The 72089-nt window shown below is 34.3% G+C and overlaps 1 pseudogene; it reads left to right on the forward strand.

The window, feature by feature from the left end:
• Positions 1 to 19309: 19309 nt before the first annotated feature.
• LOC149552693 (AP-1 complex subunit mu-2-like) lies at positions 19310 to 23846 on the forward strand (annotated as a pseudogene).
• The last annotated feature ends 48243 nt before the right edge of the window (positions 23847 to 72089 follow it).

Genomic DNA, 72089 nt, shown 5'->3' on the forward strand with positions numbered 1-72089 from the left:
AATTTATTCATAACATCAATCACTGTTTTGCATGTATATTCACCACTATCTTTCTCTCTGATGTCACTATTTTTTGCATTGCAGTAGCGTTATTTGGATGAATATCTACTCACTATTTCCTTACATTGTTTGATCACTATTTTTTCTCTTATACATATATTATTTTTGCTTTTATATGGCACACACATTGTTTGTACACTTGGCCACCTCACTACTCTTTGTTGTTTGATGGCCATCATAATATTCTTACTATGTTTCTAGGTCTACTTTGTGTAACCAAGAGCATCGTTTCATACAATCACAGATATTGTATCTTCACCAAAAGTGTTGTACCATTATTAATAGAAAATGGTCTTTGACATTAGTGCTTGGACCCCTTAGACAAGAAAATAAATTGATGATCATTATATGGTGAATATCCTTCAAATAAAAGTTGTGAATGTATCCAAGGATAGTGAATCGCCTTGCAAACACTCCAAATACCTTTAACAAAAAGGTGAAATTATTTCTCTTTCTACCCCTCATCATATGAGTGATGCTCTCTAATAGTTATCATAGTTTTGATCTTCTTCTTCACTGAAATTAATTGCGATCATGTTGTTTTAATGTCATTAAATCTACTCATATCATTGTTGATAGCTCTTTTGTAACCTCTGATGATGATGCTCCTCTAGACAATGGTAAATGTACATCTTGTCATGTCCTATCATCTCTGAGTTTCTATAACAGTCCATCTCACTGTCTCGTCGTCACTATTATGGATTCCATTTGATGACATATTTGTTTTGTTATTTTCAACATTTACCATTGTTCTTGATCTGTGCTCACTGAACATACATATAAAAGTGTGTCAACATTTCTTTATCACTGTCCTTTAATGTCGTATTTCTTTATCACTATCCTTTAACATTGTTCCTAGATAACATTGACTGATTTTGATGACTTATGATTGATCTCTGCTCAAGATATCTCCAATTCCTTCTCATTGTTTTTAGTCTTTTGTAGCACTTGTGTTTGTCTTTGAATGAGCACCATTTAATGACTTGGCTCTTGTCCATTAATTTTCTTTTTACTATCTTAATTGCATGATTCTTGACTGCTACTATCCTTTAATTTGTTGATCACTATTTTGCACTAGAATTCTTGTTCTTTGGGCTTTCCTTTTAGATTTCAGTATTCGTCTTTTCAACAACAATGTCCTTGTCTTATTTTATGTAATGCTTTGCTCTTAGACAAACTTGTATCTTTGTCTCTAAGACACGTGCCTTTTTTATCTCTTTCTTACTGCTATAATATTCACGAGACCTTATGCTCTGTTGAACATCCTTTTGACTGAGTTGTCATGACCATCACTTTTTTTTTCAAAATTCTATAGTGGTAAATATCATTTAGGACCTAATATTCATGTAAAATCCCTCTGAGTCACAATATTTTCCATGGATGTCTAGATGAACCTAATCATCCTACATTTGATGTAAGGTGCCATTCTTACCCAACTACCAATAGTAAGTTTACCAGAATCATAAAGATTTGCTTTACAAGCAATGCAGCCTAGATAGATCTTCATTTATATAATGAAAGTTAATAAAAATGGAAAACTATTATAAGAACTCCTATACTAGAAACATTTGTGTAAAAATGTATTTCATCTGCTTCGTATCTTCTCTAACAGCTATTGCATTCTTTTGATGTTTTCATCAGTGCCCTTGATATTGTCTTCATTTCTTAGTTTCTTTCCTTTTGTCATGACTCTTCATAATGCTGCTCCTAACTGCTCTTATCATCTTCAAGATCTCTATAATATAAAAGACCTTGCTTGTCATAGCAGTGACATCTATTGAGCATCACTGTCTTTTATTGATATCTCACTGTCTAAGAGATGCGTACTGTCTTAAAGCACTGTTGATATCATTGTTACGTTAAATATCACTGTTATCTATCACATTTTTTTCATTCTGAACATCAACACTAGAATGTACCCCTTGAGACTCAGCTTCTTTAGAAGTAGAAGCATTAGCATCAGCTCCAGAAACTAGCTCCACAATTAGCAACCCTTCTTCTTGCTGCTTCACAATATCATCACTCTGAGACAGGATCTCAATTGATGATTGAACTATGGTTGGAGATTCCTTCTTTTCCACCTGATGCATCTCAACCTCTTCAGTTATATCTCATTACATGGGAGTTTCAAAAATTTCAAGTCTTTTTTCACTAGAATCAACCTTACCTAACTGGCATCCATCTTCCTCAAGTGGTTCATTCATTTGCTTTTGTTTTTCTGAAGACTTTGGTTTCTCTACTTCACCATGTTCCTCAGTAGCACTTGGACGAATGGTTGGCATATCAGCGGCTATAGAATTTGAGGCCTCTTCAATCATGTCTCTCTCATCTAATTGAGCCTTAGCAAAAATCTCACCAAGTGATGAAGCACATACCTGTGACAGACCATTCAATATCATTCTTCAGAAAAAGCATAACCTTAATTTACATTGAAATTAATTGTAATAAAATTAGAACAAAAGTGAATATAATAGATTTGAGAGCATTTGGCATCCCCATATTTTCATAACAGAAAATGAATTGTCTCTTAACATATAAACATAACTCTCCTGTACTAAACAATAATTGTGTGGTTTATTTTATTTAATAAGTATAATTATGGAGAGGCAAAATTGATAAAATTTTCTTGGAAAATTTTGCTAAAAGTCTTAGATGATACTCATCAATGGCAAGGTAAAGCAATGTAAAGTTCTTCTTTTCCTGCAATACATATAACAAAAATGTAAACTTATCTTAAAACTTCTTCTTTTCCTACAACACATATAACAACAATTATAAGTGCCTGCAAGGTATATACTTATGAATAAATATTACATCCTGATTTAAATGTATGAAAAAAAATTTCATTCCTTTTAAGCTTCATTCATCTCGAGGTGCAATTCACAAACTCAAGAATAGTGGCTTTTTTTCTTTAGGATACCTTTAGGGGAAGAGTATATGAATGCCCCCTCATGTCTAGAGTCCAATTTAGAGGAGATGGCTATTTACACTGCTAAGGTTTGTTGACTATAATTATGAATAACATTGCTTACTATTGTATCATCACAGAAATGAAAGCAAATGATTTAAGAGTTAAAAGAACAAAATGGATTTTTTGAAAAGGCTTTAGAAACTTTCAAGAAAATACTATTGCTAGTGATTTATTGCTGCTCTATTTTGGTATTTGATGATTGTCCATGCTTAAACATTTAATGTCTATGAGGCCTCGCCCTGACCCTTTGTAGCCTTAGATGTTACTTTATCATTTTGATACTCACGACTCGAGATGTCGAAACATTATCTGATGCTTAGAACATATTATATTATTTCATGTTGTGTGATGTCACTTTTAGATATTTGATGTTGTCATTTAATGTTTTATGTATATGTATGTCGATGGATTAAGTAAGAGGTAGGATTAATAGTTTGGTTTAAGATATTTTAAATGGTTAAGAATTGAATAGGATGAGAGGAACCCTGATTGATGTATGTTTCAATTTATATGAAATTCTGATACGTATATATGTACATGTGATTTTCGGGACTACTGATGTGTGCAATGAGTGTGCAGATAATTTTAGCCGAAGAAACCAACGGAGGAATGAAACTGATGTCTCTGTGTTAATTTTGAAAACCTTGTTGTTCATAATTCAAGTATTGTATTGTTAGATGTATGTATGTATCTCTTTGTGATCAATAAATCTTGATGTTTGTAACTATGTTCTTTTAGTGTCACTTGACACTCATGAATTATCTGTGCTCTTTAGTGTGCTGATTAGGGTTAGTTGTGTAACCCTTGGACCCAAGTTGGTTTAAGTTAGTGTCTATTTGCTAATTGGGTTCTTAATCAAGTTTAGTCATCCCTAATCCGGATTAGTGCTTATATTTCAATTTTTGAGTTGTTTAATGGCCCTATTTTATTTCCTATCTTTTGTTTGGCTCTAAACCTATTCCTAAGGCTTTAAATCATGAAATTATTTTACCCAAGGGGTATGGGTATGGGTTGGGGGTCTTTTCCAACCCCTAAGCCCCTTTTTTTGACTTTGGAGATCACTCAAAAAGTCTCTTTTTGCTTTTGTGCGAAAATTGACTATGGTTATCTTGAGTTACCTCACCTCATCTCCACTTAGGGTTTAACCATAGTGTAGGTTGAGTTAGGAGTTTCTAGAATTGCTAGTGGGTGGAAGTAGTTATTGCTCCTTTTGGGTGTTGAGTTGGAGGCTTATTTAGAGGCCTTCATTGGACTAGTTGGGGTTGTTACCCAATCTCTACATTTAGAGAGGAGTTCTTGAAGATTGAAGCAAGGAAAGGGAAGCTCTACTCAAAAAATTTCATTGCCATTACCACTTTGTGAAGGTTGGCATTTTTATCTCCCTTGTTTAGATTTCATTCTTGTTTCATGCTTATGTTATCTTGTTGTTGTTTCAATGTTTGTATGTTTGTGGGTATGTGGGGAAGCTTTGAAAACCATGTTATTTTTGGATGATTTTCTTTCATGTTTATGTTTGCAATTTTGAGATTTTCTTGCATGGGTGTTTTGGTATTACTCACCCTTAGAGAGGGCAGAAGTGACCAATTATGGGAAAGGTCTGTTTAGTCAAACTCCAACCAGTGTAGAGTCTCTTCTTAGGATGAGAAGAGGGAGAAAGGGTAGGGTGTTATGGGCCCCTACCTGTCAGCACAAACCTTGTATGATTCTGGTATGTTGAAATGGAAGAACGGAAGTTCTTGGTATATAGCCCCGATTGGGCATTTGTTTGGTGTTGTGCTTGACTTCTCCTGGTTGGAAGAATTCACCTTTCCCTAGTTTTGATTCATTGTGAATCCTATTGTGTAAACCATGTATGAGTTTGTATGTTGATTTTCTCTTGGTTATGCTTGGTTGTCACTCGATCAGATTTTTGTTCCCTCCACGGTTCGTAGAAATGTAATGCAAAATTGGATATGGAACTCTTGTTGAGGGTCATGAAGGAAATTTCATTTAAGTGTTGTAATTTAGGATTGAATCCTATGTAAATTGTATCTCAAAACTTTGTTGGATTGGCAACGAAGCTGGGTTTTCTTCCTGATTCTTTCCCAGCTGAGCCTTTGAATCAGGTTTGCCAATAAAATTGGTGTTTGAGTAAAATTGTTCATCTTGTGATTTAATTGCAAATTTTAAATTGGATGGATGCGCATCAAAACATGATGGAAATGGTGTTGTTTTAATCAGGCAAATTTCAAGTTTATTTCGATGTTGAAAACGAAAATTATGTCATGGATGTAGATTCAATTTGATTGAGTAAACTATTAAGTTTTTCCTTATATGATAAATATGAAAAAAAATTATTTTAAGAAAAGAAAAATAATTATAGTTAATAGTTCCTTTCAGAATGTTTAGGAGATAAAATTTAATCATGTATTTATAAGACATAAAATATTGAAGTAATGTTTAAAAGCTATTCAGAAATATATATACACACCTTAATTATATAAATTTATGCTTGCCTTGAAACTCTATACTTAGAAAATTTCATAAAAAAAAAAGATTTGCAAGAGAGTAAAACTCTCTGCCTTTTGTATGAAAGACCAAATTTAAATCTTTTTGGGTGACAGAGAATCTTTTGCGATTCCTTTATATTTTAAATATCATCATAGAATAAATATCATTTTAAAAAAAAATATACATTATAATTTAAATCATTATATAAAATACTATATAGCCTAAATGCTAAATATCCCAAATCTACCTATATAACTTTATGTAATTAATGTTATTTTCCTTCTACCTTTTTTTGGGCACAGCTTGATAAGACTTATGTTTTAAAAAAAAAAGTTCAATGGTAATAATATTGGGTGACGTCACCCTGTCACCATCTCAACCTTGTGCAAGGAGAAGCTTTCTTGCAAAGCGATGGTAATTATGTTTGGTTTTGCAATTAAGTTTTCAAACATCTTTTATTCCTTTCCATCCTTTATTATGTTGATCACCGCCCTAGGAAAGGTCAGTACATGTTGGACAGAGCGCTGTCCTTGATGGCAGCGCTTGGGAAGCGCAGATGAGGGAAGGAGGGGGTCGATTTGACAGGGAAGAATGTTGGGAAAATGCATCAAGCTTGGTTGGGGGGAGTCATGTCAGCATGGCTTTTGTTCAAATGGGAGATGCACTTGGAAGCACGTACCGCCCTCTGTCTCTCTGACCTGCGTTTTAGGTTTGTGTCAAGTTTGGGGTTTTGGGGAGGGTGACCATGTGGGTAAGTTTGGGAATGCGCCCCAAGTTTGGAAAGTGCTTGGTAATGCGCAAATTTTTTGAGGGGATTTTGGTGTTGAGGTTGTAGGGATAAGTTAGAAAGTAGAGTAGGATAGTTTGGTAAATGCTAAATTTAGTTTATTTTTTTTAGTTGTCTTCTTTTCCTTTGTTGTGGTTAGTTTTTATTATTAAGTTTAGATAACATTTTAGTTATTAAATGTTAATGAGTTTAGATTAGTTTATGTTAGGATTAGTTTAGTATAGTTGGTGTCATTTAGGTTAGTTTGTTTTGTTATTTTAAAGTTTTGGTTTAAAAGTTAGTTATTAATTAAGTTTGTTTAGTAGTTTAGTTTAGGTTAGTAAGGTTTTACTAATGAAATCTAGTTTAGATTTTAATTTATTCAATTCTCGTTATATTATTAATGTCATCGTTAACTTAGAATAATTCTTAAATTTATAAATGTATTTAGTTTTATTAAGTATAATTAGTGTCAGTATGTTTAATTGTGTTAAGTTTTAAATTTAAGATAGTTGAATTATTCAATGGTATTCAATTTAAGTGTAATTTATATTGTTAATATCTTTAGAAATGCTTAATTTTAATAGCATTATAGATTTAAATAAAATGGAGATTAGAGTGAAGTTAATTAAAGTATATTTTTGTGTATGATAGGATGCGACAATTATTTTAAAACAAATTTGTTCTTTGATTTAATTTCTCAATTTTATTAGATCCTTTTTCATTTAAGTTGTTATTCAATATTTTTAAATATAACGATGTACAAGTAATGTAATAGTGGAACGAATGTCAATATCATTTTAACTATGAAAGTTCAATTTAATGATTAATTCATTTTCATGATTTTAAACTTAAGAGGAAATGTAGTGAACCTATTCTTTCTCTGTGATATAAAAGTATCAAACTTAGTGACTATTAATTATTAACTTTAAAATAGTGTGTGTGTGTGTTTGTGTGTTTTTGCCTCGTAGTTTGGGCATGACAATGTCATTATGTTTATATGAATGGATTATTTGCCTTAGAACACTATCATCTTCAAAATCCCATGTGAAATCTATATGACCATTTAATTTCTTCAATATGCCCTATGGATGTCCCTATCTAACTGTATATCTTTTAATTGCATATAATAACTAATTTATGTGCTTTTTCATGACTATGTTTGACTCATATAATTGTGATCTCTCTAGCACTATGATGTCATTTAATATGTCTTGCTAAAGCTTGTAAATTTTGTTCCTTTTGCCATGTCATGTAATATGTCTTGCCTTGTAGCTTATATGTTTTGAAATTGTTGTTAGGCCTTGTAGCTTGTATAATTTGATTGCTGGAGAGCTTCTATAGCTAAACAAGAAGGTTGTTGCACGAGTTATAGCCATGCGCTCGGGTATGAAAATTGTATATTTTTTAATCTAATGTATATTTTAACTAGACTTGTAGCTTATATATTTTGAAATTGCTATTAGGCATTGTAGTTTGTATGATTTGATTGCTGGAGAGCTTCTATAGCTAAGCAAGAAGGTCATTGCATGAGTTATAGCTGCGCACTCAGGTATGAAAATTGTATATTTTTTAATCTAATGTATATTTTAACTAGACTTCTAGCTTATATGTTTTGAAATTGATTTTAGTGGCTTAATGTTGTAAGGTCTCTTGAAATAAGACCTTCAGGCGGTTGGTCAAATTTTTAGAAATAATCTTATCCACAAATTTGCCTAGAGAAATTGATTGAATGTTATAAAAGGTTATTGGGTTAAATGTCTTAGGAATAAATTCAAAGAAAGTATTTTTAAAATATTAAAGTATTTAGCTAGGTCTAACAAGATTTGTGTACTTTTGACAGTTTTGCTTAGTTTGTGAAAGTTGTAGACCAAAGTTTTCATAGCCTAATTTTTACTTCCTACAAAGAATGATCATGTCAGATAATATAAGTGAAGAACAAAATAGGGAGACAATCACTAGATAGTGATCTAACTTGAAAAGAAAAGATGATCGAAAATGTTATTGTCCTTGCAAAATTTGTAAGGACTTAAATTGTAGAAGATTGCTAATCAAAACAGTTAAGAGACATTGTGGGGAGAATGGTCACATTGAAGGGGAGCATGACTATAATCCACTGGTAAGTCATTCATTATATCATTTTAACAATTTATATACATATGAAATCACTTGATGATGAGTTGATGATCATGGTTTATTTATGTTAATCAATTTTATATAGGTTGATCTCCCTAGGGAAGTACATGATATGAACCACAACAATCCAAATAATATGGTTTTTTAAGTGGAGGAACATGGAGGTGCAAATATCCAAGGTGAAGATAATGATTCCATTGAAGATGATGATCATGTGCCAAAAAACACAATTGAAGATGATGGTATAAATACATTGATCCATGACACATTTAGTCCAAGTGTATCTTATCATGATGATGATAATAGCCTCGATGTACCTCTACTTGAGAAGGCATACGAGCCCCTATACAAAGACTCCCAAAAAACTCTTCTCTCTGTTGTATTGTTGTTGTTGAACTTGAAGGTTATGAATGGTTTATCCAACATAACAATGTCACGTATGTTAAGGTATGTCATATATGTCTTTATAGTTAACAAAGGGTGAAAAATGTACCACTAATATTGTTTATATCAACAACTTATTTTTTTTTTGTAGATTGATAGGCGAGTTTCTATTACCATCATCAAATATTCTACCTCGCTCATATCAAGAATTATCTACTGTTATGAAAGATATTGGAATGGAGTATCAAGCCATACATGCTTGTCCCAATGATCATATTATATATTATAAAGAACATGAATTTGCAACACAATGCCCTGTATGTCATACTAATAGATATCAAACAGATTGACTAACAAAAAAAGTGCCTCAAAAGGTTCTTCGTTACATCCCCATTATTCCACAGATGTGACAATTATTCAAGTGTAGTAGCTTGGCTCAATTTATGGATTATCATGCATGCAATAGAAGTCAAGATGACATTATTTGAATCCTTGCAGATGGTTCAATATTTATGCACATAGAGGGAAAGTGGCAACACTTCAAAGAAGAACCTCATAATCTTAGGCTTTCATTGGCAACGGACGATGTCAATCCATTTGGAGAGATGAGATCTGTTTACTCAGTGTGGCCTATTTTTGTTATTAACAATAACATTCCTCCATGGATGTCAATAAAGAGGGAACACATTATGTTGGCAATGATTGTTCCAAGTATCTTATCATTTGATAGTTATTAATTTACATGTACTTACAAATCTTGCAGTAAAATGGTCACAATAATTATGCAATGGTATTTTTCATTCAAGTAGGTAAATATCAAGTTAAAGATATATATATATATATATATATATATATATATATATATATATATATATATATATATATATATATATATATATATATATATATATATATATATATATATATATATATATATATTTTGAGCCTCTTATCGACAAGTTGGTGGAGTTATGGAATGGTGTCACTATGTATGACGTGTCTAGACCAATAGGACAAAGAAAATTTCAATTCCAAGTAATACTTTCATGGATAATACATGATGCCCCAGGGCTAGCACATTTTTGTGGTATGTTATAGTGAATTCAAGTTGCGCACGATAATTCTAATTATAAAAATCAACATATTTGATAATCCAATTATATCATTATCTTGTAGGTCTTCAAACAAAGGGAAAATTTGCATGTCCAGTTTGTGGTCCAAAGATGAAATCTTGTCATTCAAAAAGTTTAGGAAAGCAAGTGTTTGATGAGTGTAGACACTTCCTCCATAGGAATCATAAGTATCGAAGTATGAAAAAACATCTTTTCAATGGGAAAGAAGAGATTACATCAAAGCCACGAAGAATGACACCTCGCAATGGAAGTTGGAATATATTAGAATTAATCGTCGAGGTAATGTTGTTCCACCTAATGGTTTATGTTTGTAATTTATATATTTCTATTGTGATTTTTGTTTACTAATTGTGTAATTGATGATCGTGAAGGTCATCAAGGCAGTACTGAAAAACCTTCCAAATGGACTAAAAAGCTATCCCAAACAATTTAGCAGGTTGCCCTACTACGAGCACTTAAAAATTATGCATTTGTTTGATTCTATGCACATTGGAAAGAATATAACAAAGACATTGTGGAAAATATTGGATGGAAGGCATGACAAAGAAAAAATTGTCAAAATTTGTAATGACATTCATGAATCCAATCATGCATTGAAGAATTTCATTCACTCAAATAGCAACAGAGATCAAATTAATATAAGTTCTCTTCCTTGGTTATTAACGGAGCAGCAAAGTGATGCCATGAAAGAAGTCATCCAAAAAATTTGATTTCCCACAAGATTTGCTGCGAACATAAACAATCTGATATTAAAAAAAAGTGAATTTGGGCCAGGGCTCAAAATGCATGATTGGCATACTTTCATCAAGGTAAGTTATGTTCTTCTGTATTTACAATATATTCATAAACTACGTGTACTCTTCATTATGTTATGTTAGAAAAAAATGAAATGATTGGTTTATAATTACTACAGTACGTGCTTCCTCTATCTCTCCCAGAGCCCTTCAACAATAACATCAAACAAGTGATATACAATCTTGGAAAATACATGGGGTAAGCAGTAATATTTGTTCAATTTTTTGTATATATTTATTATATTCATGATTTGTTTTTCTTGCTATGTAATCTATTGTATATTATTTTGTAAAGTTTCGTATCTATATATTTTTTGTGACTTGAATCTCTTAATGTAGGTGGTTATCATCTAAAGAAATCCATAAAGAAGATATAAACTATTGGAAGAGAAGAATTCCTCATTTACTATGTGAAATGCAAAAGTGTCTACCTCAAACTTTTTTCAATGCACAGGAACACTACCTCATACACCTAGTTGAGGAGATTGAATTGTGTGGACCTGTACACACTAGGTCAATGTGGATGGTTGAGAGGCACTTGAAATCTTTGAAGGATTTGGTTTGACAAAGAGCACATCCTGAGGGTTCTATGGTAGAGGGATACATGGTATACTAGACTATGGTGTACATTACTAAATATCTTCCTAAGTTTGCATCAAATATCCATGTAGATCGCATTTGGGATCTCGAGCCTTTTAAAAAGTTAGAAGGGGAGTACTTGATGGTGAAAGGTACGTTGAAGAAAGTGAGAGGTAATAAATTATAAGATGTTATTGTAATAAATTATTTCTTAATCTTCAAAATAAATCGGTTGTAAGTTGTTTATTTTTTTGTGTACAGGTGCTCAAGAGTGCGATGCACTACATTTGTATATTGCAAACAATCTTGATTGGATGATGGTATGGATTGAACGATGTCAACATTCTAGTTAGACATTAACATGGGAAGGTGTATCTTCATTGGTTAAAGAAGCTCATTGTAATGGAGATTCCAATGTTACGCAAAGGGAAATAGATTTAGCACGTGGTTTAAGAGACTTTCAAGTACATACAAAGTTATTAATCACCCGTATGTTTATCAAATCATGATACAATAATTTTGACATGTTTCACATATTATTGCAGGTTGAACACCACAAGGCTATGTTCTATAATGGTCAAAAATTTTGCGTCAAAGTGTTGGATGACACGAAGAAAACTGGTGATTCAAGAATAATTGCAGTCTTTCAAGTGACTAATATTTCATCTAGAAATGACTTACATCCTCGAGAGTCTGAAAATCAATACTATGGCATTTTGGATGATATACTTGAGTGTGACTTTAGTTCCTTCAAATTAGTACTCTTTGTTGTCAAATGGTATAGGCTACAACTTAATCCAAATGATCCTGATAGAACTATTATTAAACATGATAATGGATTTACAATGGTTAATACAAGGTCGTTTGAGCCAGTTGGGGATGAGCCCTATGTTCTTCCAAGCCAATGTGAGCAGGTATTTTACTCAGAGGTTCCACATAAACCGGGTTGGTCATTTGTTGTTAGACATTAATCGAGAGGAAGGCCAATTAAGTATAATGCGATGGAAGAAGAAGATACCAAAGAAGTAGAAGATGATGTAGATACTGCTACTGATGATGATGATGAAGATGATATTAATGTTGATGATGATAATGTTGATGATGATTATGACGATGACAATGAAGAAGAAGATGATGATGATGGCAAGGATGATGATGATGATGATGATGATGATGATGACGAGGAGGATGATGATGATGATGATGATGATGATGACGACGAGGATGATGATGATGAAATTTATAGGTATGCCATCAATCCTTAATCTATTTAATATTCATTTCTTGATAGAAATATATTTGTCTTATATGGTTACATAGTTTATTCATTATCTATTTAAAAGCTACAAGTTTCAACTAGAAATAGAATACTACTAATCTAAATTAATTAAATAAAACTATTTAAAACACATATTGATGCGTGAATGTATTGAGCCTTATTTTCTTTCAAGTCAAAAGCATTTGTAAGTGTTTAGTTTAGAAAAGGGAATTCATTAAATAACTATAAAAGGGAGTTGTACCTAGAATAAAATTCATAGGGAAAACATAATATAAGTGCTTAGCACTTCACTACGCCTACTTCCCTAGTAGGCTTATAATATGAGCCTGATTTAAGTGTTATATTGTGTACCTTTTAATGTTTTTAATTTTTATGTGATGCTTATGATGGATGTGATTATGATTATGATGTGATTATGCTCATGATAATTGAATTACATTTGTAGGAAATTGAACCCCTTTCAGGAGCATCTGCATACTCTCATGGATTGATAGGTATAATTCAATACTCCTTATAGACAGTCTATTTAATACACTTATCAATAGTAAGATTGATGTCTTCTAAGATCTCTCCCATTTGCAGGTACCAATGAATAGGTATTTTTCAGAAGTGTCTTCCTTGAGTGAGAGAAATATATGAATAGAAGAGGAAAGTGAGACATGCAATTTATCTAGAATAGGGAGATTAACTAGAGGTCAAAGGACTAGAAGGAAATTCAATAAAAACATGAAATTTTTTCTTGCTCAAGGGGGTTCATGTTCTTATGATGATGAGATGGAACGTGACATCAAGGTGCCCTTGAGGTACCAACATCTACAGAAACATTGGGTACCCAAGGAACTTCCTCCAATAAACACTATTTTTTGTGTTAATGAGAGGATATATCGCATAGCACCATCATAATTACATGGTTTGGGCCTATTTTCTATGGATGACATAAAGGCATCTTACAACAAAGTTTTTGAATTGATGGAGTATGTTGGACCATGTTACGATTACAAAATTTGGATGCATATTGTTCAATATAAAAAAAAGTACGCGTAGGTATGCCCTCTCGGAAAATTATATACAATAACAAGACAATAATCAAAGTAAAGTGTGGCTATATATATATATTGATGGAAGGCCAAAAGCAATAGGGAATATTGCAAGTTTTATAAATAGTACACGACTCGGGTCAACTATAAAGCAACCCAATTGCATATTTGAGGTGCGCGAGGGAAATCATGTATTCATCTGTGCGATAAAATCAATACATGCAAGGGAAGAGCTTCTTATCGATTACAATTTGAACCACATAGATACAAACGAGGCTACTATCATGGGGGTGGTACATACTATTAAACCAACTTCTAATCAATGACTCCAACATACCATTTAGTCAATAAATTTTTGGCTAACATTTTTATACTTGATCTTTGACACAAGGGCATAATATGGAGCAACCGCCCAAAGGGGATGCTGGCGATGTTCTTGGCTCATCTACACATGAGCAGGTAAAACTCATTGTAATTGTGCAAACTAGATAGAAGCAAAATGTTATTTTTTTAATGTTGTTTTCTTTATTTTTTTGGAGTAATTTTGATAATACTAATACTATTGTTGTCACAGAGGGCCAGTGGTCAGAGGGAGGGAAAGGAACCTACACTTCCTCAGTAGCCTACCCCTAAGGAGGACCCTTTTTATATTAATTTAGCAGAGACTGATGACCCGACGAGTTCAATTAAAAATTTGCTAAAGAAAATTGGCAAAGAAATTATACATTTGGCAACCATTAAGCCTACTACTCAGGAAATAAAAGATAGGGCATCTGAATTGTTGCACACCTCTAAAACCTTAAAAGTAAGTATTAATGAAATTTTTAATTATAACAAGAGTTCAATAATGGTTTTTATGTTATACTCTTTTATGGAATTAATTAAAATATGGATGCATTGTCTTTACAGAGTTTTTTGCGTGATTTCAAGCCCCATTCCCATGATGAGGGTGCTATAGGTGGTTCAAGTAGATCGCATGTTCCATTCCCCACTTGTGTTTTCCATTGAATATATATAGGAATTATCATAATCATTGACAATACATGCTCGAACAATCTTTTTTTTTAATGCTCTAACAATCTTTTCCATGCTAGTCCACGCATTCTATATTTATGCATGCTCTAACAATTTTATTCTTCAGCTTTAGATCCTATGACGATGCCGCCTCCATCCAGGACAACCACAAATCTCTTTTCGACTACTGAGTCAACAACACGTAGCTTACAGGCATTGACTGTTGCACCATCTACTAGTACACAAATCCCTCTTTTTCTCTCTTTTGTTATGTGTTTAAGTGTTATGTGTTTATACTTCATGACAAAGACTTATGAAACTTATGAAACTTTTTACAACAGGAGCTACAACATCATTTTTTAGATGTTCCTATGTTCCTAGTATAGGAATGGTGAAGGATGTCATATTGATCATCAGTGACGATGAAGGCTTTCCATTAAAAGTAGCCAAAGTTCCAGGTACTTTAAAGTTATTATTCTATAGTGATATAATAGTAATTTAGTTTTTTATCACTCATCGACTAATGATCCCATGATTGTTTTGTAGGGAATGATGTTTTTTGGGAAAAAATTGGTGATGAGTGTTTGCGAATATTTGAGCTCACCGTGCGTACCTGGTGGAACATCATATCCTAACTAAAACCCCAAACCACTATTTTGATTTCATATCATTGCTAGAATAGTTTTCCTTTTCATCCATTTTTTGAACTATATTAAAGGTAGCTTCACTTCATTTATGAGTCTAACATGTTTTTTTTTACTTAAAAGGTGGAATAACCAAGAAAAAAAGTTGAAGGATGATCTTATAGAGAGAATGACCCAACTCTTTGGACCTCGTGGATTTGAGAGAAACAAGCTCCTTGAAAAAGTTGTTTTATGTTTGAAGTATATTAGGGACCAGTACAGAAAAAATTTAAAGGATAACTCTAGGTATGAGCATCCGCCCTATGTTCTTGAGGCTGAGTGGCAGGCTCTAATTTTGGATGGAAAGTATAAAGCTGACAAGAAAAATGAAATTACACCAATAGAGAGTACACCAAGGTATGTGATACTGTTGAGAATGTAATTATGTACTAATTAACCTCTATATTTATACTATCTAACATATTTCAAACTTTTCATAGATTACCTGACACATCAAAGGCAACAAAGGCAAGACTAGAAAAGCACGAGACACATGAGCTCGGCTTTGGTGGTTTTTTGAAACTTCAAGCATGAGTTGTAAGTATTAGTAAATGAAAAATTGTATCAAATTTTTTATATAGTGTGATGAGAAATGCTAGGATAGACTAGCTTGTCAATGCTCTTGATCCTCAACTTTTGCAACTTTTGTATTTCCTTTTGATATTTTAACTACCCTCCATTGGTTGATGAAACAATGCAAGTAAAATTCACCATACCATGAAAAAATGCAAGGCTCAGAGTTCAAGAGATGCCTCACAAAAGAGGATAAGAGAATTGGCTTCCAACAAGGCTATAGAGCCATGGCTGAATGGCTATGAGCTAAAATCAGTGTGGAAGGTTCTAATAATGATGCATCTGAGCCATAGGTAAATAAGCTAAATGAAAATTATTTCAAATTGAATACTTTACCAATTAGTCTATTTGATGTTAAGTTCCAATATAAAGTGAGTATATCTATTTTAAGCAAGCAATGATAACAATGCATAGGATGTTGGAATGCAGCCTGACAATCCTTCTACACAATCTATGAATGTTGAAGGTTTGCATGATGTGCATCCCAGTGGTGGAGGTATACATTTGCTATTAAATTTTCTATATGTAATTGCAATTGGTGTTTGGATTAACATAACATTTTGTATAGCAGTTGTAGATGATCGAGGGGTCAATTTTCATGAGCGTGTTGACGTTGAGTCCAGAAAAAATGATGTGCTCAGATCAGGTAAAGAGCACCATAGTTATGCTATTTAAAATAATTAAATACTTGTAACAATTATAATAAATTATTTTTAATTTAACTCTTTTATTTATTATTGCAGAGGGCCCCCCTTTGCAATAGCATAGGAATTTGAGATCATCAAGAATAGAGAAAAGAACAACTGATGAGGGTGGAATTGATGATGACACTGATGCTCCTCTTAGAGCTTACATAGAAAAAAGAAATAGAAAGAAAAAAAAAGAAATGATTGTCATCTACATACCTTAATTGATAATGACTAAATTTTATGTCTAAATGAATTTAATTATGTGCTAATGAACGTTCATGAATTACGTGTTAATGCAAAATATTGATGAATGTTGCATGTTTACAAATCTAATGTGTTAATGAATGTTATCATGTGATATTGATTGAATGTTACATTTTATTAATGGTTGAAAGAATGAATGAATGTTAGATGTTAATGGGGAATGTAGAGTGATGTTAGGGGGAGGGGGGTGGGGCCAAATGAGCTTCCACCTTCACGTGGTTGGCCTTGTTTAGTAGAGAATATTAAACTATTCTCGAAACAAAGTGAAGCTCAATAAGATACTAAATATTTCTCTATTTTTTCCTATGTTTAGACTATTGTCCTATGCATCTAAGGCTTCATGCTTTGAATTGTCATGAAGTTCTAAACTTGTACCTTTTTTATTGCATCCTTGTATCTCAACACTGTCTTGGGACTGTGTTATCTGAATATGCCACTGCTTGAAAGAGGTTATTTTAAGCAAAGGGAATTAGGATTTGATAATATTAGTAATGCTAACACAACACAACACACACTCCAGCCCCAAGAAAAATGCTTTTGACCTAGAGCTATGGATTGGTGAGGCCACAAATGGGGGACCTCATCCACAATTAACAAAGTTCAACCCCAAGAGCAAATTGGCACAAGCCTACAATGATGATGGCCTAGTGGTTGTTTGAACCTTGTTGGCCCCTACACCATCACCACCACCACTTAACCAACATACTTAGTGGTGAACCTCACTTTTGATATTACGAAGTAGTAAAGGAGGTATCACTATTAATACTTGTCAATTTCCTATCCATATTTTACCGATCCTTCATTTGAATCCATGTATGGTGCAGGGGCACCCAGGAAAAAATGAACCTATAGGGTACACCAGGAGCTATGTAGGAGATAATGAAGGTACAAGGGCAATCAAGTCCTAATGGATACCTATTGAGTTATTTGATGATGAATCATGGCTATTAAAGCTATTAAATGTAATAAATTTCACAAAGTTGACAAAATGTAAGGTATTGCCAAGAATAGGCAAATTGGCACAAATAGGGAGTCAATATGATGTAAGGGGTCATTTGAAGTCCTAGGGTTTCCTAGGAAGAGTTATGGGTGGATGGTAGTGTGTACATGATGTAATAGGCTATTAAAGCCCCTAAATGATGTAAAATGCACTCAAAGTGTAAGATCTTGTAAAATTGCCAACATTGGCAACATAAGCGAACTTAGGCTTGAATGGGGTTAGTTAAGGTTATAGGTGTGTGAAGAGTGTTTTAAAAGGTCTTTTAGAGTCATTTATGATGACATTATAGTTTTCATAAGTCTTTAGCCGAGAAAAGGTCACAAAAGATAATCAAAGGTAATGATGTTAAAAAAGTTATAAAAACTGTCTATTTGCTGTCATAAGACAATTAGAAGAGCAGTTGGCATCCAAGGGGGCTTTAGTTCAGTTTTATGAGTTAGTTAGATGGGAAAACATTTAGAAAAGAAATTTCTTTATAAGACACAAGGGCAGAAGTTGAAGAGAGGTGTATGTAACAAGAAAATAAATAAATCAAAGAAATTTGCTATTCACTGTCACAGTGACAATCTCCTAAGTGCAAGATTTGACTTGGTAATTCAATAAAGTTCTTTATATTCAAGATTTATTGTTGTTGCTCCTTAAAAATATTGTCATGATTTTTTAACTCTTGGCAAGGACTTTGTAAGTTTTTTTTTTTTTTTTTTAACTATCTTTGAAATCTCTGTTGTCATAGGGAACGTGACTGATTGTCATAGTTTTGTAGTCATTAATGGAGACAAGCCTCTCCCATTTTCTGTGAATGGACTGTAACTTGTGGGAGAGGCACTTAAGTGTATGAATATGTTTTTTTTATGATTTTAATTCAAGAGGATGCAGGTGATAGTGAACAAAGAAAAGAACAACAGGGTGACTGTTGTACCAAATAGTGAAGGTGCATTTGAAAGTTACCACATGGTGAATATGAACAAATGGAGGTTGGAATGGATAAATGTGTGTTGAAAACATTTTAGGGAGTATGTTTAAAGGTTTTTGAGCCAATAGAAATGTTTTATGAGTTGATTTAGGGTCTTTTCTAGGAAGCCCTAGGCTAGAAACCCTTAAAGGGAGGGTTTGATGAAAAGGTGTCTAGAAATGCATGGAGGGTCAAAAAAATTGTGGAAACCTATCATTTATTAGATGCCTTAATATTTTTTTAATGTTTGGAGAGTTGGGTGTGTGTGCAAAGCATAGTTTCTTTGTTAGGCAAGGGCTAATTAGGCCTAATTGCTGTAGTGATAGCCATAGAATGGTGCAACAGTCATAGGTTGAGAAACTGATATTTGAAAGGTTTGAAGAGAACCATAAAGGGTATTTTAAAAGGTGACTAAGTCACTAGGTTTTTTGGGGAGTTAGAGAGAAAAGTGCAATTTGCTACAGGACAGCGCTACTAGACAAGCCTAGAAGGGCTAGAGTAGGAAATGGTGAAAGATGGGTTGTTGGAAGCTGGTGAAGAGTTGAAGCATGGTAGAGAGGCCATGATAAGATGGTCTAAGGTGTTAGGGTCAGTGAGAGATGTCAAAGTTGGATTTTGGTATGATGGAGGTGCTAGGTACACTAGTTGACCTAGAAGGAAATTAATACAATAAGAGATTGTGGTAACGAGGTAGGAAGTGAATTCGTGGGTATGGTGTGTGGAAGAGATCTACTAAGTCAGGGACTTCTTATTGATCCTTGATTTGAACTCTAGTTCCTTGAGATGATTCCAAGATGTTGTTGAATCCTCGAGTTGAATAGGGTTCCTTAAGGGGATATTAGAAGGCTCTGCATCAATGTAACTTCCAGTCCTCGATTTGAAGATTCTTTAGTTAGTTAGTGTCCACTTTCTTTAAAATTGGTAATAAAACCATTTTTAGAGGAATAAAATTCTTACATGGATCTATCAATAAGAACTCTTTTAAAACTGTGGAAAGAACACAAGAAATTATAGTTTCTATTGACTCATCTGTGCTATGTGCATCATGAAGTAAAAAATTGCAATGTTGTACAAAGAAGCTTCTTAGATATGGAATATTTAAATAGAGGTATGCAAATTACTCAAAAGTTAAAGATGTTTAGGTGGCCAATGTCACATAAATTACATTGTCTTGTATGAATATATTCATTAAAATGTACCGCCCTCTCTTATATCTTGTCTCTTATAAGGCTAAATTGGCCATGTGTGAGGATGGTTTCAACATATGTGTTTTGACAAGTTTTTTGATGGAATTACATGGATAGGGTGATCCCACGTTACAAAATCCAATACTCTATGATAATGGGGTGACTTACATGTTCATTTAGCATAACAATATCTACCTTATGGCATCATCAAGACAGAACTCTAAAGCAGCTAGCTTACTATTATTTTTACATCGAGTTGTGGATGTAAGTTCAAAAATCTACACTTCTCATTCACAATTTATTTCTTGGTTGAGGCTCTATTTTCAATTATTAAATGGAACACTACATTTAGGGAACTTACTGAACCTATAGAGCCAGGGATTCTAGTGTATGCATATAATTATTTTATTTGTAGCTATTGCATGCATATTTAGGTGTTATTATAGTAATCAAGAGTTGTTAATGTTCCTCTTTGTTTTTTGCTATGATTATTGTGTTGCAATAATTGATTCACATGTCAACTTTAGGTTCAATTTTGGATTGTCATGTGTGTTATTTTTGCAGGTATTCAAGCACTATTTTGAAGAGCTAGAAGAAGAGTCTTTAAGAGACAATTTTGTTGTTGTTGTGAGTGTACACATCTATTTTTAATCTAGGCCACAGAGGATTGAGGGTTCAGAATTCCTTGTAATGAACTATTTGAGAATATTTTATCATGAACTTAAAATTTAAAATATGTGTATATCATTTCACCACTTTTATTTCGCATTGTGTAGTATGAACTACTAGATGAAATAATGGATTTTGGGTACCCTCAATAGATAGAGGCAAAGATTCTTAGTGAATTCACCAAAATGGATGATTACAAGATGGAAGTCACTAAGTGACCTCCAATGGCTGTTACAAATGTAGTTTCCTAGCGAAGTGAAGGAATACAATACAAAAAAAATGAGGTTGAAGGCTAATCCAAATTTAACTTTGTGCTTTGCTTGAATATGGCAATTTATATTTAACTAATTTTGTGCTTTTAATTTTTTATTAAAGGTCTTTTTGGATGTAGTAGAAAGTGTAAATATTCTTGTGAGTAGCAACGGGCAAATAGTGCAATCTGATGTGTTTGGAGCACTGAAGATGAGAGCATACTTGAGGTAGTTTTTTCCTACCCCATGCATAATCTTATTATTGAGTTCTTTTAGAAATAAAACTAATAGACTAGAGAGAGGAAACATGGAACTGTTTCCCATAATCTCTGCTAAGTTGAAACACTGTAAACTCCAACTAGGTTCATGGAGAACATTATAATGTTACTGCACACCTATTTTCTTAAATATGTACCCTACTTGTGGAATGCCTTGAAATAGGAAAAACCCCATTTTCTAAGCTGAAAGCCCCATGTATGCTTATACACAGCTAAATGAATAGACATATATTATGAGAATGGGATTGGCACATGAGAGTTCAGATAATAAACATCTTGTGTTTATTTTTACGTGGTAGAATTATGAATTACCATCAGACAAAGAATCTACAAATTGTCCAACTTTTATAAGTACAAATATTATGTTCATATTCATTGTTAAGATTTAATAAATAAAATTTTTTTGGTCATGAGACAACCAAATTTGTTGTTGGATACTTGCATTTCAACATATTACATGCTTCAGTGAGAATAAAACAAATATAGAAGAATAATGAACTGTGGTGGATGATTGAACAGAGTCCAATTTCTTGGAGAGTTTAGAGTGACAGATTAAAAGTCAAATTATAATGACCAAATGTTGAAGTTTAGATTATGCTACACTAGGTCCCATACCTAGACCAAGTCCAATTTGTACAGTTTGTAGGCCTTCCCCAGGTTTGTAATAGATGTATCTGGAATAATTTGGTCAGGACACCCATGCCCTTGCCATATCAAGGCTGAAGCTGGATCCCCACAGCCGATCTTGGAAATAAAATAGTATGAAAAATTACAAAAAAAAGAATAAAATACTGATATGTATATATCTTTAGATGTTTTATATAATTATTGAGTGTTGGAAGTAGTTTGACCACTAATAATTTCTTTGGTTTATACATATGCCATAAGTATTAAACTTTTATAACTTTTGATTTAATATTTGGCATTGAATTATTGATTGTGTTTCATGGTTAATTTAGCTTGTTTTGTGCAAAATGTGGCTGTTTCTAATTTTTATAAATTTATAATGTACTTTTAGCATGACTGCTGAAATGTTACATAGCTAGCTGTTAATGACAAGTGTATTTTGATTCACTTTTTTTCAGTGGAATGCCAGAATGCAAACTTGGATGCAATGACAGGGTACTTCTAGAAGCTTAAGGCAAAGTGTCAAAGGGTAAAGCAATTGATTTGGATGACATCAAGTTTCATCAATATGCAATCAAGATCATTTTCTTATTCAATTCCTTAAACTATCAATTTTATCTTATATTAAAGTGCTTGCAAACTCCTTTGATGTTGTACTTGGTCTTTTTTTTCCCTTGAAAAGGCATATGTTAATTTCTATTTCTTCTCTTTAGGTGCGTTTGTCTTGCTCATTTTGAAAATGATAGAACTATATCCTTCATACCTCATGATGGGACTTTTGATCTTATGAACTATAGACTTAGCAAACAGGTTTGTTCATATATTCAAGAGAATGCAGTTGTTGTCAAATCTTTGAAGTTCTGTTATGAAGGATATCCTTCTAAATTAGGTTTCATATCATATGTTTTTATTACTTTTCAGGTAAAGCCATTGATATGGGTTGAAGCTTAAGTAGAAAAGCATTCAAGAATCTGGGTAGAATATTTGGTGAGAGCACCTAGCCAATACAAAGATCGCAGGTTTCAAATTATCTGTCTGGCTTATGTATGCCTATTTTAGATCTGATTTATCTACTATTTAGATAGATATTTCTAACATGTTAGCTTCAGGGAATGGTTTAAGTATGACTGATATTTCTATGTATTTGCTAATTTGTCTCATGGTTTTCTTTAACTTTGCAGTATGACAACAAATATTGAAATTGAATTGCCAGTACTAGCTGATGCATCTACACCTCATGTATGCACATTAATGGGTACTTCTGCATACTCCCCAGAGAGGGATGCTTTGCTTTGGAAAATAAAATCATTTCTTGGTGGAAAGGTATCTTGTAGCTTTCATTGGTTTTCTTGTTCAAAGATGGTTAATAGTACCATGGTTCTGGACCCTGATGTTTTAGTTTCTTGATTGACTTATTATGTGGGTTTTGATTCATGAATAAATATTGAGGGCTGAATTTAGCCTTTCTAGCATAACTACTGAAGAAGCAACCCTAGAAAAGTGGGTGCCTATTCGTGTCAAATTTGAGATACCATATTTTACTGTATCAAGAATTCAGGTCATTTCTTAACTTTAGTTTACAAATGTAGATTATTGCTTTTGTGAGTATCATTAGCTCATTACCATGATTTATAACTTATCTAAAATTTGATTCATTTCAGGTCGTTTTGGACTGACTCCATAAAAGTCATCACAATGTTGGACCCTTTTGTGTGTTCACTTCTATATTTCTGAGGAGAAAAAGCTCATTGCTTATATTTATATTGGTCTCAGTGAAAATCATTATGCTTTTTAAATATTTAGCTCCACAAGTAAATTGATTCATTGAATAAATGGGTGAGAATTTACATTTTGTTCATTTAGATTTAGGCTGCTACTTTATAACAACTTTCTTTTGTTGCAATTCTTTACTGCAGGTCAGGTATCTAAAAATCATTGAAAAGAGTGGATATCAAGCATTTCCATGGGTGAGGTACATTACAACAATAGGTGAATATGAACTGAGAATGATCTATACTAGTGATAATTGAGAAATGTTGTAAACAAGAGAGAATGTGGTATTTGATCATTCCGATGGCTTATTAAGTTGTTTTCAATTTCTAAATGAAGGATCAAGCAGAAGGATGTTATTTGACTATCTGCCTAACAGCTGTGTCTTGTTAAAAACCCATAACAAATTTGGTTTTTTTGTGTTTGTCTTTCCTTCTTTTATATATTTTGATTTCTTTCAACCATAGTTTCTCAATCTCACCTAATTTACTCTCTAAGGGGAAAAAAATCTTTGGAACGAACTTTGCTTCAACACTAGGTGGGAGGATATAGAGATTAGTTACAGTGGATTGTTTCAGCCACTGATCATCAGAATTGAGGTCAACCAATAACCTTCTCTCCACCTTCTCTAAATATATGTATTGTGATATCATATTATGATCTAAAAAACTTCTTAAAAGATAACATATTCTAATTATTTCATGCAGGCAGAGAAAGTGTACAATCAGGCTGTTTATTTTAAGAAGACTCTCAAATGTCAAAGTGAACCAATGTCTCAATTGGAATGCATTGCAACCTCTGTAGTAAGTACATAAAATTATTTTAATTCCCTTTGCCATGACTTAGGTTTTGTTTACAAATGAATTTTAATGTTGGTTGTAATTTACTATTCATTTGATATGTGGAAACTGATATAAATTTAATAGAAGTATTTGTATGATAATTTTAGGTAAGTGCAGCAATCAAAGTGAAAGCTTCTGTCATAGTAGTATTTACAACATCCGGACGAATTGCAAATTAATTATTTTCTTATTCTACATTATATATTCCTTGGACATTTGAAACTATCAAATTTGGGAAATTGGTGATAAGTTACAATTTGGTTTCATTTTTGCCACTATTGGGGTTTGGTTATCATAATCATTAGCTCATAATGCAGGCAATTTCGTCAATTCTAGATTTATCTATTTCCATTCCAATGTGAATTTTATTTTCTGATACACAGATAACACATCTACAAATTCTGATTCTCAGCATGATATTTATTTTTTATTTGCCCCAGGTTGATTGCTAAGTATAGGCCTACTATGCCAGTAATTTCTGTTGTCATCCCAAGATTGACAACAAATCAACTGAGATGGGGCTTTACGAGTGCATTTTAGGTATGCTATACATATTATTAAAAAAGAAAGTTGTTCTATTTTTCTTCTACCTGAGTGACATGGATTAAAAATCAAAGTAGCTTTATTATTCTGTGTAAGTTTTTGTTCAAATCATTCAAGTAATGTTAATTAAATAAAAAATGATGAGATCAATACGCACATCTCAAAAAGTTATGATGCTGCTTTACTGGCATTAATATCCAAAGATATTTTTTATCCAATTGCATATATCAATGTATTCAATCTAATGCCACATCATTGCAATCTTTCTTCATAATATTTGTTTTCATTGAACCTTCCCAATTTTACTGGCTTTTGCTTCCATGGTTTCACTACTTCTATATTTGTATTTGTATAATCGGTTTCACTACATGATATTGTAGTGCACAAAATATATATTGCACATTCCTAGTCCACCATAGCTGAAAAAGTGTGTGCATGTTCAAGAGATTGTTTCTATCATAGTTAAATCTTATAAGAAATCTTTTGAAAAGAGAAATGTAAGGAATCAATTTTAGCAAAATTGTTAGTACTCAATGATTTAAGCAACATAAGTATGACATATTAAGGCCTGAGAAGGAGTGAGGCAAAGGGAGGAGACAAGGGAGGTGAAGCTTCCAGCTACATCATTCTCAACTACCTCCAACATCAAACAAAATCAAACCTCTTAAACCCTGTGTAACTTCATTTGGTCACATCTTATATTTGAGCAGGATGGTGTCTTATTGGTGCTTCTTCCATTATTTCATGATATATTATTATCAGGCCATCCAATTGGCTATAGGAAAAAGATGATTCTTGAACAATTGAATTAGCAATATGGTCAATCTGCATTGCATTTGGACACTTGGTTTGAGGTTCATCTCATCAATTCCCATTCATCACAGGATCTTTATCTAATTAGACCTCGATAGAAAATATTGAGATTTCTTGAGCCCCAAGTCCAAATCATCCAGGCTTCAATCTCCACATATCATAAAGCCTGTATATAGAGCTTAGCATTCTCACACCATCCAAGAGCTGATGCAAGTGAAGCTTCCAGCTACGGGATGCTCAACTCTATATACAGGCTTTATGATATGTGGAGATTGAAGCTTGCACAATTTGGGCTTGGGGCTCAGGAAATCTCAATGTTTTCTATCGAGGTCTAATCAAATAAAGATCCTATGATGAATCGGAATCGATGAGATGAACCTCAAACCAAGTGTCCAAATGCAATGTAGATTGACTGTATTAATAATTTGATTGTTCAAGAATCATCTTTGTCCTATAGCCGATTGGATGGCCTGATAATAATATCTCATGAAATAATCGAGGGAGCACCAATAAGACACCATCCTGCTCAAATATAAGATGTGACCAAATTAAGTTACATAGGGTTTAAGAGGTTTGATTTTGTTTGATGTAGCTGGAAGTCAACAATTTTTCTTTTATGTTTTACTCTGCCACCGTCGCAATTGCGACGGGAGAGTAGTAGTGGTGACACCATGTTCCGTCGCATCTCATCGTAATTGCGACACAAAAATGATGAATTACGATGGGGTTGCTATAAAGGTGACACCCCCTTCTGTTGTAATTCAATTGTCATTGTCACAATTGTGACACAAAATGGAATTATTGTGATGGGGTTGCTATTGGAGTCATTGCAGGTGGACACCCCAATTGCCATTGCAAAAACCTTGGAGTCGTCGCAATTGCGATGGATACCCACGAATTGAGACGAGGTTTGGTGTCACAAGAAAGCAGTTGGATTGTGATGGATATGTGTCATAATTGTGAAAAAATAGGGTAGATGTCATATTTTGCGACTAAAAAATAGCGATGTCTATTACTGTCGTAGTGGTGACACATAGCTGTCACAAATTGATGCCAAATGTATTAGTGTGTTTTGACAAAAAATGAGGTTTTGAAGAATGAGCAAGGAAATCTAATTGAATAATTTACTATTTTGAATGGATTAGTATCTTGAATTAATTTTTTAATCTTTTGTTTATTTTTTTTGGTCCTAAGCATTCATTTGATAGGGTTTATAAAATAAGTTAAGATAGGTGTTCTTGTTGTCTAGTTTTGGATAACCAATGCTAAAATGCCTATGGCTTGAACTTCCATGGTCAAAACACCATGGCCATTGGAAAAAAAGAAATAACCCTTGTATACTATGTAAATAATGAATTTTTTTCTGGTAGTCAAGAAACTATTTTTACTAGGGAGCCCTAGGCAAGCAAGGAAGGCTTGGCAAGTTGCAATTGAAGGCTTGTAATTGAACTCTAGTGAGAACAAAGGATTAGAATGTGCCAATATTGGATGGGAAATGGTAGATTAGAATGTTAGGTTTTTTCATATCAGAGGAGAATGTTTGATACAATTTTTTAAGCATTTGATAAGAGTTTGGTTGTCATTTCCCATAAAACCCTCAAAATAGGGGCAAACTAGAATCATACAGTATAGACACCGTGGGGGCCTAAGACCTAGAAAATACTCAATCCTAGGTCATTATGAATTAATGTCTTAAAGACACAAACTAGCCTTGTTAAGATTTTTTGTGAGTTAAGGAGGGTTCCTTGTTTGTAGGAGGGCTAATAGGGGCTCTTAGGGTTACAAGGGCAAATAGGACAAAATAGGCTTGTGGGTGTGTGAAACTTAATAAGATAATGTAGAACCTCATTAGGTTAGTCCAAACTTGGTTTTGACCTACTGGTGGCACTTGGGGAAGATTTGGCATTTTGAGCCAAAAGTTGCATAGTTGGTGACTGGGACTTAGAGGATGTAAATTGAATGGAGAGTTTCTTGGTGAAAGGGGATTGTGAAGAAGTCCTCTAGGTTGGGGTTTGGTATATAAACCCTATGTAGGCTAGGATTATCCTTGGTAGAGAAAGACAGATCTAGAGTGAAGAAGCTCCCCATCAAAGTGGTATCAGAGTCAAAAGATTGTGGCTTGTGGTGGTATGCTATATAACACTGAGTCAAGTAGATCATCAAAGATGGTTACCAATGTAGAGTTGGAAAAGGAGGTAGATAAGAAAAAGAATCTCATAGAAGAGAAGACCACGCTTCTTGATGAGGCCATAGAGGAGATGAAAGATAAGTTAAAAGAGCTGGAAGATGCAGCCCAAGGAAAAGAAGATAAAGACTTCAACAAGGGTAAAGAGAAGGTAAGTTTGGAGGATGAAATACCTAAACCAAATCCTCCAGTTGGTAAAAAAGATCTATTCCTCAAAGCCCTTAAGGAATTTGGAGAAAAGAGCCTAGAAAATGTCTCACTATTCCATGGAAACATGGATGTAGAGGTGGTCCTAGAATAGATTGAGAGCATTGAAAATTACTTTGAATGTGAAGTAACAATAGAGGCTCAAAAGGTGAGATTGGAAAAATCTAGGTTGAAAGGAAAAGCACTAACTTGGTGGAAGTTTGTGCAAGAGGAAACATAAATTGAAGGGAAGAAACCATTAGCCGATTGGAAGGCTATGGTAGAAAAGATAAAGGAGATTTATTTTTAAAAGGATTATGAGACCCAAATTGACAAGTAGAGGCAACATATCAAGAAAAAGAATCTTGATGAGGCTACCTATACTAAGGAGTTTCAAAAGCTATCTTTGAGGTCAAAGGTACAAGAGGCAAAGAGCATCAAGGTGAAAAGGTACTTAAATTTCCTTAAGTGGTCTATTTAGGATGATTTGAGCTTGTTTAGTCTCACCACATTGGAGAGCTATTTCCAAATGGCTAGGAAAGTGGAAGATAAATTGAGGAATAAAGGGGACTAAAGTTTCAAAGGCATAGCCAGAGGTAAAGAGTTTAGAGGTGGCTCAAGAGGAGGTTCTAGTGGAAGGACCAATGAGTATAGGGGCTATGGAGATTCCAAATGAAATGAGAAGGCTAGAAAGACCATTCAAAGGTGGGGCTCTAGTAGAGGAAGAGGATACAATAATGGTGGTAGAGGCAGATGTGGGAACAACAGTAGAGGTGCACACTTCAACAATATGAAGTGTTACAACTGTGGCAAGTTGGGGCATCCTACCTAAAAATTTCTAGAGAAGGCATCATCATCTTATGGAGAGAATAAAACCACTTATGTACAAGAGGAAGATAATAAAAAAGTGGGTGAAGTGGACCTTGACATAGAGAAGGGTGAAAAACTCATGCTGAGGAGAATCTTGGTTAAGGAGCTAGTAAAGGAGGAACTCAAGTAGAGAAGAACACTATTTAGAACTATTTGCAAGATATTAGGTAAGGTATGCAAGGTAATCATAGACTTAGGGTCTTCTAACAATGTCTTTTCAAAGGAGGCAATACAAAAACTTGGTCTAACAAATATTCCACATGTGTATCATTATAGGGTGACTTGGTTGAATAAGGAGGAGAATATACTAGTAAACGAACAAGTATGGGTAGACTTCACCATGGGTAAGTATCAAAGTAATATCCCATGTGATGTGCTTCCCATGGATTATTTCCATTTTTTGTAAGGAAGGCCTTGGCAATATGATAGGGAAGCAGTGCATCATGGGAAGAAAACAAGTATTCTTTCAAGAAGGATGGGGTCACCTATAGGATACAATCCATAGTAGAAGAAGATAAGGTAGAGAAGGCTATTGCTAAGACACTTTTGATGAGTGGGAAAGAGTTCCTCAAGGACATGAAGGAGTGTGAAGGAGTAGGATATGCCATTATGATGAAGCCTAAGGAGGAGAAGTCATCTTCACAAACACCCATACCTATAAAGGTACAAGACCTATTGAATCAGTTCAAGAATATAATTTGTGATGGAGCACCACTTACCTTACCTCAAAAGAGATCCATAATTCATCAAATTTACTTCATGCTAGGAGCATCACTAAAAAATAAAGCTACAAACAAGATGACTCTAGAGTAGAACAAAGAAATTGCAAGACAAGTCCAAGAGTTACTTGATCAAGGGCTGATCAGGAAGAGAATCAATCCATGTGTAGTACTAGTTGTCCTAGCACCTAAAAAGGGAGGTAAGTGGAAAACATGAATTGATTCTAGGGAAATCAATAGAATCACAATTAGATATAGATTCCTATTCCTAGGATATAGGATCTGATGGATTGTCTAGGTGGGGCTAGGTAATTTTCCAAAATTGATCTCAAGAGTGGTTATTATTAGATTAGGATGAAGGAGGGTGATGAATGGAAGTCTACATTTAACACTATTGAGTGTCTTTATGAGTGGCTAGTAATGTCATTTGGCCTTACCAATCCACCAAGTACGTTCATGAGAGTAATGAATGACGTATTGAAAGACTATATAGGAGTGTTTTTTGTTGTGTATTTAGATGAAATCCTCATCTTCAGCAAGAATAAAGAAGAGCATATAAAGCATCTAAAAATGGTGTTGAAGAAACTTCAAGAGGAAAAGTTAATAGTGAACCTTGAGAAGAGTGAGTTCATAAAGGAGGAGCTAGTGTGTTTGGGTTTTGTAGTATCCCAAGGGAATTTGAAAATGGATAAGGACAAGGTGGAGGCAATCTTGAGTTGGCCTACTCCTAGATCTTCTACTAAGGCCAAAATTTTTTGTGGCCTAGCATAGTTCTATAGGAAGTTTATGAGGAGGTTTAGTCAGATTTGTGCACCCATGAATGACACTATCAAAGGAGGCATGAAGACCAAACTCACATAGACCAAGGTAGTAGATGAAAGTTTTGAGAGGTTAAAGAAGGAAGTGGCAATTCAACCAATATTGGCTTTTCCTAGTTTTGAGAAGCCATTTGTGGTGGAGTGTGATGCTAGTAACATAGTAGTCAAAGGTAGTTTTAAGCCAAGAGGATAGGCCAGTAGCATTTTTCAATGAGAGGATTAATGAAGCTAAGACTAGGTATTCAACATATGACTTGGAGATTTATGCACTTGTTCAAGCTCTTAAGAAATGGAGGAATTACCTATTTCCTAAGGAGTTTATTCTCTTCACAAAAAACCAAGCCCTAAGTTTCATCAACTCATAGGATAAACTAAGTTTGAGGAACATCAAATGGATGGAGTTCTTGCAATCCTACACTTTCACCATTACATACAAGAAGGGCACAAACAACAAGGTGGAAGATGCTTTGAGCAGGAGGTTGCTAACAATACAAGAGGTCAAGTTTTAGAACATAGGGCTAGATGGATTTAAGGACTTGTATGAGGAGACTAATTTTTAAAAGGCCTACAAGGTATGTATGAGCTTTGAAAATCATTTCCATGGTGGCTTTTCTAAATATACTTTTCAAAATGGGTTATTGTTCAAGGGTCAATAGTTGTGCATCCCAAGGGGATCTATGAGGGAAAATATCATACAAGAGAAGCACAATTATATCATGAGTGGGAATTTTGGCCTTAACAAGACCTTAGACCTTGTGGAGAGATGCTACTATTGGCCCAAGATACAAAGGGATGTAAGGAGGTATGTGGAACAATGTGGAATATGTTAGAAGGAAAAGGGCACTTCATCAAATGCAAGACTCTACCAACCCCTACCCATTCCTAATAGGCCTTAGGAATGCATCATCATGGATTTCATAGTGGGATTGCCAAGGACTAGGACAAGGTTAGATAGTGTGTTTGTGGTGGTAGATAGTTTCAACAAAATGAGCCATTTAATTCTATGAAAAACAACACATGATGCAAGCAATATAGCCAATTTATTCTTAGAGGAGGTGGTTGGAATACATGGTTTACAAAGGATCATAGTTGCTAATAGAGATAAAAAAATTATGAGGCACTTTTGAAAGACCTTATGGAAGAGGCTAGGAACAAACCTAGCTCATAGCTCTTGCTACCATCCCCAAATAGATGGGTAGACATAGTTCATCAATAGGGTCATAGGAAACATTTTAAGGTGTCTTACCAAGGATTATGGGAAAAGTTGGGAGCAAGTCATACCTCAGGCAGAATTTTCCTACAATTATAGCAAGAATAGGAAAATAATATTAATCCCTTTTCGAGTAGTATATGGAACTCATCCAAGGGGTATAATGGAGATAAGAGACCTACCAACACATGAAAACATTAGTGGGCATGCTAATGGCTTTGTTTAGTCTATGAAGGAGGTGCATGATCAGATGAAGCAAACCTTGAAGGAGGCAAATTAGAAATTAAAGGAGGAGAAGGATGAGGAGAGAGAAATAAGATTTCAAGTGGGAGACTTGGTAATGATCTATTTGAACAAGGCTATGTTATAGAAGGTCATCCCTAGTAAGTTGCAAAAAAAAGGATTGCGCCTTGCATAATACTAGAGAAGTATGGACCCAATTCCTACAAAGTGGACTTACCTAAATACATGGCTATCTATCCTCTCTTCAATTTTAGAGACCTAATACATTACAAATGTCTAAAGTTGGATGAATTAGGTTATCAAGAAGAGCTAAGAAAGGATATCTTAGACCTATAGATGCCTGAAAGGAAGCAACCACAGGTGGAGAAGATTTTGGAGTCTGGAGTGAAAAAGAGTACAAGGAACAAGGTTCATAAGTAAAATCTAGTGAAATGGTTAAATATACCTAAACCTGAGGCAAATTACATTACTAAGAGTGATTTCAAGAAGCATGGCATAAGCAAGGAGTTACTCTCTCCACAAGTACCTTAGGCTTCTTCTTCCAAGGGGAGAATGGTGCAAGAGAACCTAGGGCTAAGGTAAAATTATAACTCTATTTTTGACCATTAAATGGTCTAACCAAAAATTTAGAGAATAAGGACTACATATAAAGTCCCAAGTTAATCTTAGGAGGTGTGGCTAGGTAAGTGTGGAGTATGAGTCCAATTTTGACAACTAGGTCCTGATAGGCAAAAATTGCTCAAAATTGCTCTATAAGGAAAAATATGGGAAAATGCCTAGAAAGGGGAAATAAGTGTTAAAAAGAGGTTCTTAGGTTTTTTAGGTCCATTCTAGGAAGGTTGAATTCAAACTGGTCAATTTCAAAGAAAATTGCAAAAGTTGTCAAAAAGTTGCTCATTGACAACTTAGCAATTTTTGCATAGTTTTGGAAAAGTGGTAACATGAGAAGTTATGGTTTGAACCTAGGGAGTAGGTGGTTAAGAGAAACTATAGGAATACCTTCCAACTCATGTTTATGGACTACATACTTTGAAGGAAAGCTTTGTTTTGACAAAAAATACAGTTTTGAAGAATGAGAAAGGAAACTTGATTGAGTGATTTACTATTTTTAATGGAGTAGTATCTTAGATTCATGTGTTAGTTCTATTTGTAATTTTTTTGGTCTTAAGCATTCATTTGATAGGGTTTATAAAAATAGTTAAGATTTGTGTTCCTATTATCCAGTTTTGGATAACCAGTACTAAAATGGCTATGGCTTGAACTTCTATGGTCAAAACACCATGGCCTTTGGAAATCAAGAAATAATGTAAATAATGATTTTTTATTTTAGGTAGTCAAGAAGCTATTTTTATAAGTGAGCCCTAGGCAAGTAACGAAGGCTTGGCAAGGTGTTATGAAGGCTTGTAATTGAATTCTAATGAGAATAGATGATTGGCACATAAAAATATTGGATGGGAAATGGTAGAGTAAAAGGTTTGGTTTCCTTATACCATAGAATAAGGTTTGATACAATTTTTTGAGCATTTGATAAGAGTTTAGTTGTCATTTCCCATAAAACCCTCTAAATAAGGGCAAACTAGAATCATATAGTACAGACACCATGGGGGCCTAAGACCTAGAAAATATTCAAGCTTAGATCATTAAGAATCAAAGTCCTAAAGACACAACCTAGACTTTTTAAGAGTTTTTATGAGTTAAGGAGGGTTCCCTGTTTCTAGGAGGGCTAATAGGGGCTCTTAGGACTATAAGGAAAAATAAGGCAAGATAGGCTTATGGGTGTGTGAAACTTAATAGGATGGTGAAAAATGATAGGAAATATGTTAAGAACCTCATAAGGTTATTCCAAACTTGGTTTTGACCTATTGGTGGCACTTGGGGAAGATTTGGCATATTGAGCAAAAAGTTGCATAGTTGGTGACTTAGAGTTAGAGGATGGAAACTTGAATTGAATGGAGAGCTTCTTGGTGAAAGGGGATTGGGAAGAAGTCCTCTAGGTCAAGGTTTGGGATAGAAACCCTAAGTATGCTAGGAGTAGCCTTGGTAGAGAAAGAAAGATCTAGAATGAAGAAGCTCCCTATTAGGAGTTCTTGGTGCACTTATTTGTCTCTTGATTCCTTTGTCATTGCAGGATATTTTGAATTCACCTCTTCTATCTAATCTCAAGAACTTCAGACTCTTTCCTACTTCTTTTTCAACTCTAACGAAATACCACTTAAAATTTTCAAATGCATCATATTTTTCTTTAATAAATGTCATAGCCATCATTCTAGAGAAGTCATCAACAAATAAAATGAAATATTTGTCACCATAATAGCTTTGCACACCAATAGGACCACTTACATCAGTATTAACTAACTCTAAAATATCATCAGACGAATGATTCTTGCTCTTGAAAATAGATTTTGTAATTTTTCCCATTTGAAATTTTTTACACATCACCTTATCATGTTTTCTCAATCTTGGTAACCCACTTTCTCTTTGCATCAATTTTTTCTTTAAGAAACATCACAATCATCATTCTATAGAAGTCATCAACAAATAGAATGAATATTTGTCACCATAATAGCTTTGCACTCCAATAGGACCATATACATTAGTATGAACTAACTCAAAAATATCATCACAACAATAAGTATTGCTCTTAAAACTAGTTTTTGTCATATTTCCCATTTGACATTGTTTGCACATCACTTTATCAAGTTTTCTCAATATCGGTAACCCTCTTTATCCTAAAATTGTATGCATCACATATATAAAATTCATACATATTTGAGACTAGCATTTAACATTGAAACCTAGTTTGGGAAAGGCCATCAAGTAACATGCTACCACTTTTTACTCTTTTAAAGTGAGCTCGGTTAAGAGACAACCTTATTAAAGGTTGCAAAACATATGGGTAGGTGTGACCCTAATAAAGGATTTAATCACTCTTTTAGGAGTGGCTTGGTTATAGGACTTTGGATCATTCTATTAGAATATGACCTTGATTAAAGGATTTATAAAATGATTTTTAGGTCAACCTTGATTAAAAAAATTTTACTATCACAATGGTTAGAAAGTAACAAAAGGTTTGAACTATTAGGATACAACTCACATTGCAAATTCAGATGTCCACTCAACTCATTTGCTAGTTCATTGACTAGACTTCATTAACATCTACATCTCTGATCTTGTTGGCAACCCTTCAAGCAATCACACTTCACCAATATTCTCACTTTTCCTCTGCTACTATGTTCTTTGCAAGTTCTCCAGAAAATCAACAATCAACAATGAATCAACCTTAGAAAACATATCTTATGCCTCTATAAATAGGTAGCTTTGATATTTTTCTACTTAAACATCACTGCAGATCTTTGGGTTTGATTACATTCAATGAATCTATCCATCATTTTGTCCATCTACTCCTTTCTTGATACTTCTTGAAATTTCTCTTTAAATCCCCATCTTTGCTCACATAACTAACTCAATTCATGCATTACATATGACAACTCATCAATCCTTATCATCCATTTGTCTTAACTAATCCAAAAATTGAACTATGTCACCCTAAAACTCAATTCATACACAAACTATTATTTTGTTGATACTTAGCCATCATTGTTTTCTTCTACTAAGTCAGCACTATGTTGCTTCATCTCTACTATTATGTCTCACTTAGCTTTCACTGGCTTTTATGGTCTTCACTATGATTAGTATTCATTATGCTTGTTCACTACTACATTTTCCTTCTTCAACTTGCTCAACCAAAACTATTACTCAACTAATACTATTTACTTTGCTAACTCTTAAGTTCCTTAATCTTCTTCTTCATCACCTACTAAAACTATCACTTAGTCAACCTTAGTGATTTAATCAATTGCTTATCTTCTCTTCTATAGGTCAACTCAACTATCTTCTTTACTTCATATAATTATTAAAAAATGCATCATCCTTTTAAAGACTATCTGATCAAGTTTCCATTGTAATTCCAACATAATTACTCCTCTTTACTCAAAAACTTCACTAGTTCATCTATTTATCTCTCTTTAAAAATCCTCTTCATCAATCAATAGATATGGTACTCAAAACTATTAAAAAGTCTCTTTGTAGTAGGTTTGACATCAATGAGAACATGACAATTGTTTCAATTTTAGTTTCCAACAAAGACAGTATTAGAAGGTAAAGTTTTCCAAGATAATTGAGGTGGGGGGAGGGAGGATGGTGGAGGGTGGGGGTAGTCAAGACTATTATGTGCTTAAAACAACTTTTAATAACATTATCAATTCTGAAATATGTAATCAAAATATGTAAAAAAACATAAAAAGATAACCATGTATATGTTGATCTTAGATTGGCTTTGACAATTGAGTGTCAACACACTTAAGATATTTACTAAGTTCATGCTGAGCTAGTAATACATGCCAAGTATAAAATGTATAGATGCTGAGGTGAAATGAGTGTTGAGTAACTCATGTGCTAAGCAAGTCCAAGTGCCAAGCAAGACAAAATTATTGTAAGTGTCGAGCATTAGTATTATCAAGTGCTGAGTAACACATAATGGACCTAGTTGTTTGTGATGGTACAAACAACTATGTAAACCATTTTTGATCCAACTTATGGATAAAATCTCGAAGCCTTGAAGATAAGATTGAATCTATTTGGATTCCCTACGTGATCAATATGAAATGAATCAAAAAAATGGAAGGAATTGAGTGGGAAAAATGAATGAATCTTAATTGTAGATTCATGCCTAACCCAAAGCCACCAAAGTCTTTTTAAAGGGAGATGAAGCCCCATAATCAAGAGAGAGTATGATTCAATATGAATGAGGAAGGGATGCTACTAAATATTTGAAGGAAATGAAAGGGTTGAATTGATCATAATCTGTCTCAAGGTGACTTAGAAGTGTGAAAGAATTGCAGAATTAGTTTGTAGAATAAGAGGAGAAACTCTACAACATTGTTACAACAGATCAAGAGGATCAAGATGGATATAATTGCGATCTAAAATTAGAAAGGAAAATTTTTAAGTGTATCAGATCAAACATTCTACTATTACTTTCTAAAAACTATATTAGTAGGGTGAAATCCTTTGAACTAAGGTTGACTTGACAGTCATAGTGAAATCCTTTAACAAGGTGACATTCCAAGTGCATTTTCAGAAATCCTTTAGATAGGTACACTTTTAACAGGGTGGGATCTAACAATCCTTTGTAAGTCTTTAACAAGGTAGGCCTTTCACAACGTAGATCATGAGAATGGTCAAACTATGTAACCTCAACAAGTGAACTTTATTGTTGTAGTAGTGAAGACTTGTGGGTGTCATCCCCACCCCAGTTTTACCTTCTCATTGGAGGGTTTCTGGGTAATCATGTCTGGTGCCAAGTATTTATGTGAATGATTGGTATCAGAGATAAGTTCTCATTAGGAGAAGCCTTATAGCTTGGAGAAAAGATCTTGAAATGGAATTTTACAAGTTGGGAAAGACTATTGAAAATTAGGAGATTGAGATACATCTCTTACTACAACAACTAAATGAAGCCAGAGATGCCTTGAGAAGTTCACTAAAGAGAAGGAAAGAGATTGCTATGGTAGAAAATGACACACAATACAAAGAGATTGATACCAAAAAGTTATTTGAAAATGGTAACTCCTATGAATTTGATGCAACAATTGTAGATTTGATGGACAAGAATAGATCATAGGCTGAGGAGATCAGGAATCTCAAGTTGGAACAAGTATCACAAGTCATGATGCTATGTGAAGTAACTAAACAAAAGGAGTCATTAAAGACAAGGTCATGATAGAAGAAGACAAGAGAAATCTAGCCAATAGACTAGAAGAGAAGTCAACTGAGCTTGCCAAAATTTCCAACATGCCACTGGATAGCCTAAGTCAAATGATGAATGTTCATCATTAGTTGAATGTCAAAGACATTGAGATAACTACATTGAAGTTGTAGAATGAACAAATATAGAATGAATTGAAAAGATAAAAGGAATTCGCTAAAAGTTTCAATAAGCTAAATGAAGCCATCAAGTACTTTGAGAAACTACTAAAATCCCCTAGATCTAGTAAAGACACATCAGGATTGGGCTACAAAAGCACTGAAGAAGGAGAATCATACAAAGCTATTGAGGGAAGAAATAATAAAGGTAAGAATTCTAAACCTACTTGTCATCACTGTGGAAAGAAAAGAGATACAACTAATGTTTGTAGGAGCAAGAATGCTATTCAGAATGCTAAGCCTAAGAACATGACTCATTGTCACAAGTGCAAGAAACAAGGTCATCAGGCACATGAATGTAAAACCAGAACCACGCATGCACAAAAATTTGAGGGACATCGCTACAATTGTCAAAAGTTTGGACACAGAGCCTTTGAATGTAGATCCAAGTCCACATGGTCATCAAACAAGTCAATAAAGGGAAGAAACTATGGAAATTCCTATAACTAGGATTAAAATACAAGACATAGCTATCATTATTATCAAGAGTATGGACACATCCTTGAGAATTGCATAAGAACACACTTCAGTGGTAGCTACAATGGATGGTTGAGTCAAACCAAATGCTTTAGCTATTTGAAGACTGGTCATATCAGCAAGCATTTCCCAACAAGGACTAAGGCACTCAACTCAGAGTTCCACAATGGAAAAGGCAAGGTAGATGTTGAACACATCAAAGGAGAGATGAACAAAACATGGAGAAAGAAATATGGATGCAACACATCAAATGAAGGGATCACTTGACTTGATAGGTCAAGTGGTCACATCTAGTCAAACTAAGCAAAAGAAGGTATGTGGGACTGATATTTAAAATGCTTTATCATACATCAATTCCAAAAGAAGTTACTAATAAAATAGATGAATTAGCATGAAGAAATATGTAAGATAATAAGTAAATTCCATGGTTAAATCTTTAAGTTTTCACATTACTATAGAGTGTGAAAAGTCCTCTTCAATTGCCGAGTAAATTCTAGTGTGTGTCAAGCTAACAACCAAAGCCAGTTGGAGCTGAGTTAGTAGTAGCTACTGAGTGAAGGAAATTTCTATCGATGTTGAGTAAGGGTAATTATTATAGTTGCTAAGTGATGAGAAAATTAGTAAATGCCGAGTGAAACAGAAAATGCATTGAAGCTAAGTTTATAGCTATACATGTACTATGCAATAAATGCTATATTTTGAAATGGTATAAGGGAAAATTCTACATATTTTTCATCATTAAAAACATAGAGCAAGATCAAGTAGATTCAAGAAGTGAACGAAGCATGTACATGAATCAAAGCAAAGATCGAGCATCAGATCATCGATTCCAAAGGTACTCTTCATCTGTCGAGCCACACAGTTTAGATATTTGTTAAAACCCTAGTTTGTAAAATGGCCTCAAGTTCTAAGAATCCAAAGGATAAGGAACCATTTGAAGTTCAATTAGTTAGTAATGAAGTGAAACAACTAGACTTTAGGGCCATACTAGAAGTTGCATATAAGAATGATCTAGCAGGTGCATTATCAATTATTCCACCTAAGGTTGTTATGGTTCAAGACATGAGAAACTGTTATAATTTTAAAGTAGGAGGGATTGAAGATATGGAAATTAGCAAAGTATATGATAGGTCATGCAAAAATAGGGAGTTGAAGAAAGAATTCAAAATTGTAGAGAGGAAGGGCTTAACCTATGCCCTAGATTTTCCAACTATCTTCAAAACTGAATGGATCATAATTGTTCTAAGCAGAATACATGATGGATGTCTATGGCTGGAAGGTGGACCCATCAAACTTTCAAAGAGAATTTTACATAGGGTTAAAGGATACCCAACCCTAGATCAGCCTAAGACTTTGAGAAGTGACTCTAAAGAGGTGATAGAGCGAAATATAGGAGCAAAGTAGAAGAGAGGAATGACCACTAACACTATCAAAGATCCACTTCTTGATTTTGTGGTGAAGGTCATATCACACAAATAATATTAGTCAAGCTTACTGAATAGTGTTCCCTATATAGTAGTTGATGTAGGCTACAAGATAGTTAAGAAAGATCATACTTATGATCTTGCAGAACTACAGTTACAACAAATAATGGAGAACCTAGGAGCAATAAGGAAGTCTAAAAGTGCTCAATGTAAGTTTGGTTCCATACTGACATGCATATTTTTCTATGTTCAAAATGAATTTCCATCTTTTGGTAGAGTAGGATGGAAGACCAATAGGTTAGTTGATGTGTAAATAAATGAGTATATTGAACAAATGGGAGAGAATTTTGAATCAACAATGACTAGTCACTTTGAAGACTTCAAGTAGTCAATGAAATAGAGGTTGAGAAATCCTATTTCCTTGGTGGAGAAATAATACAATGATATTTTTTTTCTAGTAGACATTGACCACACATACATTCAGGTCACAGTGCCTAGAGTCAGATGTCTAAGACCTTTGGAATATGAAATAAAAATTGATGAAGCATCAGCTGCCATCACTGCACTTCTTGTAGAAGAAGTTAATAAGTTAGCTAAAATATTTGGCAATTATGATGTTGTGAAATCTAAAGTTGAGATGGAATTAAAGACAGCATCAACCTTGAAGAAGAAGGATAAAATGGTGAGAAAGCTAAAGGCCAAATTTGGAGAAGGTGTTGAAGATAAAGATGATGATGATGAAGAAGAAGAAGAGCAAAGCCAAGAACCTCTTTCCCTAACCCAATGGATGGGTGAAGATTCATAAGAAGAAGGTGTTGAGGATGAATAGGCCAAGGAAGAACTACCCCAACAAGAACCAAAGAAGAGGAAGGGTAAAACACAGCTTGCAACATAGCCAAAAGGAAAGAAAATTGCAAAACCAAGCCCTGCAAAGCCTACCGCTCTAGCTACAAGAGCCAGCACAAGGGCCACCACTAAAAAAGACTAAGAAGTAAGTAAAGGAAAAGAAAAAGGCTACTAAAAAACAAGGTCCTATGCAAAAGAAACTAAGAAGAAAATATGTGGCACAACCAGAGTCAGATGATGGAAGGATCGAGTCAGAAGACACAAGCCAATTCAAAGTGGTAAGTCATGCTCCCAAGTCTAATATTGAAAACATTTGTGAAAATGTTAGGGATAATGTAGACTTAACTGGATTGAAAAATATTGAATTTAATAAACTTGGTAGAGAAGAAAAGAATATGTTAGAAGAATTAGTGTATGCCATGATGGCAAAATTCAAGAACACAGCTCTTGAATTTTATAACACAATGCCCAAAGATTTGTATTCAATTATTGAGAAGAAATGGCACTATTTCCTAAATATGGAAAAGGAAATAAGAGAATCTACATTGGCACAAGTGATTCCAAAATTGTCAAAAGAGAAAATCACAAAAGGCAAATAAGAAACATGGTAGCAAATTTGCACCCAAATATAGAGCCTTTAGCATTCTACAAAACAAGATTGAAGATGTTGTAAAGAAATTCACTCAAATGTGGAAGTTGATATATGGCTTGACTACTATCAAGGAAGGAGAAGAGGATCCCTTTGAGGGAAGGAATAATGAGGAAGATGAGCTGATGATAAGGAAGGAGAAACTAAGAAAGAAAAGAGATATAACATAGTGGAGGAGGCACAACGAAAGGAATATGAAATGGCAAAAGTTGAGGAGCAACAAATAGAATAAAGTGTGCAAGACACACAATTACCAACATTAAGCCCCCAACATGACACAAACCCACCTGCAGACACAATAAAAGTGAAAGATGTTCTTGATAAATCATCTTAGGACATTAATCCACTAATTACAGAGGATTTGAAGAAGATCCTTGACCAATTCACACTACAAGCTAACTTGTGTGATAATCCAGTATTGGTTAGTGTCGATGAGTTACAAAAAGTAGTAGTTGACATAACTAGGGATAAGGTGAACACACAAGAACCGCCTTATGCCATCCCTGTAGCTACTAGTGGTCAACCTCCAACGCAAACATTAGAGGATACATTAGCAAAGGTTGACACCATAGTAAAAGTTGTTATGATTGAACAATAGACTCAGACTATAAAGGAGCCCACAAATGATCAAGAAAGATAGACAGAGGTATATGTGCTTGACACACAAACACAAGGTGTACCTCAATTTATCATAATTGATGAAAGTAAATTTGATGAAGAGAAGGACATACCCAAGGAAAAGGAGCAGGAAGCCATACAAATATTGGTTAATTTACAAACAACTAGCACTCCTACCAAAGTCCTTCAGTAGCCAAGCACTGATGCAATGCCACTTCAAATTTCTACACCAGGCTCAAGCTCAAAAAAGGTTACAAGGGTACATCACTATGGAGACCCAACACTAGATGAAGAAATAGTTATACCAAAATATGACTATGCAACCATGTCCTTAGAATAAATCAATATAATGCAAGAGGCATTAGAGAGAGAGAAGAAACAAGAAATACTCAGGAAAGAGCATAATCAAAGGAAAGAACTTCATGAGATCAAAGACATCTTTTTAGATGCCTTTAGCTTGCAAACACCTAATGAAACCAAGCCTATATTAGAACAATTGTCAGAAATTGTTGAATAGGTGACAAATGAAGACCAAGAAACCAATGTAAAACTCATTGAGTGGTCTATAAAGAAATCTTTAGGAAAAGTCAATGAGAACATATCTAGTGGAATAGCTCTATCACAAGTGGAACTAGTTACAAAGATTGAAAAAGTGAAGAAGGTACTTGAAAATATATTCTCATTGTACACAAAATTGTGTGACCACACACTCTTCACACAAGAAATGATCCAGAGGATTTTGAGTCTGGAAATAAATTTTAAAATATTTGGTATGAAATTACCACAAAGCCCAGCTTAGAGTGAGAAGCATTTCCATATAGTGCTACACACATAAAAGGAACTAGCTATATTAATAGTAGAAGAGGATAACACCAGAGCCAAGCTAGTCCAAATTCAAGATTCCCTGACCCCTCACATGGAAATACTATAGACGAAACTAGCCTATGCTGAAATAGTGCTAAAGAAAGATCCTAATCTTTCAACTTTGGATGGCTTAGTTCACCTTGCAGTAAAGACAACCATCCAAATCAAATCCTCAGATGTTACAATAGACAACTAGGATGTTGCTCTAAAGATTGTAATGAAAGCTAATAAGAACTTCTTGGATAAATACACACTCAGTGTATAGACTCTTTGACATCAGTGTCAAAAAAGGGGGAGACAAATGTAAAGGAGGAGATAAAATATAGGGGGATACATGTGAAAGGGGAGATAAAGTAAACAAAGAGAAGAGAAAACAAAGGGGAGTAAATAGCAAAAAATAAGAAACATGGCATATCAGATAAAGAGTATCAAAATGATTGAAGACAAAGAGTATCAGCAAGAGGCAAATCTACTTAGAGAGATTTTGGATATAGAAAAGACACATTAACTCAAAGGGAGTCACAAAATTTTGAGGTATATAGTCCATTACAAAATTTTGAACAATTTTGAAGTTTTTTATATATGTCAAACCATGAATGTATTATACTCAAGGGAGATTAGATTCATCATGTATAGTTAAGTGTTTTTTCCACTCATGTCAAAGGGGGAGATTGTTGATCTCAGATTGGTTTTGACAATTGAGTGTCAACACACTTAAGATATTTACTAAGTTCATGTTGAGCTCGTAATACATGCCGAGTATAAAATGTATAGATTCTAAGTTCCAATGAGTGTCAAGTCACTCATGTGCCAAGAAAGTCCAAGGGTCAAGCAAGACAGAATTATAGTAAGTGCCAAGCATTAGCATTATCAAGTGTCAAGTAACACAGAATGGACCTAGTTGTTTGTGATGGCACAAAAAACTATGTAAACCATTTTTGAACCGACTTAGGGATAAATCTTGAAGCTTTAAAGATAAGATCAAAACTATTTGGATTCCCTATATGATCAACACGCAACCAATTAGAAAAATGGAAAGAATTGAGCAAAAAAAATGAATGAATCTTAATCGTAGATTCATACCTAACCCTAAGCCACCAAAGCCTTTTTAAAGGGAGATGAAGCCCTATAATCAAGAGAAAGTATGAGTGACTTTGAATGAGGAAGTGATGCTAGCAAAGATTTGAAGGAAATGAAAGGGGTGAATTGATCATAATCAGTCTCAAGGTGACTTAGAAGTGTGAAAGAATTGAAGAATTAGTTTGTAGAACAAGAGGAGAAACTATACAAATTGTTACAATAGATCAAGAGGATCAAGATGGACATAATTACAATCTAAAATCAGCAAGGCAAAGTTGCAAGTGTATCAGATCACACATTCTACTATTACTTTCTAACAAAATTGTACTAGGAGGGTGAAATCCTTTGAACTAAGGTTGACTTAACTGTCATAGTGAAATCCTTTAACAGGGTGACATTCCAAGTGTATGTTCATAAATCCTTTACATAGGTACACTTCTAACAGGGTGGGATCTAAAAATCCTTTGTAAGCCTTTAATAGGGAAAGCCTTTCACAAGGTAAATCATGAGAATGGTCAAACTATGTAACCTTAACAGGTGAATTTTATTGCTACTATAGTGAAGAATTGTGGGTGTCATCCCCACCCCAGTTTTACCTTCTCATTGGAGGGTTTCTAGGTAATCATATCTAGTGTCAAGTGTTTATGTGAGTGCATTTACTTTACATGTTATTTCAATATGTTAATTCATGCATTTTTTTAAAGTTAAAAGTTTTATTGGTTAGAGATTAGTACTTCTAATTCAACACCCCCCCCCCCCTCTCAGAAGTATACATTTCCCATTTGTATTTCCAACAGTATAATAACACAAGATTTGTTAACTAGGGAAACCATTGGTCAGAGGGAAAACCCTATTGGAAATAATTGCCACAAGATGGTGTACTAATTTAAAAGTTCTTTATGAAAGGATGGACTTTATTAGGAGCCAATGAATTATAATTAGTATATATGAGTCCTTGTTAGGATACATTGAATCCTGCCAGGAGATTCCAACCCTTTTATGAGTTGTGTCAACGTTGTTAGGAGTTTTAAGGAAGACAAATTAACCCACTATTCAAATGTCCTCAAACTGTCTTCACTAAACAATCTCCAAGATAACATATTGAAGTGCATGAATTAACTAAACAATAAATCCTTTGAAGTTCAGAATGCATCCTCAACATTGATATCTTCTCTAATCATAGCCAAATTCACATATAATATTGCATTTATAATAACCATTGACACTAGATCACAGTAAGATTTAACCACAAGGAAAACAAACTTTCCTTTATATCAAGTTGCTTCCTCGGAACAACATGCTAAAAAATCTTCACAAACATCATAAAATGAACATCTAATTCTTCCATGTTAACCATAGCATCTTGAACATGTGTTTGACCATAATCCAATCCTACTAAATGGTCTTCTACTTCACACTAAACTAATGTAGTCTATGTATCAACTACTCTAAAGAATGTTTTCACATAACCCCAAGCATTCCTCTCAAATACTCAAATGTATCATTAGCCAAAAGTTTTGTAAATGTGTCTTCTACATATTCCTTTGTGCTAACATGATCGAATGTGATATCTTTCTCTGCTACCCTTTCTCTCAAAAAGTGATACTTAATTAGAACATGCTTCATCTTTGAATGTAATACTAGATTCTTTGATATGTATGTGTACTTTTCTTGTCATAATGTATGATAATAGGCTTAGTAAAACAATTCAAATATCCTTAAGCATTTGCTTCATCCAAATTATTTGATTATAATTATTTTTTGTTACTACATGGTTTTCCTTAACTATACTTTTTGAAATATAATATTATTCATTTCTTAGCCAAGAAACCAATCTTCCTCCCAAGAAAAATGCTTCACCACTAGTGCTTTTTTTGTCATCTACACTTATTTCTCAATCGGCATTAGTGTAAGAAAATATTGTGAAATCATGTGATCTATTATACCATAATCCATAATCTTAAGTTCCTTTCAAATATCTAAATATTCTATTTACTACTACAAGAGGTGTCTCTTTAGGATCTTCCTACAATCTAGCCACAATTCTAATTGTATTAGCTATATTAGGCCTAGCATGTATCAAATTTTGCAATACTCCAATTATAGATCTATATCTACTACGAGATTCATCTTTTCTTGATAACTTGCATCTTATCACCATAAGTGTTCCAACAGGTTTACAATTATCCAATCAAAATATTTTCAACAAGTCCTTAAGATACTTAGCTTATGATATAAAATGTCATCTATCTTTTGAATAATTTGTAATCCTAAGAAGTGTCTCTTCTCACCAATCATACTCATCTCAATTTTTTTCTTCATCTCTTCTAAAAATATCTTGAAAGCTTCATCATTGCCTCCAAAAATGATGTCATCCTTAAATACTACAATAATCAACAAACCATCTTCATTATTTTTTAAGTACAAATTACTATTTGCACTACCTTTCACAAATCCTCAACTGATCAAATGTTTTTCCAACCTCACATACCAAGATCTGGGTGTTTTTTTAAGTCTATATAATGCTTTCTTTAATCTACAAACCATATATTTTTATTTTTTCAAAGGAAAGCCACTAGGTTGTTCAATGTATACCTGTTCTTCAAGTTGTTCATTAAGGAGAGTTGACTAACATTCATTTGATAAACTTTGAAACTTTTGTTAGCTGCATATGCCAAAAATATTCTAATACTTCCAATCTAGCAACAAGTGAAAAATTTTCCTCAAAATTAATTCGTTCTTGTTGTGAATAACCTTTTCAAACTAACCTTTCTATGTTTCTCACTACTTCACCTTTATTATTCATCTTATTTTTTAATACCAACATCATTCTACTAAAATCATTGAAATCAGAAGAGAAAAGCATCTTTTAGTATTAAATACTCTTGTTCTTGTAGGACCATTTAGATATGTATGCACAATCTCCAACTTCTTTGTAGTAGTAAACATTTTTATTAGAAATGAAATTTTCTTCTACTTTTCAAATTCTTTGCAAATCATACTGGAAGGTTTCATCTTAGGAAAATCTCTAACTACAAAAATTATATTGGCCTTCACAATATTATCAAAGTTAATGTGGCAAAATCATTTATAACATAACCAACTATCATCCACTTTAGAAACCAAACATGTTATCTTAGTAGGGTTCAATTGAAAACCATTGCCTCTTTTTCCTATTCATGTACATGTACCAATTAGTGTGCCATTTTTGTCTTTGATAATGCAAGTCTTCTTTGTAAACTACAACTAATAACCCATCTCAAAAAGTTCACCAACACTTAAAATATTATATTTCAATCCATCCACAAAGTAAACATCCTCAGTGTTAGTCTTTCCATCAATTTTAATAAACCATTTTCCTTTAATGTGACATGATGCATTATTTCCAACTCTAACTATTCCTTCATCATAACTATTGAATTCAAAAAACTTTTTCATATCTCTAATCATATGATGAAAACATCCACTATCTATAATCCAATCCAAATTTTTCTTCTTGACATGTGATAGTGATGTTTTTTATTCTCTTACTTCTTATTTATCAGGTCTTTCCTCCTTAATAGAAACAAATCATATTGCATCATATATATCATCACTATCATCTTGTAAATTTACCATCTTAAATCAAGTTCATTACCTTCATTAACACAAAAGCAATATTTTCAAATTCTAGACTTTCAATGCTTTCTAGGCTTGTTCTTATTTTCTCTCTTATGGCATTTAGATGAATAATGACAAATTTCTTTACATATCCAAAAAACAAGAATTTTGTTACCATTAGGTTCCTTTCTTTATAAGAAATGCAAGTCTATAAATCTTTGAGTCTTCTTCTTCTTTTACTCTAGCATAATCTTCACTTGTACTCACACTCCTTGTAATTGTAGGTCTATCTCTCTGCATGTTGAAAGAAGTCTCAACTCTGAGTAATCTTTCATTATGTTTTATCCATAATTTAGATGCCTGTAACTTTCCAAGAAGAGTTTCTTTGTTAAAATTAGGTGTGAAAGGAATAACTTCTTCAATAATTTGTGCCTTCTTCTAACAAGCAGGTGTCAAAGTTTTCAAAATCTTCTATACAATATCATCTTCTATCTTAGTTCCACCACAACTTCTAATTCTAGCAACAATCTAACATATCCTACTAAAGTACCATCTTATAGTTTCATATTTTTGCATTCTAACACTTTGAAACATGTATATCCAAATCTAAAAATCTAGAGTTCTTTGCATATTCACAACCTTCAAACACATTATGTAGTTCAAACCAAATTGCATGCAAGCTTTAAAGTTTTTACCTCTACATATTCAGATTTTGGAAGAGATGAAAATGATGCTTCTTTAGTGATCATGTTTTTCATGAATATACCTTTTTCATCTATCCACAAGATTCACTTATCTTCATCTATCATAGCTTTATGCTTTAGTGTAACCATCCAAAATTTTAGATCCATGCCCATCAAGTGAGTCTTCATCTTCTCCTCCCAACTGTTATAGCTTACTCCATCAAATGTTAGACTTTATTTCCTAAAATAAGAAAATGATGTAGATCTCATTTAGCTATTAAAATTTTCCTTCAAGGAACTAATACTTTGATACCAATTGTTAGAAAGTAAAGTTGGGTTGTAATTAGTTATGTGCTTAAATAACTTTATCAAACCTGAAACATATAATCAAAAGATGCAACAACCATATATAGATAACCATTTGTATCATCTTAAAATGGAAGCACTTCAATCTTGGTAGGTTTATCACCATCTTTTAGTAAATTTATCATAAAATATTTTCATTTAGGATGCATTTGGCACTTAACTCCTTCATTTTAGGTGAAATTAGGGTTAGGATCTCAATATTTCTCCTTAATTTCCCCCCTCTATGGCTCCATTTTTTGGGTAGGACTTAGGAATAGGTCCTCCTAGCCTTCATCATATTCATTATAGGATTTTGTGCCTATTCTTAGCATTCATTCCTATTCTGATATCATTTATATGCTTTCGGGTATCCCCAGGACTTTCTTCTTTTTGCTCTGGTTAGGTTTAGACCCCTAGGTTGACCTTGACCTAGAATTTTGTGCCTATTCTTAGCATTCATTCCTATTTTGATATCATTTCTAGGCTTTCAGGTATCCTCAGGAATTTCTACTTTTTGCTCTAGTTGGGTTTTGACCCCTAGGTTGACCTTGACCTAGGCCAAGGTCGATAAGGTCAATCCCAACCTTGGGTAGGGTTGAGGCCATCCCTAACCTAGGTTAGGGTCATGGTTGACCTTGATCCTCTTCAAGATTTAATCCCCCTTTTCAAATTTTGGTCCCAAAGGGTCCCAAAATCAATGTTGGGCTTTTTTATTTGAATGTAAAAGTGGTTTAATTTGATATTCATTTAATTATTTTCCCTTCCTAATTGGTTATTGTGATCATATCATAATTCAATGTAAAATTTTAATTATGGGTCCTCACATTACTCTAGGAGCCTCACCTTGAAGCCTCTATATAAAGATTCTCATTTGCATCTATCTACAACTAGAAGACAACTAGAAGGACAACTAGAATCAAGAGACGATGCTATGAAGAAGAAATATTGTAAGAGAATGATATAGAAAATGAAGCTATTGTTGATACTAAGGATTTTAATACCATTGTGAACATCTATTTGGAACAAGAGAGATCCAATCTCCCTTGATCCACCATTATCGATATTCAAGCATTCAAAGATATAATCATGGGGTAGAAATTATAAATTATGAGATTAGTAGTACTTTAGCATTGGGGGCTCCATATGCTTTCTTATCTTATTCAAGTCTATGTGTTGCTTTCTCATACATATTCATGCTAGAGTTTTAATCTAGTAGATTACATCTTGGCATTACACATTCAAAACACACACACACACACATTCTATTATATCTAGTTGTTTGTGGAGGTGGAAATCACCAAAATGGGGGTTTGACTAGCAAAGCCCTATATAGCCACCCAAAACCCTATTTTTAGATATATGTAGGTGTTGTTTCAAATATTGGAGTACAGATTTGGATACCCTTTTCAACAAACTTCTGAGATGCACAAACAAAGCTTTCATAAAATTAAGGTCAACTTTTTGGGGCACAATTGTGAACCAGGGTAAGATTGTGCCCCACCAACTAGGACAAGGTCAACCTACCCTCAGAAGGATAATAAATTTTTGGGTTTTCTTCATCTCCACATTTCTAGTCTGGAATGGGTTATAGATTTTCCATAAATTGTGCATAGGCATCATAAAATAGGTATTTCCATATTTGTGCTATTTCAAGGTATGTATCTTATCTTGTTTAATTTCAAGCATTTCCATTACTTATTCCATATCAACATTAAAATAATATATGAGTAGTGGTGAATGTATTATGCATTGTTAGAGATCCATTTTTACCCTATTCATTTTGGTGAACCCCCGATAGACAACTCTTTCTTTTTTGTGTTGATTTGCATCTTGTGTTAGATCTTGCATGTTAATTAGATTCCTTTCATTTATATGTTTCAAAAATACAAAAAAAAAATTGCAAAATTTCTTTAAAAATACAAAAACATTTACATTTTCATACTTTTCATATTTCAATATGTGTGATTCTTGTTTGGAATACTTTGATGAGGTTTTTATTGTAAAAGAAGATAGATTCCCTAATGAGGTACATGGAAGTGAGATTGAAAATGGTCTAGAAAAGATCTCCATTGATCCTATTCCTATTTCAATCTCCTCCACAACCTCTCCAATTTACCTTTACCATAGGGTGTGTCCATGGTTACCTTCATGTTCCACTATATGAAACATTGATAAACCTAAGATGATATATTCTACACCTTTGATGAGGATAAAAGGATGTCCTTGACTAATAATTAATGGTAAACCTAGAGATCCTTTGGATTTATTTGATAACATTGATTCCATTTCACATGCTTATTGCACATGGAATAACCCTCAGCCTACTATTCCAGCTTCTTTACTGCCATCTCAACCTATACTTCCTTAAATTCCTAAGTTTTCTTCTACCTTTAAGGAGTATAACTTAGTTGATAAATTATGTGCTACTTCTACTAAGATATCTTTATGGGAGCTACTTCAAACTTCTTCGACATATTATGAGGCATTGTAAAAATCTTTATCTACTCAACCTGCTTCACCTCCTAATCAAGAAAACACTCATTCTATTTTGGATTGCATGCATGCTATGCCTTTTATACCTCCTATTGTGTTTTTAGATAATGATTTACCTTCTCTTGAGGTGCATAATCAATATGATGCTCTTATTGTTGTTGTTTCTATTAATCAGAGTATCCTTCAAAGAACATTAATGATAATGGATCTGGGCTTAGTGTTTGTATAATGGAGATGCTTAAAGAGATTAAGGTTGATCTTACTACTATTTAACCATATAATGTCCCTATACATGGATTTGATAATATTGAAAAAAGAACTTTGGGAATTATTCCTCTACCTATTAAAGTAGGTCTAGTCATCCTACATATGCCTATTCATGTTATGCTTGGACCTCTCAATTGTAATCTTCTCTAAGGAAGGCCTTGGTTACATACTATGCATGTAGTCCTTGTACTCTTCATTGCAAGGTTCATTTTATTTATAAAAATTTAATGTATACATTACATGAGGATGATGCATCAAATCCTTGCCTAAATGAGGAATATGTTAAGATCTTTGAGCCTCTTCAACCAAGTAAAGAGATTAAAAAATAGTTTGAGATAAAATAACCTAAGATTCAACAGCTGGAAGCTTCATCTTCTTCTTTGACTAAGGATGATTGGGGGGAATTAGATTTTAATCCTAATTTCATTGGACAATGTAAGGTCTTTGATTTGGAATTCATGAAGCAACAAAGTGAATTTGAGAAACAAGATTTTATTCCTTCTCTACTTTCTAAGGAATTAAAAAGCAATTTTGTTGCTTCTTTGACTAATAAAATGATTGAAATGATAAAACTTGATTGTTTTGACATTGTGACATATGCCACTCCTTGGACTCCATCTAAAATGGCTGATTGGTATGGTTCTGGTTATTATTTTCTTAAGAAATTGAGATTTAATGGGAAAGGATGTGGTAAATATGAGCAAGGTATACAAGTACCTTTGGATAATGAAATGTATGATCATATGTGTGGATTAGGGTTTAATCTGTATAAACAACCATCAGCTTTTCCTCATAATGTTAATCATATATGTGGCAGTTACTTGAAATTGGTTAACCCACTACTTATTGACATGAATCAAGCACCTACTTGGGATATTTTTCTTGAGGATGAAACTTTAATGGATTTTTAGGGGTTATGAAGATTTACCTAAGTTCTAGCACAAATGAAGGAAGCTTTTTGTTTAAATATAGATGCTTATTTTGGAGAATATAATAATCTGGATATTGTTCCTTTACCAATGGATCCTTCGATATGAAGTGATTTGTTAATAAATAAAACTCTTGATATTCAAATGGATGAGAATAATGATAAAAAGATAACAAAGATTGGGAAATGTTTGAATCAGAATGAGCATGATCAATTGGATTCCCTATTACTTGAATTTGAGGATATTTTTGCTTGGACATATTCAGATGTGTTGGGTATTGATTCTAACATTGTTGCTCATAATATTGTTTTAAAACCAAATATGAAACATGTGAAACATAAAATTCAAAAGATGAATCCATTGATTTCTTTATTAGTCAAAAGTGAAATTAAAAAATTATTGGATTCTAGATTTGTTCATTCTATTGATTACTCTTATTGGATTTCAAACATTGTCCCTATTTCAAAAGGAGAAAATAAGATAAGGACATGTACTAATTTTAGAGATTTAGATTTGGTATCCTTAAAGGATGATTTCTCGTTACCCAATATTGATATGATTATGGATTCAATGGCAATTCATGCTTTGCTATCTTTTATGGATGGTTTTTTTGGATATAATAAAATCTTTATTCCTCCTAAAGATCAATTTTAAAACTACATTTATAACATCTTGGGGAACATTTTTTGGGGTCATGATGCCTTTTGAATCAAAGAATGTAGGAGCAACATATCAACATGCTATGATTTTGATTTTTCATGATTACATCCATAAGATTCTTGAAGATTATGTGGATGATATCTTAGAAAAGTCTATAGAAAGAGAAGATCATGCTACTATTTTATGAAAAATATTTGAAATGATTAGAAGTTACAACATAAGATTGAATCCTAAGAAGTGTGTTTTTAGAGTAAACTTTGGTAAGTTATTAGGATTTATAATCTCCAAGTGAGGCATAGAAGTTGATACTAAAAAGGTTGATTCTATTATTAATATGCCTCCTCCTAAAAATATTTCTTAGCTATGTAGTTTGCAAGGAAAGATACAAGCTATTCATCACTTTTTTTATAAGTTGGCTGATCGAACAATTCCTTTTACTTTGGAATGATGAATGTAAGCAAACTTTTGAGAAATTTAAGGATACCTTGTAAATCCTCCTATCTTGCAACCAGCTAAATTTGATAATCCATTTCATTTGTATACTTTAGTAACTTTGAAGGCTATGAGTGCCTTGTTAGCTCAAAATAATGATGATGGTAAGGAAAGACCTATGTATTACATTAGTCAAACTTTACTTGATTATGAAACAAGATAGACAGATTTGGAAAGACAATGTCTAGCTATAGTTTGTACATGCTAGAAACTCAAGCATTATCTTATAAATGTTGAATTTAATGTGATTTTCAAGTCTAATCCTTTGAAACATCTTCTCTCAAAAATTGATCTCTCTGGCCATTTGGCAAATTGGGTGATGTTACTTACATAATTTTATCTAAATTTCATTTCTCAAAAGTCTATTAAGGGACAATCTTTAATAGATTATTTAGCTGAAGCTCCTTGTCCTCATTTGGAAACATGTTCTACTTTGATGGAATTTGTTGATGATATTATTCTAACTATTTAACAAAGTGATATTTGGGAATTGTATTTTGATGGATCTAAATGTATGACAAGTTCTATTGTTGGTATTATCTTAATTCATCCTACAAAAAAGTTAATTCTTTTATCATACAAAAGAACTTTTCCTTTTACTATTAACATTGCAAAGTATGAAGCTCTTATAGCTGGTTTACAAGTAGCTTCATCCCTTAACATCAAACACTTGCAAATATATGGAGATTCACAATTAATTGTTGAAAAAATTAAAGGAGGTTATCAAACTAAGAATGATAAAATGACATAACATAGAGATCTGGCTCTTGACATGTTTTCACAATTCTCTTCTTGTATGATTCAAATATTACCTAGAAAAGATAATTGACATGTAGACACCATGGTGAGCACAGCTTCTTTGGTTTGTCTTGAAAATAATGCTAAAAACTTTCAATTTACTGTAAAAACTCTTTAAAACCTTGTAATTTCTAAAAATATTACCTCTAATTTTTTTAATTTGTATTTGGATGAATGGTATTCCCACATTTTTCATTTTTTGAAAGATGGTACTTTTCTTGAATCAGCAACAAGAAAAACACGTAAACGTATTAGGAAACTTGCAGCACGTTACACCATTTTAGGAGATACACTTTACAAATGCTCTTATGAAGGATTTATATTAAGATGTCTCAATAGAACCAAAATTTTGGTAGCTTTGGGAGAAGCTCATTCTAGTTCTTGTGGAGGGCATTTTGGTGGAAAATCTCTAGTTAATAAATTACTTAGAATGGTATATTATTGGAAAATGATGGAACAAGATTCTTTTATGTTCATTAAGAAATGTCCTCAATGTCAACAACATAGTAATTTGATTCATTCTCTTGCTTGTGAGCTTTTTAACCAATTTTCTCCATGGCCTTTTAGTATTTGGGGTTTTGATCTTATTGAAAAAATCTCACCTTCTATTCAAGGGTATACTTACATTCTAACTGCTATAGATTATTTCATGAAGTGGGTTGAATTTGTTCCTCTTCATTCAACAACTATGGACGTTGTTTGTGATTTCATCCTTAATAATATCATAACACGATTTGGCATACCTTTAGCCATAGTTTTCAACTCCTTATTATCCTCAATATAATGGTCAAATATTAAACATCAAATAAAATCATTGAGTAGATTTTTGAGAAAAATGGTTAACAATAATGAGAAAGACAAGGATAACTTTAGTGGCTAATATTTGCCAATGGGCTAATCTTACTCATCAAGGACCCGAAGTTTGGCTTTTTTTTTTGCACTTTTGGGTTGGCCATGTTGCCTACACTTTACAAAAATTGGGTCACATGCTTAGGCCAATCACTAATAATAATACAGAAGTATTTGTATTTTAGTATTGACTTCTCTAGTGCAATCTATTTTTTTCATGCAGTAAATTTTATATATATATATATATATATATATATATATATATATATATATATATATATATATATATATATATATATATATATATATATATATATATATATATATATATATATATATATATATACAATTTGAAATTCTTATCTTAATTGATGCCATATTAGAAAATATTTGTTAAAAATTGAAGTTAGGTTGTATGTTAAGTATGCAGATTTGACATGCATCTCTATTCTAGACACTTTTCATGAAACTTCTTATCCTTTCTCACTTTGGCCCAAAATAGATTTGATTGGGAACATGTGCCTTTACTTTTGGGACTTTCTTTAAAACTATGTATCCTTTTAAAAGTTAGACCCAAAATAGGATTTGGACCATTGATTTAGGATCCTCCAACAATCATAAATAATAGGGATATTTCCTACATATTACCATTCAATAATTTGGATGGAAACTATAATGATTAAAGTGGAATAAATTTATAACCTTCAAGTTTTATAATCAATTAAGATCCTCATAATAATAATAATAAAATCATGGCTTCTAAGTATGTGTACTTCTATCCATGTTTTTCATCAATAATGAAATATTTGCTAGGATATTATAGAATTTTCATACAATTGAAAAACATTACCAATAAAATCAAACCTTTTCCTACTCAAAAAAATTAATTTGCTAGTAGAAATTAATTGTTTTCCCCTAAACTAATGTTTGATTTGCCAATTTTTTATACATTTTTCCAAAGGGGGATTTCTTAAAGTTATCCTTGGTGAAAAATTGATATACTCAATTGATATATGCTTTTAGGGCTTATAGGACAAGTGTTTCTATTGCCATAGGTACTTCTCCTTATAATCTTGTTTATGGTATTGGCAATATTATGCCTTTGGAATTAGAAATACCTTCTTTACATGTTTCATTTCATGGAATAACTGACAAAGATACTTTTCGACAACAACATTTACAAGAATTAGAAATGTTGGATGAATAATGAATACATGAATTAGAACATATAAAAGCTTATCATAAATCTCCACAAAAGAAATATAAGCATAAGGTAATTGAATGAACATTTTTGGTTGGTGATTGAGTTTTATATGAGAATAAAAAAAATGTGAATGCTTTACCTAGTGAAAAAGGAATGTTTAGCCCTAATTGGCTTGGACTTTTTGTTGTTATTAAATATTTGGTTCAGGTTCTTATAAACTTGCTGATATGGATGGTGTTTCTTTTAAGGACCTATTAATATTATGCATCTTAAATGTTATTATCCTTAATTTTATTTTTTCTTTTATTTCTACATTTATATATTCTTTATAGACATTGTTTTATAGGTTATGTAGTTTTAACAAAATTAGATATTGAATATATCTATGCACCTTCTTTCTTTCTATTAAGTTTTATATCAAGCATAGAACTAATTAATAAAGAAAGTTTTTCATTCATTAGAAAGTGATTAAAGTTTTGATAAATATGTGGCCAATGTCCCTATCTATCTCTATGCCTATCACTAAGCTCTAATGGTTGATAGTTGTAAGATCTCTCTAGTCTATAATAGGAGTAGGTAGATCTATGTATCCACATATGGCTCCTAGATATGTTGTAATGCCCCCCCTGAAGATCCCTGGAACAATGATGAAATACAAGCCATAATATTTTTTTTAAACAAGTGCACATGTCAACAACATACATGGATCACAAAGATTGCAATGGAAGACTCAACCACCATCCTGGCAACCAACAAATCCCCAAACGCCACTACTAACCAAAATGACCGATAACGAAAGATGCATAACTGAATTTGAATCAAACACATTTTGAATTCAAAATGTGACACCAAAGGATTGAAGAACACCTAAGAGGGTATCCCAAATGATTCCCAAAAAGTTTGGATCAAACTGAAAAGTGTCTATTGTCTACCCACGCAGATTTTTAAAAAGCCCAAGCGATACTTTCTAGTATTGCACAATACTTCTAAAGAAGGAGGGCGACACTTTCAGGGATTGGGTGATACTTCTCTCAAGGGCATGCAATAATTTTCAAGTATCGTATGATATTACTTCAAAGGGGGTGTGATAATGTAAAGTATCACATGAAAAAACTCCAAGAGACATGCGATACAATCAGGGAATGCATGATACAATCTTAATGGGCGTGCAATACTTTATTGTATCACACCATGCTAACACATGGTCACCCAAGTTAAGCAAGAAAACACTTAAGGACAACAACAGACAAAAATTGAGTTCAGAACCTCCAAACTAGGGAGGACTGGATCCACAATTTGAGGTGTGAACACTCGAACAAACTACTAAAAGACATAATCTACATCTAACCATCTAACAAGCAGTGAAGGGAAAAATATTGAAGGAAACGTTGCAGTGTACGAAAGCAACATTGCAATAACTTAAATAGCATTACAATGAACAAAATAACCAAACTAAGTATGTGGTTCCTCCTAACTGGTAATGGCATCATAAGACCATCATGGGCCCTAGCCATCCCCCACGCATAACATCTCAAGCCATCAATTAGATCATCGGTACTATCGTAATAAGGACGTCACTACTAAACATGCTACAAAAAGCATAAGGAAGTCTAACATGCTAGAAGTAAAGCATAAGATAATCTTATAAGTAGATAACATCATCTATCATATGCTAATTAACATCATAAGGAAATGTGTGAAAAGTAACATCATCTAATATGATATACAAGCATCCTAAAGAAAGCATAAATCACAAGAAAGCATACTTCAGTACCCAAAGTACCAAGTGAACACATCCAACAATAGTCACACTAGGACAATAGACCATCTTTGTAAACCAGTCCCTAGCAATGGTGAAGGTAGCTATGCCTCCCAACCACATGGCACTTGTAGGTCCACACCCACCATCCTGATGGAGATAATGATCCAACCACAAACATATGTCAAAAAACATCCATGGCTAACACACATGTCAAGAAGTATGATGATGAAATCCAAGACATAGACAATGCATAAACTACAAGTCCTAGTCAGACATCACAATGGGCTACTAAGTAGGGGCTAACATCATGGAGAGTTTCTTGGCATCGAAAAGCCCAAGCTTGGATCATGGGAATACAATGTCCCTCAATAGAAAGGCTCTCACACATACATTTTATTATCTTTAATTTTATTACCACCCAATATTTTCTTTAGTTATCACTTAATTAAATACTTCTTCAGTCAACTGGGAAATAAACACCAAGATGCATGACAGAAGCCCCCTCCATATGCTACCCTACCCTACCCATGCTCATCCAAAAATGAGTGCTCGTAGGCATGTAAATTCCCAACCCAACCCCAATGATCACAACTTTCAAAAGTACCATGGAATATCAAGCCCCGTAGGTCACCCAACAAATTTACATGCACATACTAACACACCACCATCACAAAGATCAAACACAAGGACTAGATGAGAACACAATGCAAAAATATCACTCAACCAAAAATAGCCTCAGGAGGACAGATGCGACATGCATCCTAATGTAACATAAAAATGCAATAAAGGTCTAACTGACATCCAAACAAATCGTCTAAGTCCACGACCAAACTCATGCCAAGAAAACTCGAGAAAATAGGGCAACACACAAAATGAGGTAAAAACTTCAAATTTTGGAAAAAAATTCAAATTAAAACCCATTTGGCCTTTGTCTGCAAAAACCCCAAAAATCCAAAAATAAATGAAATCAGACACTATATGCAAAAATGGCTAGCATAACAGCTCCAAATCCCAAACCCTCATCCCAAAAATAGTGAAAACGTTCATACTCAACCAACTAGGCAGAACCAGTAAATAGAAACAGAGGGAAACACTAGTTCTCAGCTTCCTAACATACTACTACAAGAAACAAAAGTTGAAATGGAGCGAAAACATTAAAATATTAAGGCCCTACCTGATAACAAAAAGGGAAAAAATTGAAACCCATGCAATAAAATAAATAACTTGTCAAATCTGTTGAAAGTGACGACAAAGCATAAACTCCCCGAGCTAGATCCAATGAGACTGACCTCACAAAAAATCCATGCTCACCGCTCCTAGAACAAGCAGAAATTGAATCCTTCAGAAGAGGATTCACAAAAGAGCTCTACATTTTCTATTTCAGAAAGTGAGAAGTGAATAATGAATTCACTTTTTCAATACTTATTCACTTTTCAAGTGAATAGTCGATTATGGAAAATAGCTAGCTGGAGTAGCTAAACTCCAAATTGACCCAAACAAAAATAGGTTATTATCCATAACAAAAATTCACCTAAGCCAAATCTACCAAAAATTAAATCTGAAAAGATTTAAAACCCAAAAACCCAAAATCATAGAAAATCACTTAACACTTTCGCGACAATACAAACCTCTAAATGCACAGACACACTCATAGGTCTAATCACATAATGCAGATGAGTTTGGATTTGCTAATCACCAAAAGGTTTTAATTTAAAACAAAAAAATAAGGATATGTTGACCATACTGTTAGTGTATTTTTTTTATTTTTTCTATTTTGGTAGGCTTTTCCTACACTTCTAATAATCTCACTTAGGTTAATAAAGTATGTCTTATTAGGTGAATGGTTGTGAGGTGTCACCTTCCTACATGTGAGCATCCATTAGCTATCTTGGAAAGATATTTTGCTATCTTTAGTCTGATAGATGGTTGCTCCTCATTGGTTGGTGTTGCCACCTCCTCCCTCTTCCTAGCCTATATAAGCATGCTACCTAGCTTGTATTTGCATCTCTTGTTTTTGCATCCTCTTAATGATATTTTGCTTCCAACATTTGCATTACTCTCTTGGAGACTAACTCTATGATGCTATTTTGATTTTATATCATTTGCATTCATAGTTTAGATATTTATTCTTTGCACTAGTTTTTTGGGTTATTAATCTTATTAGATTCTAACATGGTATTAGAGCTTTTCTATGTGCAAGAGTAGATTTTAGTTTCCTTATTTGAGATATTCGGGGGGGGGGGGGGGCTAATAAAATTTATTGTAGTTTTTTTAAAAATGAAGTATGCTCTTCTCTTGCATCTTTGGATGATCTTGAGAATCAAAAAAGTTTTGACAAAAATGGTTTTTCTCTAGGGTTTCAATCTCAAATCTGACAACCAACTTGCATATTTGGAGTTTTCAATTAGTATTGTAGGTTCTAGCATGCCATTGATGGACTTAGGAAGCTGATCCAGCATTTGCATGTCATATTTTGGTTGTTGGGGTCAGTTTTTGATTTGTGGAGCCATTTTTTACTATTAAAGGCATCTAATCTACATTACAGTAGCATCTTCTGTACATCAACAAGAAAAATTCTTTTTGGGTTTTGTTCGCAGCCCTAAAAAACCATCTGGGTATCTTTTATATTTTGTATGCAAGCTATATATTTTGCAGAATCGAGCATGCAAAGCTACAGCCATACCCCTCTCCATTGGCAGTCGTAGATTTGAATGCAGTTTTCAAAGCAAGCTGTATGCAATTTAGATTTTGCATGCAAGTTGTATATTTTGCAGAATTAAGCATGCAAAGCTACAGCCATACCCCTCTCCATTGGCAGTCGCAGATTTGAATGCAGTTTTCAAATGTCTCGTTCTTGCTCATACGAACTCTGATTTTGATGATTCTTGTTATGAACTTGGCTATTTTTTTGTGCTCTATCCACTAGTGGAGTTATTTTTTGATTTTCATGCATGAATTCTTCAAAAATTGTAGATTCTTAGTCGTGACTGTGCACAGTTCTCATTTTGAAAACTTCGGAGGATCATAACTTTCTCATACGACCTCGTATCAAGGTGATTCTTTTTTTGAAAGTGCATGATTTTTTGAGTAGATTGCAGTGGTGTTATTTTTTTCCATGATTATTGTGTCCAAATTTCACTTTTAGCATATGCTCTTCATGAGGGTTTGTAATGCATTGAAATCAATACCACTAAGTATTTCTTTTTAGTGGTAGTTGTAAACGCACTAAAATAAAGTGCCAAATCATATTTCTTTGGGGGGGGTTCTTTGATTGAGTAAAAGGGGGGGAGGGGCATTGTCGTGGCTGGATTCTCTTATTTTTAGCATTTCTTTGCATTTCTTCATCATGGATCAAACAAATATGCCCATCCTAACTCCATACAATTACTTTGAGTGGAAATCATGCATGACAATTCACTTAAGGAAAGCTAGATTAAATAGGATAACTATGGGACTTGAAATTGAACCTACTAAAGATGAAGACAAGCCTAAGTGGTTTAACAAATGTGATGAGGCATATGGAACATTGTGTTTGTCTGTTTCTCCTGACTTGCTATTTCACATTGAGTCTTTGGATACACCAAATGAGGTATGGACAAAGCTAGAAACACTATTTGGCACACAAGATTCAATGAGGGGTCATATGTTGGAAAATGAATTAATTAGTTTGAGTCCAGGCAATTTCAACACAATCCAAGATTTCTTCACCAAATTGAAATCACTAAGGCTGCAATTAAAACAATTTGGAATTGAAAAGAAAGATGAACAACTGATTGTTAGTATTCTCTCTAAGCTAAGTTCAGAATATTATGTGTTTGTCTCTACCTTCTATGCTACTAAGGGTGCACTTGGTACTCAATTCACCATGCCATCTCTAGATGATTTTTCTATCAATGTCACTCGAGAATAAGACAAGCTAATCCAGATGGGCACTCTTAAGTCCTCTAAGTCACATGCCTTAGCAACCAACCAAGGCACAAAAGAACAACAAAGACAAAGTAGTAACAACAATAGTAAAGACAAGAAACAAAAGAATAGTGAGGAGAAGAAGGATCAGATATCGATTTCTTCAAAAGCAACTATTGATACACCATCTTCCAAGGGCCTAAGAAAGAAAAGGTCAAATGTGCCTATTGTGAAAGACCTGGTCATGATGAACATAAATGTTTGCAGAAACAACTTGATCACTTGACATACATTCTTGAGAAGAATAATATCAATGTTCCTGAGTCTATCAAACAAAGTTCTAATGAAGGGTCTAACAAAGAAAAAGAAAATAGCAAGGGGAAAGGAAAGGGAAAGGCTCTTTTTGAAGTTGCTTCCTCACCATCCACTTGGGTTCTTGATTTGGGTACTTCACACCACATGGCTTCATCTAAGGAAGAAATTGCATCCTTGGAGCCATGTACTATTCCTTCTATGTTGATGGGTGATAACACTCCTATTGAGGTGTGTGGGAGAGGGTCTGTTGATGTGGGGGAAGGCACATTCCATGATGTTCTTTGTGTACCCTCATTGTCAACTAATCTCCTATTGGTATACCAGATCACTCACACAAGTTTAGACAAGCAGGTTGAGTTCACTCCTAGTTCAGTGGAGATATGTGAGTTGCACAATGATTCTGCAGTTGCAGTTGGGAGAGCAGATCATCAGTCACAACTCTATATGTTTTCTCACTTTGTTCCTGATCCTCCTTTGACTATTTTTCTCACTCACTCTAATGATGTGAGAAAATTATGGCATGAGCGATTTGTCCATCTTAACTTCCACTACTTGCATCAACTTAACCAACAAAGCATGGTCACAGGGTTGCCTTCTACTTTGACATTGGAGTCACTTGGAATACATGATAGATCTTCTAATGGGTCAGATTCACTTGAGCAGTCTTCTACCTCCACTTTTAATGTAGAGAGTGATTCAGAGGACTCACCTCCTTCCTCTCCTAATCATCATTCATAAGTTGATGATTCTCCTCTAGATTCTCCATCTTTTGGTCCACTTTGGGCTAGACAGACCTTGCAGTTTGCAGGTGATTAGGTTCGGGATCCATCAGACACCAAGCAGACTCGTTCACAATTCCAGGATGCTCTACATATCTTCATTGCTACTGCCTCAAATCCACAGTCCTTTCATGAGGCTTCTAGTATTTCTGAGTGGGATACAGCTATGCAAGAAGAGTATAGTTCCTTGATGAGGAACCACACTTGGGATCTTGTCCCTTTTTCTAAGGGAAGAAAAATTGTTCAATGTAAGTGGATCTACTGGACAAAATTTACAAGCTTTTTTGGGGGTGTGGGATGCTTCATCTTTTGGGGGGGCCTCTTCCTCTCACTTGGAGTCCTAATTTTTTTTGGGGAGTCTCTTTTCTCTCTCTTTTGGGAGAATTTTATGTACATGGGTACCTCATTAGGCTTGACTTGCCGGGACCCATTTCTACATCCACCTAAGCTTCGCTTATGGGGGGGTGTTAGTGTAGCTTTTTATTTTTCCTATTTTGGTAGGTTTTTCCTACACTTTTAATAATCTCGCTTAGGTTAATAAAGCATGTCTTATTAGGTGAATGGTTGTGAGGTGTCACCTTCCCACATGTGAGCATCTATTAGCTATATTAGGAAGATACTTTGCTATCTTTAGTCTGATAGATGGTTGATCCTCATTGGTTGGTGTTGCCACCTCCTCCCTCTTCCTAGCCTATATAAGCATGCTACCTAACTTGTATTTGCATCTCTTGTTTTTGCATCCTCTTAATGCTATTTTGCTTCTAGCATTTGCATTACTCTCTTGGAGACTAACTCTATGATGCTATTTTGATTTTATATCATTTGCATTCATAGTTTACAAGGACAACATTGGTAAAATATGAATGGCTAAATCACTAACTCCATGTACCACTGCCAAGGATATAATTCTTGCACACTAAAACACATGATCAAGTGCAATTGCATATAATGTAATAGCCGAAGAAATTAATGCATTAAATAATTAATTAATCTATTTATACCACTAACGTTCACATAAAGCATAAACAACAAGAATGAAGTAAATGACCATAGCATAAGAATCCATCTCACAACGTAATCTACAAATATGTCCAATACACTATATAACCAAATAATCAAATATCCTCATAGATCTACTGTCATCTCAAAATAGCATCGACATGCAAATATGATAAATTGAATAGTAAAGTAGTAAAGCATCTATGGTACTAAATCAAAGTACAAAATTTGACCCTCAGGTCATCTAAAAGTACATATAATAAGAGTATCAAGTATCTCTCAAATCAAAATAGACAAGGTACAAATTGCAAACACAAGAGGCACTACATCCTCCTCCACTAACATAGGCTTACTCTTAGAAGCTAGCAAAAAGGTAGGGGTACAATCCCCTCATTCGTGTAGCATCTTCCCAAGTCATAGAGGTCTCATCTTTTGGGTCCCGTTGGACCCTTACTTTCTCTATGTACTAACCTCATAAGGTCAGCCTCCACTACTGTAGGATATGAATGGGCTCCAAAGTAAGTTGTCTGTCTGCTACCTGCAAAGCATCCCAATCAAGAACATGGGTCACATTTGGAATATACTTCCTCAAAACAAAAATATGAAAAACATCATGGATGCATGATAGGCTAGGTGGTAATGCTAGTTGGTAAGAAATAGGACCAATCCTCTTGAGGATCTCAAAAGGTTCAAAAAAATGTGGCACCAACTTAGAGCCTTTCTCATAATGGATGGGGCTCTTCCTCAGACACACTCACAAAAACACCCTGTCACCAACAAAAAAGTGACAATCCAACCTATGGGCATCTGCATACTTCTTCTTCCTATCCTGAGTAGTAACCAAATTATCTCTAATATGAACAACCTATTGCTCAATGTCCTAAAGCATCTTTGGACCCAAAATAATTTGGCCCTCTAAGCGATCCCAACTCAAAGGAGTACGGCATGGTCTACCATACAACGCTTGGAAAGGTGACATGCCAAGAGAACTATGATACCCATTATTGTATGCAAATTCAACAAGGTACAAATAGTCCTCCCACTTCACCTACCTATCCATAACATACATGCAAAGCATATCCTCTAGAACCTGATTAACTCTCTCAGTCTAACCATCGGTCTCTAGGTGATAAGCCAAATTGAAATTGAGTTGTGTGCCCAAAGCATGCTAGAAAGACTTCCACAATGCATAAGTAAACATTGGATCTCTATCCAAAATGATTTGATGAGGAATCCGATGCAAATAAACAATATCCACAAGAAAACATGTGCTACAGAAGAAGTTGTGTAGGACATTCTCATGGGTGAAAAATGTTCTACCTTGGACAACTTGTCCACTATCCCCATGATGACATGGGCAACCCTATGATAAAATCAATGGATATTGTATCCCACTTCCACTCTGGAATGGTATGTGGTTGCAAAAGACCTGCCAGATGCTGATGCTCTACCTTCACTCTCTGGCACTCAAGGCATCTAGCAACAAAATCAGCAACATAATGTCTCATCCCTTCCCAAAAGTACAATTGTTTGAGATTAGCATGCATCTTCTTGACCCCAAGATGTGTTGAATATGGTGCACGATGTGCTTCCAAAAAAAATAAGGTACAAAGATCACCCAACATGGGTACATAGATACACCCCATGTGTCATAGTAGTCCATTGGACTCAAGCATATAACTTGAAAATATCTCCTCAAGGGTATGTCTAGACTCGATCTCCGCCCTCACCTCCTGATATCAAGTGTCACTAGGCAAAGCCTCCAAGATACAGCCTCACAAATCAACTTTCAATGACAACATTGATACCTCATGTTGCCTCTTGCTTAAAGAATCTGTAATGACATTATCCTTCCCTTTAATGTAATGAACATCAAATTCATACTCACATAGGAACTCTATCCAATGATGTTGTCATGCATTGAGGTTTGGCTAAGTAAAGATATATACAAGCTCCTATGATCGTTATGCAACTCAAACCTATGTCTCAAAAGAAAATGTCTCCAATAGACAAGAGCATGCACTATGGCTGTGAGTTCCAAATCATGAGTGGGGTAGTTTAGCTCATGGTCTTTGAGTTTCCTAGACTCATAAGCAATCACTCGACCATCCTGCACCAACACCGCACCCATGCCTTCTAATGAAGCATCTGTACAAACCATGAAATCACCTACAGGATTAGGCACTGCAAGGACTGGTGCACTGGTCAAACACTCCTTAAGAGTATTAAATGCTACCTCACACTACTCTGACCAAACAAACTTCTTCCCTTTCCTCTAAAGACAAGTGATGGGATGAGCTACTCGTGAGAAATCCTTCACGAAGTGATGGTAGTAACCTACTAATCCCATGAAACTATGAATTTCTGAGACATTAGTGGGTACCGACCAATCCATGATAGCACGAATCTTCTCTAGATCCACTACAATTCCATCACTAGTGATGATGTGTCCCAAATACTTCACCTCAAACTAGAAGAACCCACATTTACTCAGGTTTCCATACAACTAATGGTCTCTCAAGCACTACAATACCTAACATAAATGGACTTCATGCTCCTCCATAGTCTTTGAGTAGATCAATATGTCATCCAAGAATACAATGACACACTAATTGAGGTAAGTGTGAAATATACCATTCATCAAACTCATAAGCATTGATGGTGCATTGGTTAACCCAAAGGGTACAATTGTGAACTCATAATACCCATACCATGTACAAAAAGTTGTTCGATGAATATCAACCTCCTAGATATGAAGTTGATGGTACCCTGACTTAAGATCAATCTTTGAGAACACTTGTGCTCCCTTTATCTGATCGAACATGTCATCTATCCTTAGCAAAGGATAGCAATTCTTCACCATCACCTTATTTAATTGCCAGTAGTCAATGAACAAATTCAATGAACCATCCTTCTTCATGAAGATGACTGGTGCATCCCACAAGGATACACTAGGAAAAATATGGCCCTTGGCCAACAATTCCTCCAACTGCAATCTAAGCTCACTCAACTCTTGAGTAGTCATGCGATAAGGAGCTCATGAAATCAGCTCCACTCCTAGTACAAGGTCAATCCAAAAATCAATGTCACATTGTGGTGGCATACCTAAAATATCATCAAGGAATACATCGGCATACTCATGAAGGAGTGGGTGATCCAAGTGTCACTGTATAGCTGTTGACTTCCTCAAGATCACTGACAAACACAAGAAACAATTGACAACCCTTTCGCACACTTCACTTTAGCTGATTAGTTGAGATCATATGCAATGAGACTGGTCTTTGAACTCCCAAAAGTTCTACCTACCCACCTGTGTCATCAACACACTATACCACCTTATGATGGTAATTGATATTCACCTGATGGGTGGCTAGCCAATCCATGCCCAACAAAATGTCATACAATCCCAGAGGTAGAATCTATAGATCCACTATGGTGGTGAAGGTTCCCAAATTCAAACTACAACCTTTGACCAATGAGTCAATAGCCACCTTAGAACCTGTGGCTAACTCAACCTACCACCTATCGACCTAACACACTACCACTAGCCCACATCTCTAAACAAGAGATGGTGAAATAAAAGAATCTGAAGCACTAGAGTTAAACAAAACTAAAGCTGAAATGCCATGCAACATACCTATAGCCTTGACTATTGTACCTTGATGCTCAGCTTGATGGTTGTCAACCACTATAAAGACTCTATGATTCTGACCCACATCTCCTATAGTAGGCTCAGATCTCGTTGCACCCTTACCAGGTCCTGTGGATGGTTTGATGGAACAATCAAAAGATTTATGGCCTGGCTAGCCAAAAGAGTAGTAGTTTCCTAAAAATTTGGGACCTGTCCCATAGCCACCCTAAGTAGCACTAGGGTAAGGTGCACTACCCTTGCTAGAATTCTACTAAACACTCTAAGGAGGACAATCCTACTGAGATTTTTGTCCTCGCTACTAGTTACCTCCTTTCTTACCTGAGGTATCCAAATTTTTTCCACCTTTAGACCATTTTCCTTTTCCCCTATTACAATTGTGAGCATCATAACCATCTCAAGAGGGTGATGATTGGGCTTGGCCCTTCCTTGAGGACTGGGTAAGTTATGCATCCTACCCTAAATTTTGTGCACTACAGTTCTAAGAACCAAACTTTTCATCGTATTCTCTAGCCACATTACTCTCTACGATCCTTGCCTTCTCCACAACAAGAGCAAGTGTCCTCGGTTGATGAGCACGGACATCTCCAATGATAGAGTCTCTGAGGCCCCTAACAAAATGTTGGGTAATGAGTGCATCATCATGCATGTAGCTCGAATACTATTTCAGACCAAGAAACTTCCTCTCATATTGATCAATTGTCATAAAGCCCTATTTAAGCTCATGGAATTCATCAATGTGAGCTTCACAATACTATGGTGATACAAAATTTTCTCTGAACCTTTCCTCGAAGATCTCCCGGGTGAGATCTATGACATTGATACCAAGCCTTTCGCTCTCTCCATCCCACCAAATGGAACCATGTTCCCTTAGCTGTGTAATCACATAATGGGCCTCTACATTTCTCCCATAAGGTAATAATGAGAAAGAATGCCCCATATCAAGTATCTAGGTCTTAGCCTTAAGTCCTAGTCCTTGGACATCAAACTTTGGTGGTTTGGACCTCTGAAGTTCCTACCTCATCTCAATCTTAGTGATATCAACATCATCCTGACCATGACCCCTTTATTGGTGCCTTCTTTTGCTAAGTGGTGTATGAGAATGTTCACATTCATGCTCATGTTCCTCTTCTCTATGCTCTAAATGGTGGGACTCTCCATGATGAGATCCCTCTTACCGCTTGTGATCATGTTGGCACTCCTCAAACGAGGGCCCATTTGAGTAAGAATTTCCTAGAGCACTTGCATCAATGCCCCCAAAAGATTTTGATTAGAATTGTTAGCCTATTATCCCTCTCCTTCCTAACATTCCTCTTCCTAATGTTCATCTCCACGGTTACCACTACGGGTACCACCATGGCCACCAGGTCTACGTATAGGAGGCATCCCTACGAGAATAACAAGATACCGTCAGAACAAATGGATCACAAGCATAAGAACCAAAACCATGAAAAAACAAGATATCAAATAATAAAACATAATATAACAATACACAATGGAAAACAAAACCATAGTGGAAGCATAATATAGAGATCCCAATATTGCAACATGGGCTCTGATACTAGATGTAATGCCCTACCCGAAGATCCTTGGAACAAGGATGAAATGCAAGCTAGAATTTTTTTTTTAAAACAAGTTTAAGTGCACATGTCAACAACATACATGAATCACAAAGATTGTAACAAAATACTTAACCACCATCTCGGCAACCAACGAATCCCCAAATGCCCCTACTAACCAAAATGACCGATAATGAAAGCTACATAACTGAATTTGAATTGAACACATTCTGAATTCAAAATGCAACACCAAAAGATTGAAGAAAACCTAAGTGGGTACCCTAAATGATTCCCAAAAAGTTTGGATCAAACTGAAAAGTACCACTGCCTGCCCACATAGGTTTTTACAAAACCTAGGCAATACTTTAATATAGCACTAGGTGATACTTTTTAGTATCGTGTGATACTTATAAAGGAGGGTCACTTTTAGGGATTGGGAAATACTTCACCTAAGGGCATGTGATACTTTTTAAGTGTCATATGATATTACTTTAAAGGGGGTGTGATAATGTAAAGTATCACACAACAAAACTCTAAGAGGCATGTGATACAATTAGGGAATGCACAATACAATCTTAATTGGCATGCAATACTTTATTGTATCACACCATGCTGACACATGGTCACCTAGGTTAAGCAAAAAAACACTTAAGGACAACAATAGACAAAATCTAAGTTCAAAACCTCCACACCAAGGAGTATCGGATCTATAATTTGAGGCGTGAACACTCGAACACACTACTAAAAGATGTAAGGTACATCTAACCATCTAACAAGTAGTGAAGGGAAAAGTACTAAAGGAAACATCGTAGTGTATGAAAGCAACATTGCAATAACTAAAATAACATCGCAATGTACAAAATAACCAAACTAAGTATGCAATTCCTCCTAACTATCAATGGCATCATAAGATCATCGTGGGCCCTAGCCATCCCCCATGCGTAACATCCCAAGCCATCAATTAGATCATTGGTACTATCATAATAGGGACATCGCTACTAAACATGCTACAACAAGCATCAGGAAATCTAACATGCTAAAAGTAAAGCATAAGATAATCCTATAAGTAGATAACATCATCTATCATATGCTAATCAACATCATAAGGAAATGTGTCAAAACTAACATCATCTAATATGATATACAAGCATCCCAAAGAAAGCATAAATCACAAGAAAGCATACTCTGGAACCCGAAGTACCAAATGAACACATCCAGCAATAGTCGGCTGTACTAGGACAATAGACCATCTCTGTAAACCAGTCCCTAGCAATGGTGAAGGTACCTACACCTCCTGACCATGTGGCACCCATAGGTCCACACCCACAATGCTGATAGAGATAATGATCTAACCACAAACACATGTCGAACAACATCCATGGCTAAAACACATGCCAAGAAGTATGATGATAGAATCCAAGGCATAGACAATGCATAAACTATAGGTCCTAGTCAAACATCTCAATGGGCTACTAATTAGGGGCTAACATCATGGAGATTTGCTTGGCATCGAAAAACCCAAGCTCAAATCGTGTGGATACAACATCCCTCAGTGGAAAGGCTCTCACACATACATTTTATTATCTTTAATTTTATTACCACCCAATATTTTGTTTAGTTATCGCTTAATTAAAAACTTCTTCAGTCAATCAAGAAATGGACACTAGGATGTACGACAGAAGCCCCCTCCATATGCTACCCTAACCTACCCTACCCATGCTCATCCAACAATGAGTGCCTGTAGGCATGTAAATTCCCAACCCAACCCCAATGATCATAACTTTTGAAAGTACCACAGAAGATTGAGCCCCGCAAGTCACCCAAAAAATGTATATTCATGTACTCGTGTGTGGCACACCACCATTATGAAGATCAAACACAAAGAGTAGATGAGAATAAAATGCATAAATATCACTCAACCGAAAATAGCCTCAGGAGGACGGATGTGACATGCATCCCAATGCAACATAGAAATGCAATAAAGGTTCAACTGACATTCAAATAGATTGTCTAAGTCTATGACCAAACTCATGCCAAGAAAACCTAAGAAAATAGGGTGGCATGCAAAATGAGGTAAAAACCCCAAATTTTAGAAAAAATTTGAAATTAAAACCCATTTAGCCTTTGGGTACAAAAACCCTATAAATCCAAAAATAAATGAAATCGAACACCGTATGTAAAAATGGCCAGTATAATGGCTCCAAATCCCAAATCCTCATCCCAAAAATAGGGAAAACATTCATACCTGACCAATTGGGCAAAACCAGCAAATAGAAATATAGGGGAACACTAGTTCTCAACCTCCTAACATACTGCTACAAGAAATGGAAGCTAAAACGGAGCAAAAACAATAAAACAGGAAGGCCCTCCCTGACAACAAAAAGGGAAGAAACTAAAACCTGTGCAATAAAATAAATAACTCGTCAAATCTGCTAAAAGTGATGGCAAAGCATAAACTCCCTGAGCCAAATCCAATGAGACTAGCCTCACAAAAAACCCATGCTCATAGCTCCTAGAACAAGTAGAAATTGAATCCTTAAGAAGAGGATTCACAAAAGAATTCTCAATTTTCTATTTCCAAAAGTGAGAAGTGAATAATGAATTCACTTTTTCAATATTTATTCACTTTTTGAGTGAATAGTTGATTATGTAAAATAGCCAACTGGAGTAGCTAAACTCTGAATTGACCCAAACAAAAACAATTTATTATCTGTAATGAAAATTCACCCAAGACAAAGCTGCCAGAAATTAAATCCAAAAAGATTTAAAACCCAAAAACCCAAAATCACAAAAAATCACTTAACACTTTCATGACAATGTGAACCTCTAAATGCACAGACAC

Source organism: Cupressus sempervirens, chromosome 6, assembly GCF_028749045.1.
Source record: "Cupressus sempervirens isolate cs-2001-9-10 chromosome 6, ASM2874904v1, whole genome shotgun sequence".
NCBI lineage: Eukaryota > Viridiplantae > Streptophyta > Pinopsida > Cupressales > Cupressaceae > Cupressus > Cupressus sempervirens.